This window comes from Mus musculus, chromosome 18 (assembly GCF_000001635.26).
Source record: "Mus musculus strain C57BL/6J chromosome 18, GRCm38.p6 C57BL/6J".
Classification (NCBI taxonomy): Eukaryota; Metazoa; Chordata; class Mammalia; order Rodentia; family Muridae; genus Mus; species Mus musculus.
Window position 1 is genome coordinate 81,902,540 of NC_000084.6, and position 72,089 is coordinate 81,974,628.

The 72,089-nt window shown below is 44.3% G+C and overlaps 2 long non-coding RNA genes across 4 annotated transcripts; one reads left to right on the plus strand and one right to left on the minus strand.

Annotated features, from left to right (window-relative positions):
* Positions 1-21,991: 21,991 nt before the first annotated feature.
* On the minus strand, positions 21,992-25,099 carry Gm30513. Of its 2 annotated transcripts, XR_386397.2 has the most exons (4): positions 24,649-25,099; positions 23,980-24,266; positions 22,985-23,196; positions 21,992-22,590 (listed from the first exon to the last, which is right to left on the minus strand). It is a non-coding gene; the product is annotated as a predicted gene, 30513 (long non-coding RNA). The 2 variants fall into 2 exon arrangements; XR_386396.2 differs by lacking the exon at positions 22,985-23,196.
* A 6,784-nt stretch (positions 25,100-31,883) lies between these two features.
* Gm30593 lies at positions 31,884-57,969 on the plus strand. 2 transcript variants are annotated; one of them, XR_386398.3, is made up of 5 exons: positions 31,884-31,975; positions 35,112-35,282; positions 36,584-36,673; positions 36,771-36,839; positions 57,791-57,969. It is a non-coding gene; the product is annotated as a predicted gene, 30593 (long non-coding RNA). The 2 variants fall into 2 exon arrangements; XR_001782421.1 differs by lacking the exon at positions 31,884-31,975 and having other exon boundaries at positions 35,097-35,282.
* The last annotated feature ends 14,120 nt before the right edge of the window (positions 57,970-72,089 follow it).

Here is a 72,089-nt window from a genome sequence, read left to right on the forward strand (position 1 = left end):
TGCAGACAGGCTGTAGGACAAAGCCCCCAAGTGACAGGGCAAGTAGAAGAATTTCTAAGTGACTTTTCTGTCAGAGCACAAATATTAGAGGACCACTCCATAATTCACCCCAAACTCGGGTTTCCCAGATAAACAGTCAGCAGGCAAATCTGTCAGCCCCCAGAGCTCCCATGGGGTACCTCAAAACCAGTCAGGGAAGCAATGATAGCCATGTAATGATGACTGAGTATGATAGATGTCTATAGTTAATGTAGTATGAAGGCAAGTAGAAGCCTTCCTCCCCCCTGTACTGTGGGTAGCAACACGACATCATGGAAAAACGAAAAGAGTCCTTTGGCCAGGCAAAGTAGGACCTGCACTCATCCTGAGGAGGAAAACAGACGCTCAGTCTGCGCCAGCAAGGAGGGAGTGGAAGAGCCCAAGCCAAGAGGATCGAAGTATTCAGGCTGCCATTGGCGTATAATTACACTAACCTCCACTCATGTTACTTCAGGAAACGGACACCTACTGAGCGCCTGCTCTGTGCAGGGTCCCAGTGTCCACGCAATGAGAAGTCAGGGCACCTGGATGAGCCTAGAAGAAGTCTGTAGCCCAGCAGGGAAGAATCCACGCGGTTCAGTGAGCCCTCCCAACGGGAGGCTGAATTCTGGACCTGGGCTCTTCCACACCTCTTGTCGTCTGCGCCACTGGGATTTGGTTCCTGAACCTCGCCGAGCACTAATTCTCTCATTATTTATCAAGTGGAGCTAATGTTATCTATCTTGCTTATCCCAGCAGAATCAGTCTCATGGCCAAATGAGATAATGCATGAGGATTCATTTTATTAGAGGGCGAAAATATGCAGGTGGAGGCATTTTCCTTGGGTTCTGCTGGTAAATGGCTCTCTGGAAGGTGATCGGAGACGGGACCTGCCACTTGAACAGTTGCTGAGTTACTCCTGAAGGAGGAGCAGGGCACGCGTGCTATTTGGGGAGGTGAAAGTAAAACTAAGAAGGACGGAAGCAAATAAGACTCTGCATCCCAGATGCCGCGTCGCAGTGCCATTTCCTGATGAGTGCAGAAGCCTCAGCTATGACCTCGAGAGGCTCTCCCTCCATCCCCCATCCCCCATCCCCCAATCCCCTGAGTCCCACCCAAGGACCGATGTTTGGAGTGGGAGCTGCGGGTGCTTCAGCATTTGATTTTCATAAAGCGGTTAAAAAAAAGTGCCAACAACAAATTGTTATTCAGACATCATCAGTTGTGGGTCCCCCAGCACCACAAAGGGAAAACAACTGCCTTCCTCCACTTTACAATACCTCACACCAAAGTGTGACCAAGACCATTGTGGAGGCTGAAAAGGTAAAGTCCTATCAAAGGTTCAGTGGACCACAGCTGGTGCACAGCTGTGCACAGTGGTGCACAGCTGGAGGCTAAGGTGGATACAGCTATCATACTATGCCTTAGGCAGGTTAAGATCCTACAGTGGAGAACTTAATATGTTACAAAAACTCATGAAAAAAAATCTCTTTTTAGAGACTTTATTTATCAACAAGACCGATATGCTTGTTCGTTTGTTTATTTATTAAAACCGAGTCTCCAGTCTGCCAAGCTGGTCTCAGGTTTGCTATATAGCCAAGGATGGCCCTGATTTTCTGATCCTCCTGCCTGTGTGCTGAAAGTGACATAATGCACCTTGCCCTGTTGATTCACAGCTGATGCTAGAATTAACAGATGGGCTTAGCACTCTACCAAGCAAGCTACATCCCCTAGCCTTCACTGGAGGCTTTATAATAAAAAGAAGAGTTGATTTTATGAGATTTGGCTAATGAGAGTAAGACCTCAGAACACACTCTAGATCTCAGGGTAGAGAGATGGCATTACAGGGATGACATCTGCCACCAAGACTGGTGGCCTGAGTTCTGGGAGTACTGGTTCCTCTGATAGGTACATATGTGCCACACACACACACACACACACACACACACAGTGTAATAACTAATTTAAATACACCCTATCTTTCTAGAACACATCTTTAGCCTCACCCATAACAGGCTTCCAAATTCCCAAGATTTCATCCCAAGATGTCATCTCTCCTCTCCCCTGGTATCCTGAACAACAGGGCTATTATCCTGGTCACACACTATAAACCCACCTGGACACTGAGAAACTCGAACACAAAATCCATGTAATAGTCGCTAATTTATACAGAAGATACACCAATCATTTCCTATGGCTGCCGCATACCACAACTTCCTGCAAGTTTATATACTCAGAATATTGCTGGCATCTCACCTTGAAGAAGTATAGTATGGGCTGGCTGGATTCCTCGTTCAATGTGTTGTAAGGCCCAAAGCAAGTATCTGCCATCTTGCAAACATACTCGGAGTCTGGCACGGAATTCTCTTCAGAGCTCATTTCAATTGTTTTGAGACTTTTCTTCCATAGACCTGTGCCTAGCTTGGTTTACCTGAAGTTTCCAGAGCCTGATTTCTTCCCTTTACCCACAGTTTCTGTGTCATCAAGCCCATGTCAAACCCCTCCTACTTTAAATCTGATGTTTCCCCATAGGGCATCTCTCTATTTGCCGTTCCTGATTTTACTTTTAAGGGCAAGTACGATAAGATAATTTTGTCCCCAGGCAGATAATCCAAGATGACTTCTTGACAGCTTAAAGTCAACTGCATCCCTTCTACCCTATAGAGTAGCATATCTGAATGAATGTTTCCACTTCTATGGTGGAGGAGTGGCATGTCTGCTCTATATAATTCTATTCCCCCAACAATGTATCATCCATGCGCATGCCTGCCTGGTGCTGGAGTTTGTGCATGTCTGTGTGGTGCTGGAGTCTGTACATGTCTGCCAGGAGAAAGGATTTATTCAAGGTCCGGATATCGTGGCGTGAGGGTGGAGCCCACCATGGTGAGCAGACATGGTGCTCAGGGTGGATTGGCTCAAATCCAAGAGAATTTATAGTGTGTCTTACTCATATCAAGGTAGCTCAGAAAACACTGAGACTGGAAGCCAAACCTGGCTATAACCCTCACATCAGGCATACAGACATGCTCTACATTTTCAATGGTCCACAAATGTCCCCCCTTGCCAAACAACTGGGGATCAAGTACTCAACACAGGCTTGTGGGAAATTTCACATTCAAATCCTAACTGAAGAGAATGTTGTCAGCCATTCAACCCCCTAGTGGCTGGCAAGTCACAGGGGCCGGGGCTGTGTGCCCCTCCCCCAACAAAGGAAGCGTCTTGAGTCACTCGGGAGTGTACTCTGCTGAAATTCTCACTCCAGTCTCCCTAATCCAGGTCCTTCACTCAGAAGAGCTTTCCTGGACTATCAGTGCTTACCTTCTGCTTCTCCTCTAGTCCCTTGCAGTCTTTGGTCCTCACACAACCCCCTTCACTCTACCCGCCTCTCTTGCAGCTAGCCCACCCACTCCGATTCATCAGAACCTTGCTGTGTGGACTACTCCTTGCCCCTAGTTCTACTTCCACCACACTACATGGCTGCAACCACTCTTACCATATGGGCAGTGACCCCTTAGCACTTAATTCTGAACCACCATTTTAATTCTGTATCATTATTGTCCTAACTGTGGCTTCGCGGTATCGACCATTTTTTTTCACTGTACCTGCATATTCAACCTTGTGGCTACTGTAACCCTCTGGCTCTCCTCATGCTCTGTCCTCTTCCTATCAACCCTTCCATATTGATGCTACTCATCCGTGCTCATGGTCCATTGTGACCACTTGTACACTGTACTTGGGATTTCCTCCAGACATCGCTTCTGCACCTGCCTACTGGCTACCACTGCTGGGTGACCTTTAAAAGTTCAAACTAGACACATTCAAATATGCTACATCCTCCACATATTTCTTCTTCTTCTTCTTCTCCCTCTCCCTCTCCCTCTCCCTCTCCCTCTCCCTCTCCCTCTCCCTCTCCCTCTCCCTCTCCCTCTCCCTCTCCCTCTCCCCCTTCCATCTCCCCCTCCCCCCTTCCATCTCCCTCTCCCCCCTCCCCCTTCCTTTTCCCCTCTCTTCCCAGTTTGTCTCCACAATCTGCTGGTGCCCTTAAACTCAAAAATTCCCTTGGGTGCTCCCCTCGAAGTGCTAGAGACAGCAAAATGCCTCTGTTATTACTTCCTGAGATCTTAACACATTTGTCTTCTTTCTCTCCCTAGGACACCTTACCAGCTTAAGCCATAATCAACTCAGGGATTGTATTGGTTGCTTTTCTCATTGCTGTGAAGTTATAGTAACAAGCGTAAGGGTTTGTTTGGGCTTACAGTTTGAGAGAGTTGGTTCATTGGTGCTGGGGCTAGGGGCATGAGTCAGGTTGTGGGAAGTAGAAAGAGATGCTTTCTGGCATACACTTGTTATTTTTTCCCCTCCTCCATCCTCTTTATTCAGTTTGCACCCTAAGCACATAGTATGACCACTCACTTCAGAGTAGAACTTCCCTCTTTAGTTAGTCCTGACTAGAAACATCCTCAGAATCAGTCCCCAGCGTGGATTCAACTAATGTCCTTTAAATTCAGCCAAGTTGACCAACGCAAGTCCCTAGCCCAAGGCAGCCTTTGGGCCTCTCCCTTTGCTGCTCAAGTGCATTGTCCTGGGTATAGAATGGTTAGCCTCCTCTCTTTTGTCCTGTGACGCTAACGGCTCTTCCATGTGTGCACTTGAATCCCAGAGGAGACCAAACACGTTCCCCAACCCCCCACACCACCCTTGCTTCTCAATGTCTCAGATTCCCATCAGCGTGAGAGACCGTAGCCTCTCTCCGTCCCCACCACACAACACTCTCACTTCCACGCACTTGACCTGGGCTGTATGAAGGGCTACACCCCAAGTTTCCATTGCTCCCCCTTCCCCAGCATCTCCTTCTTTAGGTTAGGAATTCCTGACTTTCTTCTTGGACACAGTCATGTCTTCTGTGCAGTTTCAAAGGGGCTTCTCTCTGATTATGTCCCCGGACTTGCTTAGTTTTGTATCCGAATTAAGTGTCTTTGTCATCTCCTTAGCCCAATAAGAGAATATGAATTCCTAAGACAGGCCTGTGGCTGTGCATGTCAGCGAAGCAAACGCAGTGTAGCATAGAGGAATAGGCAAGGTAACTGCAGTAGAGTCATCAGGCAGCAGCTAGGGACACTTGCCCAGCAACACTGAGAAGTCAACTCAAGCTAGCACAATGCTCAGTGTGCGGAGTTTAGATTAAGCAGAGGAAGCTCCTCCAGAGCCTGCCTGTGCTCGCCCATCCTGAGCTGAAGCTCACAGCCACCCAGAGATGTATTTCCTTATGACTCAGAAGGCTTGGGTGAGCACATTTAGGCCCTCCTCCTCTGGTGAGTGCTGGAAAACTGGTTATGCCTGCCTGGGATGGACTGCCTAGACCTGAGCTGACCAAAGTCAAAACGCAAGCCATCAAAATCCCACTCCAAAAAGAAGTTTGAAGCACTACCCAAAACAGCTCTGTAGGCTGACCCTGGAACACAGGAAACAGCAAGACTGTGTATCTGTCTGAATGCATACAATGTATCTTTTCTTTACTACTAAAGGCAGAGTATACACATCCATTTGCTACATTAATTTTATGATTATGCTATTTATCTATAATGTATCTTCATATTGCTTTAAATCTGAATGGCGTGTCTCAATTCTTCATATTTAATTTTAAATTCCTAAAATATTAGGAAAATCCCAAGCTGTCAACAGAAAAGAAAATGGTTCAGAGAAATATTTTAACAAAGGCAGCAACAAAAAGAATTTCTAATAGAAACAAATGTTAGCAAAGGGGTAAATGGGCTTGGCTGGTGGGATTTGGTCCCACATAAACAACCCCTGAAGCTTCTGTTACAGTGAATGCCACAGTGTATTGTGCTGTGACCTGGCATCATGTCGTTCATGCCTGCTTCTACTCAGAGGCAGAAAACCTTGGAGAAAAGCACCCATTCCCTCAGAAAAAGAGCCACTGATGATGCATAAGAGCTGCGTGAGTGGTCCACCTTTGGTGGCTGTGAGCTGGCCCATGGATGTCAGCACCTTCAGAGCGCTGCAGACCCTGGAAGCCCAGCAAGTGTGTGTCCACAGGGAAGGGTGTGGGGCTTTGCTCTTCCATGTCAGGAGAGAACTAGGTTGAGAATAGCCAGTAATATGCTCACTGCTTACCTGAGAAGATCCCAGGTTCCTCACTTTCACTGTCTGTTCCTAAAGAGCTTTCCAGCAGTGAACCCCCAAATGGCAGCCATGGGGTTGTATTCTCTGTCATTGGCTACAGAGCATCAGCGACAGCCCACAGGCAGGCAGAGGAAGTCTCAAGACTGGGACCTAATGGGACTATATAAAAAAAGCAAATTTACAAAAAGAAGAAGCAATGGGAAGGAAAAGGGATAATTACAACTTACCAATTCAAACAGGAGAGAATGGGCTTCAAGGTGGGCGCAGTGGAGATAGGGAGTGCAGATTCCAGCACTTGGGAGACAGAGGCGTGAAAATCAAGAGTTTAAGATCATCCTGTATCTCATGACCAGCCTGGACGGCATGAGACGTCGTCTCCCCAAATTTAAAAAACAATAACAGCAAATAATGGATTTAACAGACGCTGGCACACTGGGTTTCAGCCTGTGGTCGTGTACTCAGGTGGCCAGAGGCAGGGACAAGGACGGGGAGGAAGAGGGAAACTCATCAGAGTCAGGTGTTTCTGAAGCTGGGGTCACCCCAGGCATGCTACCTCTGTGGTTAAGCGATAAAACTAATGTTAATTCTGTCTGCTCAGCAATAGTGGCCTTTCCCACTGTTCTGAGGAGGGAAGCCGTCTTTCCAGTGCCAGAACCAGCAAGAGTCTTCCTTCTGCACACATATCAAGGTCTTCACCAGATGCTTCACCCAGCAATGAAAGAATTCGTGAGACCGTTCTCTGTGTAGAAATTTTGCAGGTACATGTAACTCATGGCCTGATTTTGAAACCCAACCTGGCACTCCATCAGCACAATTCTTTGAATGAATGATCACAGGCTGGGTCTGAATAGCTGGTATTGTACTGCCTGTGACCCCACCAACTGACCCGACCTGTCTCTTGTGTTCTGTAGGCCTCCTGAAGTCATAACCATCTATAGAACCCAACACTTAGCTCAAAGGCAGTGACTGTAGTGCCAAGGAAGGGTCTTGAGTGCTTTTTCAGTAGGTGTGCCGACAGAAGTAGGAACTCAACAGGAGAATCCAAATTCAGAATAGAAGCCACTGAGACTAGAAGGACACAAAACAAGAAGACAAGCAGTGCCAGCCAGAATGCTCCACCTGGTTCTCCCTGGTTCTCTACACAGCACCCTTCTGCCATTTCTATCACAGGGTTTAAAATACTGTGAATGCTTCTATGGTGTCTTAGTCAGGGTTTCCTGCACAAACATCACGAACAAGAAGTGAGTTGGGGAGGAAAGGGTTTGTTCAGCTTACACTTGCACATCGCTGTTCATCCCAAAGGGAGTCAGGACTGGAACTCAAGCAGGGCAGGAAGCAGGAGCTGAGGCAGAGGCCATGGAGGGATGTTACATACTGGTTTGCATCCCCTGGCTTGCTCAGCTTGCTCTCTTATAAAAGCCAAGACTACCAGCCCAGTGATGGCACCATCCACAAGGGGCACTCCCACTTTTGATCACTAATTGAGAAAATGTCTTACAGCTGGATCTCATGGAGGCATTTCCTCAAGGGAGGCTCCTTTCTCTGTGATAACTCCTGCTTGTATCAAGTTGACACACAGAACCAGCCAGTACCTATGGTGACATATACTGAGACACAGGTGGCTTCTGGTTACTGGACACCTGGCTGGACTTGGGGGTGTGGCTCTCAGGAATCACCTGACCCCTTTCCTAACACAAATCTGTCAGTTACACGATCCCCAACCCCAAAGTACCCCACAGCCAGTCTTTCCTCCTTCTGGGAGAGAGTAAAAATTTGTTTGTGATATTTAAATAAATAATAACAACAATAAGACACACTTCAATGAACACGGTGGACACAATGAAATGTGCCCTTGGCTTTTACATTCCGGCCACGGCAAGCTTTGAACATGGGTGCACAGGTACCTGCTTGGAGCAGAGAGAGAGTGTGTATCCTTGAGGACCAGAGCTTCCTTGAAAGCCACACCACTTTTTCTGCAAACAGGTATAGAAAACAGCCTGGAAACAGATACTTCAGCACAAACCCACTGGGTGCTATGTGAGCACGGTCTGTCTGTCTGTCGTCCTGAATACTGCATTTAAAAAGGTCTGGCACCTTAAGAGTTAAATTTTTGTGTGACGCGGTGGGGGTTTCTAGATGGGGCCTGATACTCTGGTGCTCAATCAGATCTTCAGCTCTTTAGTACTGTTTTACAATAGAAAATATTTATTTCTATTTCCATTCTATAACTAGGTAAAGCCCTGCTGGCTCTCGCCCTCCTTCCTGTTCATTAGTGGGCACACATGTGCCTAGCAGGCATCCATGTTTTCACACTGGTTAGGACAAGGGCTGGTTCATGGTTTGGAACGTCCTGAGCTTGAGTGTCATCACACAAGAGAAGATGTGTCTCTCTCCCTCATCCCGTTCCCCAGCCTCGGGGGAGGCTGATCGGCAGCAGAGAGCTACAGTGCCTAGTTCAATCAAGATTCACAGTATTGACAGGTGCCTTCAGCAAAGCTCAAAATTTCCAATTATTGGTTCAATATCTGCTGTCAGTACCTGGCGTGTGTGGCTGAAGCTTCCAGGATCTGTGTGTTGGGAGGCCTGCGTGTGTTACATCGCAAAGGACGGAGCCTCTCGGGGTACCCCCATGGAGACCAGGTGGGTTTGAGGGCTAATGGTACAGATTATAGCATGTTCCCACATTCCGGTATGTCTTGGCATGCCAGACCGGCTCTGTGCTAGTAACAGGAGTCAAGACACCTTCCTGAAATGCAGGCTAGTTGGTACCACAAGAAGCACGGTCACAGCATTTCAGTAAGCACGTGGTTCAACACGCTTAGAGGCAATGGGATGTACAGTAATGGAGCTCCAAGCCATCTCAGCTCTCAAGACACTGAGGCAGGAGGATTTTGAGGCTGAGACCCAACATTAATAAACAAGACCAAAAGATAGAAAGGGGAGAAGGAAACATAGAGGAGTGAGAAAAATGTTGATTCTAAACTGGGAGGAACCGGCTGGGTCTCACTTTCCCAGATCCTGATCATGTCTTCTGAGTGCGAGAGCACACACACACACACACACACACACACACACACACACACACACACACACACACTGAGACAAAAAGCTGTAGGCATTGGGCGCCCTTGCCGATCATAAAAAGAGTGTGACATCCCGTCAATATCTAATTGCATTAGTTATTCTGCCTGGGTTCCAGGAAAGCTGATGGAGAGGACCCTCTGTATTGATCAAGCCTCTGAAATCCCACATCCACTGTTTACTGAGCTGGTCAATTATCATTGAATTTTTCATTTTGAGTTGAAATGGAAAATTAACAAAAATCAAGAAAATTTAAAACCTATTACTAATGAATTAAGGAGGACTGGGCTTTTACATCATGCGCTTACCTCACAGTCTTTCCTTGTTTTCTACCTAGACCCTTGACAGAAATGAATCCCACCATTACTGTCTCAGATTGTCTGTGTCTTGTCCCTTTACCTTTTCCTAACCAATAAAACAGAACAGAAGAACAATATTAACTTTCTTGTTATATTTGCCAGAATACCAAAGGCTTCCGAGAGACGTTTGTGATACATTTTATCTGCCAGAGTGAATAAGCCGGTTTTTTAAAAAAGTACCTGTCGACAAAAAAATTGCATACGACTCATAATTTTTTAAGGAGCAGTAAACATTTTTAAATGAAATTAATTTGCTGGTCTCGAAATTGGAAAATGAGAAATTCGTAAAACAGATGATTTTCCCAGATAGGCACCAAGTAAAACCCTGCTGTAAGACATAAACTGACAATAGAGCTGTAGGGGCCTTTAAAATACGCATAGCCCAGAAAGAGTCAGAGGAGAGTTGAGGTCAATGCAGGCCGTGAGGACCAAGGCTGTGTGCATCTGAGATAGGCCTGGACCTTGAGGTTGTGTTGACCATGTGTATAAGAAAAGTCATGCTGCCTGAGAGAACTGTAAGAGAGATCTCATGGAGAAATGGGAGGAGTCTCTGTGATAGCCCAGTGGCTAAGCCAAAGGCTCACCATCAGCAGCAGTCAGCTCTCAGCACTACACCTACCCTGTTGACCCCTGTCGCTGCAGAATGCAGACTGGAGGATATACCCCAGCCTTTCGGTGGCAGCCACATTGCTTTTGAGATCTGAGATTTGACGGAAATCAGAATTATCCTGCAGGAGGCAGGAGGGAGGTCTGGTGCTGGGGAGGAAACAGGGATGGATGTGAGCTGTAAAATAACCATGCTGACCGGAAAAGATGGGGAGAGATTGCTCGGTCCCAGGAAACCACAGTCTGTCAAGGGCAGGATGCTTTTTAATTTTGCTCCATCTTGTCTGCAGAGTGCAGGATGCACAGAACAGGACTCAAGGATGGATTCTTGTCCTAGGGCCCCTTTAGTTCCCTTGCGACATCATAGACATGCGGGTGCTTCGTCGTTCAGGGCTTTTATTTTATCATTCCTTCATTTTTCTAATCAAAAGTAATGTGCGTGCAGTTTCTTTTTAATAATTGTCTACTGTGGCTGAAAAAGTCAACAAAAAGAGCAATCTTAATTGCTTTAAAGGGATCCAATCAGATTGTAATTTGCCTTATAAACCACGTCACGAGGCCCGAGATTTACAGCAAGGCTAGATCTTTAAATATACTGTATATCACCTTCCTGATGGTCATGCAATTAAGGAACCGGACACAGGAACAATGCACCACCAAAAAAATCACTCTCGGAAGGGAGCTTGCGATGTCAAGGGAGACGAAAATTGCTCAGAACTCAGGACAGCATGATTTCAACGCTGCGTACCCCGTAAGATTAAATCTCCAGACACCCCACTTCTGCAGCGTCCTCGTTCTGGTCCACGCAGGGAGAAAGGAAGAGCATGTAAAATGAAACGGAGAAGCAAGAGCGTCAATCAGGCAACAGGAGTGACTCCGTGTCCACTCAATACAAACATGATGGTTCATTTTCTAGAGAAGTGACCTTTTTTTAACAGTCTTTAAAACTCATCCTCGCCCTTTTTAATTTTGTGTGTCATGGTATGTGTGTGCCATGGTGCAAAGGCAGAGACAGGGGACAATCTATGGAATTAGTTCTCTATTTACATATTAAGGGCTCCAGGGATTAACTCATGTCCTCAAGTATGCAGCAAGCACCACCCTCTGAGCCATCTCACCAGCCCTTAGGTAGGCGGTCTTTGCAGTAAAATGTCAGATACACAGATAAACAAGGAAATCCGATCAGAATTCTGCATATTAGTCTCTGCTCCAATATTTTGGTACAGTGAGATGTTAGCTTCACAGGCTAATGTTTTAGAATTTGAACCTGACCCCATCGTGTTTGCGGAAATAACCAGACTGTAGTATGCCTTGTCAAACATGGCTGCCTTTGCCCTGGGTCCTTTGAAGACATCAACATGAAATCTTAGGTCTAAGCGTTCAGAAAGAAAATCGACAGCCAGAGGTCTGTCTCACTCCTGGACTCCCAGAATCTGAGAGGTTGAGGCAGGAGGATTTCTATTGCCCGGGCCATCCTGGAGTGGATAGTGGTTTGTCCTCCATCACAAGCTGGGGAGAGAGAGCCTGTGCAAACAAACAGAACAGCCACCAAACAACAAAAGGGAAAGAGACTTTAGCTATTTTCATGGCCACTATACTAATGACTGGGTAGGTTTACTGCAGAGCAAAGCCATCATCTAAGCATTATTTCTGCTATGATTTGCATATTGTTCCTCCAAGTCCTCAGCTTCATGCATCCGGGGTAATTTTCCTTTTAATTTTATCCTTAACTTCTTACACAAAGACAGGAGGAGAATAGATACATAAGACAAGCTCAATGAACACGTGAATGAAATTAACTTCCATAGCCTTTCTCCAGATATTCCACGTCTCGGGTTACTGTTCTCTTTCTTATTTATACTACTACTGTACCATATAGGATGTTTGTATGTTGAACACAATGTGTGTAATGTCCGTACCATATATGCACTGCATATATGGTTTTGTGTAGAAATGTGCAGACAAATTACATACACAGGAATAAACAACAACAACAAAAAACCCCACATCTGCCATTTAATCGTGAACCGATGTGTTTATGAGAGGGTAGCTCTCATAGTTCTAATCACACGTGTGAATTCATGTGCATATAATGGGTTTTGCATACAGTACATTAAGTATGATATTCTCAATATATAAATACGATCACTTGCCATTTTTTTCCTTTGCATAAAAACTGAAGAATACCCATGTGCCAATCAAAGTTGGGGAAGCAGAGAGCATCAGAAACATCAACAAGAGCATGCTAAGCAGTGTTTGCTTTCATAAAAACACCTGGTACAGAAGTATCCTGACCAGGCGTAGAAATGCTGAAGGCCTGTGGGAGTACCCAGCCCAAGGCCACCTCTGGTCAAATGAACAGCTTGCAACATCAGTGGATCTTCCCTTCCCTCCCCTGCCCTCCCCTCACCTGATCTCCCCTCCTCCCTCCTCCCTCCTCCCTCCTCCCTCCTCCCCTTATCTTCCCTGTCTTACCCCCTTCCCCCCTCTTCTCTGTCCTCCCCACTTCCCCTCTCCCCTGCCCTCCCTTTCTGTCCTAGTCTTTAGTGAGAATATATCAAGTAACTTAGGCTGGCCTCAAATTTGCTATGAAGCCTGGGATGACTGGCTTTGAACTCCCAGTCTTTCTGCTTCCCCTCTCCCAAGTGCTGTGGCTTCAAGCGTGTTTATGCTGGGGCTTCCGCGTAGGTGTAGATCGAGCTCCCATGGGTAGAAAAAAAAAAGTACAAACCCCACGCTAGCTTCTACCTTCATTCAGATTCCCGTCCACACTACTGTGAATGCGTCTACAGGAGCCGCATCCTCCTAAGGCGGAGCACAGAGTGCCTTAGGTGATCCTCGGTGTGACCCGTTCTCCACTGAATCCCAGGAGACAGGTCTGTGACTTGGATGTGTTTTTCCTTCTCTTCTCTTTGTTTTGCTGCTCTGTCTTTACTTCTGAGGCTCTAACCCAGGGCTGTGTACATTCTAGGCAAGTGTTCTACAACTGAATTCTACCTGTGGATATATATATATATGCACATATATACATATATACATATATATATCCCACGAACACATAGCACTAATCCTTTTATGTATAGAGGGTATATCCTTAGATATTTATAAACTTGAATTACATTTTTCCCCAGAACTATTTTTTTTTAAACAATACATACTGTTCTGTAAAGCACCAAGACCCACAATGGAAGGTTCAAAACCACAGTCTCAGAAACTCATGACAATCATAACGTCTAGGAGACTAGAGAGTCAAATTATAAAGAAAAAGTCTTTTCCTTTTTATCCAGTGTCCAACAGCTACCAGGCTATCTGGAGCACCAAGGTTAATATATGACTTAGGTGAATATAAGTACGATTTTAATTTTTGTAGATTTTTGTAACTGGATTCATACCTACGTTGTTAACAAGCAACAGGACTCCTAAGGTGGATCCCACTTACTCTGTAGTCGGCCACACTGAAGTCATCACCCCAGAAACTCACTTGGCCACACTCTCCGCAGCCCCGCCGCGCATTTCGGAGCAATGCTGCCACCTAGTGGCCGAAATCCTAACAGAAGGCTCAGTCTGCCCTCCACTGGATTTCTCGGAGGTTGAAAGGCAGAGATGGCACGCGGGTGCTCGCCCGAGCTTACATGCACCGCCGGGTCCTCATCCGCCAGCGCACAGGCTGTTACATACTGAGGGTTGAGCTGGCCCAGGAGCATCGCCTCCCCGCAGACCTGGCTGTGAGAGCCCGGAATATGCCCGCGTTGTCCTGACCGAGCACAGTGGGCCGAAAATCTCCAACGCACGGTTATTGCTAAAATGGCATTGAAATAGATTTTTAGGAAAATTCAACATTCAGAGCCCGACCCCTGGCCGCTTCAGGCAGAAACCTGTGTCGAAGCTGTGAGCGAAGATAACAATAGCAGCCGCATACTTAATTAGTACTAGCAGCTAGGGAGGGATGCGGGCGCTCCGGAACCCTTCTCCTGGTTCCCTAGTCACGTACTGCCACAAGCGAGAATTCCAGAGGCAGAGGCCAAGGTGCGGTCCCTTCTGTTGCTGAAGCCTGAAACCCTTTGAGCTTCAAAGCTCTGTACCAACACCTCACAGCCCCAGAGCAAACAAATCGGAGACACCCCCCCCCTTCTTACTCGCTAGTGTGCTTAGTAAAGACTCGCAAAGGAAATGCAACTTACACTGACCATTTTAAATATCAAAACAAATTTTAAAACTGATTGTGTTATACTTCGTAGAATTTGAATTTTTGCAGCTAAAGACTTCATTCGTTGAATATTTAATATAAATAAAGTTCGTGGGTTTTTTTTTTAATTTATCCCAAAGCTAACAATATATTAATCATCAATGACTTGGTTAGTGGAGACCTTTTTTAAGGAAATTGATGATTATGGTATACATTTACTTATGAATAAACTATTACTAGAAAAATGAAAACAGAATATATACACCCTTGTTAGTGTACATTTTAATTTATTGTAGCTGCTTATGAAACTTAGAAACCATCGAGGAGAGTAATGCAGCATTATAAACATTATGACTAACCAACTTTCCCCAGGCTAAATATGTTTAATTTTCTATTAAAAATACTGTCTGTAAGACATTAAACTGGTGGCAATATATTAAAAGTATCCTATGTTATGTTCACATAGATGGATAGCCATAGCTCTTGTACTATTCTTAAATTTTACACGACACCAATAATACATTGAGCCACGAGTTCACATGACTACAGGTCCTGCTCATTTTAACATTAAGCGTGCTGGAGTTGTTTTGTTATATGCATGTTTAACTTTGCTCTGAGATCTTGGGTATCATAATTGTGAGAGAGTAAACACCCCTTTCTCTCAGGTTGCATTGTGAGCCAGTACGTGCAGCAGAGTCCAGATTTTTCTGCAACAGGAAAGGGTTGGAAACATTGTAAATCAAAGATTCCTAGCCTCCTGGGTGGTAGGGTCTCGTTCTGAACGCCCCTTCTCCTATGGGTTGTCAGGTAAACGAACTTGTTGTGACTGAGTCTAAGGATCTTTGTGATCTTAAGTCATCACTGGGGCTTCGGGCATGATGTTCGGACCAAACTTAAGCAGCTAGGTCAGGAAAGCGTGGTTCTGCAAGTAGTCTTTGCCAGTCTCCAAAGACAGGTGTGCCATTGGGGAGAGTGCTCCCCCACGCAGGCTCCCCATGCAGAACAATTTCCTGAAACTTGCGGTACTGGGAGGGGAAGGGAATTACAACCTCCAGTTTTCAGCTGTCATAAAGCACTTGTGCCTTCAGCTGAAGGGACAGAAGCACCATGGCACATTCTTGAGAGACCACTTGCTGACCCCGCTGGTGGAGGGGTGAGAATGGCACTGTGCTCCTAGCAAAACAGAGAGGAGTGGGGACCCCAGCTAAGTCAAGGGTCACAGCAGGCCAAGCTAACACGGCCAACAGCTTTTTAAACAGGAATGTAACAACAGTCTCACCCGGATTCAGAAGGAGAGTTTGGAAGGGGTATAAATTAGCCACTTTAATGCTCAATAGAATTTTAGGACTTTCAAAAGGAATTAATGCTGATGACCGGCCGTGCGCTTATACAGCAATGCCCACGTGCTTGTTCATTCGTGCATTGTAGCTATTTGTATAATCGTGTCTGTATGATATCTGCCCTTTTAATAACTCAGTACTTATTTAATTTTAAAGTATTTACTAAAAACAAACGAACAAACAAAATGATGGTCAAAATTTGTTAGGAATATATCAAAGGAAGCAGACATTTTTAAAACAGCGTCATTCTCTGCTTAAGATATGTTTACTGTGAGGCCAGGGGACTATATTCTTAGCAATCACAAAGTGAAACTCCCTTTAAATATTCTTTGTCAGTTTAAATGCCACAAATTCCAACACTGTCCACCACAAACGTTGTGTAAAGCCCTTCTCTGGGTGCAGTATGGTGAATATTTATTCAACGGTGAGGCAGGGATTTAACTGATAGGGTTTAGTGAACCTTCTAAATTTGTAAAACTTCAGCCCGCTTCACCTTCTAAGAAATGCCAATGTCTATTTTTATATTCCTGCCTCTGCTTAACAGAAAGCCAAATGCCTCACCCCACAGCTGCTGAAGCTGCCAACGCCAAAGCCTGCTATCGTCCCACCTACGGTGTCGTGGGAGTGCTGCTGAGTGATGTCTCTAGATGGGTGTGTATTTTGTTTGATATTACTGTGGTCAGAGGGGAGGCATCATTTTAACACCAGGGTATACTGAGGGCTGTCAGGTTTACAGAGGGTAGGTACCTTACCTGTGTACCCAGCCATGCTGAGTGTGCTGGTATTTGGGGTGGTCCTTCCTTCCTTCTGGTTTCACACAGACACACTGAGCTCTGAGAGACTCAGTGACACTGCTCTGCGCCCATCCCAAGCCACAGTTCAAAATGCATTGTGGGTGGTGGTCAGATAGACCCTGGGTAGTGAGGCCCTGAGACCCTCATCTTGCCTGGCTCACAGGATGGGTCCTAATCGGAACCACTAGTCTACTGTGCTCCAACAGAAAATAGGCAACTTCTCCAACCCATTAGCTATTTGAGTTTCTGAGATAAAGGATATATAGGTGCTCCATCAGCCCAAAAGCACTGTACATAATAAAATCTTCACCGATCAGATGCTGTAATCAGCTACTCAAGTAATATCCTAGATAAAGCTCAACACTCAGGCCACTTGATTTCTGTCCCATTTTCTGTATCAACTCCCAGACAAACTGCCCACTCCTCTTCCTCAGTGTCAACCACATTGTGTCAAGCAACCCGCTGCCCCAGTCCACACGTGCCACACTCCTTCAATTTGCCTTAGTAAAAGACTCCAAGAAGCAAGCCCAGCTTTCCAGAGCTAAGCCTTCTGTCTGCTCTCTTATACACCCCAGGACTACCAGCCCGTGTGTGGCTCTGCTGTCAAGATAATGGTCCGCAGATTTGGCTATGTCCCTCTCCAGCATGTACACTGGTCATTCGATGCTCTCTGTCCCTTTGCTTTGTAAATGTGTCCCCATGTATGGAGGTCCTGCAGTCAGCTGACCAGCCCATTGCACCACGATGGACAGCTTGTATTCTGACTCCCCACCTGCCCAGTGTCAGGCATGTTGCTGTCCTTCACTCATTGTTCTGTGTTAAATAAAAGATGCTCTGGGATCAACCAAGGAGCTCCGACCTGAGTCGAGTGCTGACTGTGACTGCACTTTGCCTGAGCCAAGGTGAGCACAGAAACAGCCATTTCTAATGGTAAAAGGACTGACTGAAGTTGTGTCTGTTTCACCAGAAAGACTTCAGGGCTGATCCAAATAGAGGCCCCGCCCATTCTTGGCACTGAGAGCTTAGCTGGCTTCCTTTCTCCTGCATCATTTGACCTCCACTCTGCTTGCTTGTAGACTGAATGAGTAATTCAGATAACTGAGGGCCAAAGAAATAGACTCTTAGAAAGACTACTACAAGAGATGCCTCTGTCCAAATAATGCTCTTAAGGAGTATGCTGGGAAGAAATACATACACACACACACACACACACACACACACACACACACACACCACAAACTCATGCACACCACCCCCACACACACACCACACTCACACACACACCACACACACACACACACACCACAAACACACACACACACACTCTCCATACAACACACATATACACTCTCTCACATACACACCACATACCACACACACACACACCACACCACACACTCACACACACCACACCACACACACATACAGACTCTCTCACATATACACCACATACCACACACACATACACACACACTCCACACCACACACATATACACTCTCTCACACACACCACATACCACACACACACACTCACACACACACACACACACACCACACACACACATACACACACACATACCACACACCACACCACACACATACATCACACACTCACACACACCACACCACACACACACACACACACAAACACACACACACTCTACACCACACACATACACACTCTTTCACACACACACAACACATACCACACACACACAAACACAAACCACATACAACATACACACAAATACACAGACACACCACACCACATACAACACATACAAATACACACATATACCACACCATAAACATACACACACACACATACACACACCAAGTGTAATATACAGACCTTGAACAGACTCCCATCATACTAGAATACTACCCAATTCATTTAACTCACAAACAAATTCTTTGGAACATGATGATATTTATTGCTAAGTACTGGTTTTTGTTTCCTCACTAATATATTCATTGTGATGCTAAAGATTGAAGCCAGGGCCTTTCTTATGTAGACAGACATCCTATCCTGAACTGTATTTCTAGTCTCAAAAGCTGGATTTATAATGAAAATGGAGACAGTAAATTGAATTTTAAAAACATGTTTTAAAATTAAACCAAAGTAAAATATCTTTAAAGAGTGTAGACATTAATCTTAGCATAAATATTTTGCAAAAGGCTTTTCTTTGAAGCTTGATCAATGGTGGCAATAGAAGAAGTTGGGTTGTGTTTTCGAGAAGAAGTTTGATTATGTACTATTCCAAATTAGTAGTGTCCTGTCGAGGAAATATTAATCATATGAACAAATGTGATGTTGACTATAATTCTGTGCCATTTTGATCCTCTATTCATTCTTATGACCTGACAATAAAAACTGCAAAGGAGGATGGGATTTTCTAGCTTCTGATTTGAGAGCACAGCTTGTGGCAGCAGAAGCATGGAGAAGCCCACTCATGTCTCAGTGGAGCAGAAAGGGCTGGAATCTGAGCTGTTGGCTGGTTTTCGTCTTCCCTCTTGTGTTCAATTTAAGCCTCAGGTATGGCTGCAGAGTAGGTCTTCCCTCCTTGGTTAATCCCCTCTGGATTGATTCTCATCGAATGCCCAGAGATGTATCTCCTAGGAGACTCAAAAGCCAGTTTGAATAGACAGTGAAGCATAAGTATCACAGCATTCTATTTGGTCTTTGATTATACGGCTTCAGAGTCAACCTTAAGTTGCTATAAATATCATCTCCTATCTCCAAAAATTGTTCTTGGGGCCAGCGAGTGTGGCCTGGCACTAAGATGTAAGTTCATTGCCCAGGAATCTACGTGGTAAAGCAGACAGGTTGTCTTCTCATCTCAACATGTTGATCATGCCATGCACATACATGTATGCCACAGTTAACTCATGGACTACTTGAAACACTTAGAGGATTGTGGTCATCTGTCCAGGTCCGCTAGCACCTTTCTCCAGTTCCTACGTGAGTTACCCCACCTCCATTCCCCAAGAACAGCCGTTCTCACGTATAAACAGCTACGGGGAAATGCTAATATTTTACTTAACTTGTATACATTCACACATGTTTATCAGACTCATGTAAATCTCAGTTTTAAAGGGGCTTGAGATGAACTCATCCCAGTTCCCTCACTGAAAGATGGGGAGAATGTTCAACATGCCTCCTGAGATGGCCATCACTGTCCCTGAATACATACTGCCTCTCTCTCTCTCTAGATCTAATGTCACCCAAAGGCAGTGGCTCGGCTCTACCCACACCAGATGTGCTGATGGACATAAAGTTACATCCAGATGAAAGAAGAATGTCTTCTCTAGTTTTCCTTTTCACATGCGTATGGGGTGGGTACGTTTGCATGCTTGTGAGCACATGTGTACTCCGTGACACATGCATGTGGGCGTGCATGCGTGTGGAAACCCTGGGAGGGTTTCAGGGTGGAAGTCATCCTTAATCTATTGATGGAGGCAAGGTTTCTCCATCAAACTCAAAGCTAACAGAGAAGGCTCATCCTGTTCTCTGGCTTGCTCTAGGAATACCCGTCTCTACTTCTATTATAGGCGGTCCACAGTGCTTCCATGTGGATCTGAAGGTCTAAAACCTAGCTTCTACCTCATGCAGAAGGTGCTAACCACTGAGACATCGCTGCATCCTTAGGTTAGACAATTTAAAAAGGTAAATCTAGTCGCTTTTGGACTGTGGCCATGACACAGCCATTTTAGAAAAAGAGGTTTACCCAGCTCTCATTATTATTAAACATTATTAGTCAGGGCACACAGAGAGATCACACAGACAGTGGGTTTTACCCTCAGGTCATATATTCTGTTCCTCTGACTCGTGTGAAGTCTGTAGATCCATTCTGGGATTTCTACAAATCTCCTGCAATAATACTTGAATTTCCTGTGTGTGTGTATTTTCTCGGGAAGGAGTCTATTGTTGAAAGGCCACATCGATCAATGGCCACCCTCGCTGGTAAGCAAGGAAGAGCACTGTAAGGAGAACAGAAGGCCTCTCTCTTCTCTATGGAAATCCCAGGGCCCGAGTCTGAGACCTTTACCTGCTCCTGCACGGGCAGAGCCAGGGATCATTGCCCGGGTCGCCAGGGCAGGAGCAGGGCTAAAACTAACCGCAATCCAAAGATAAGACGGGTGTGGCGAATTCCGAAGGAAGAAATCTGATAAAATTAAAGTGTAATGGACACTTCAAACTGTGTGATCTGACCTAATAAGTTATTAATAGGGGACCATTACTCCTCATACATTTTTTATTAGGAAGTCATTGCCTTTTTGTCAAGATTAGTGGATTATAAAATATTTGTGCTACACAATATAAATGACCCTAGCTATTAATAAGTCTCCAGAAAGATATGCTTAAATTGAATTACATTAGGAAGAGAAGTGCCAACAGAAAATTAGGCATAATTAATGGGAACACATAAATAAACCAGATATGGAAGGGAAGGGCATTCTTGTCATTGATCATGTGGAGAATTAATTGCCTCTATACGCTAATGACATACCAAATATTACTGTTTGCATAAGGACCGCTTCTGAGAAGGTGAAACTCATGCAACTATGATTATGTCTTATGATTTATAGCTGGGAGACAACCAGCCTGATCAGATGCTTCTAATTAATGGACGTAATTGTGAAGAGTTTGAAGCTACCACTTAAAACACAATATTGCAATGTGGGCTCATTAAAATGTGCTCCACTAAAGCCCAACGGCTTTGGCCTGCAAATCAAGTGCTGGTTGCTCAAAGGATGCTGGGAGCCAGGCTGCCTGGGGTGGGAGGTTGAAGTGGGGTGTCCATTTTGCCTGTGACCATGTGGGTAATATGGCTTTATTATTTTCCATGGGCTGAAGCCAGCAATCTATTTAGTATTGGGGTGGCTTGATGGTATGAGAAGTGATTTTAACAGCTTCTTCATATATTAGGCGATTGAGGTGAGTGGCAGGCACGTGAACGCTTCAAGGTCTCTGTTTGCAAACACCAGTCAGGTTTGCGCCGATACCACACCACCTCCAACAAGCTCAGTACACAGGACACACTGTATCTCCACTCTGCCCTTACCTCTGCAGAAAGACTTTAATAGCCAGAGGTGGTAGGCGACTGGGGCAAAACAATGTCTTCAGGATGTGACCGGGTGACCGCAGTCACAAACTCAGAGCAGCTGTGGTTGCAGACACAAGACCTGCAGAAGATCTGGTTGGGTAGTTGTGATCCCCACCCCAACTGAGGACAACTGATGGCTCTGGGGGAAGGGAGAATCATTTTTCTTCAAGAGTGTGGTTCCTAGTTGCTCCTCCAGTGAATGGCCCTGGAACCCAGATGTGTATGGACAGCACAAACTGAAGTGCATGAGTTACTAATTAAAAAAAAAATGCAGAGTTGTGGGGTAGGGAAGTGGAGGGGGGCTGGGGAGAATTAAGGGGAGAGTGCAGAATGAATATGAAATTCTCACATAATTAATAAAAATGTCTTTGTTTGTTTTTTTTTTTTATTTTGGTTTTTTTGTTTTAAAGTGTTTGGCAACTGTTTTGAAATAGCTGCCAATGCCAAGCTCACACTGATCATCCAGGCTGCTAGGATGAGCTTATACACCGGGTGGTGTTCACAGTGCTGCAGAGGCAAAGAGATGGACAGCCTGGGCAGAGCTGGACAGCCAGCCTGGGCTAGGGCTGGGTACCCCACAGAAACCTCCAATGCTGCTGGCTGCTTTAGGCTGTGTGTAGGGAGGGTCTCATGTCACGTGTGCAGCAAGGGGCTTTCTGATTGGTCCCCCATTACCCATTTGTTGCTGCTGTCACAGAAACAGGCCCGATTCCCCAGTGATGGACAGGGAAGGACCTGTGCTTTAGCCACGCTTTGGGGAAGGTTGTCTCAATACCAGAGAATGTCTTAGGCATGCGGTGAGCATCCTCAGCGTATTTTGTATGCAGCCCCATCCTGCTGATCTGTGCTGTGTGGCACTCCGTCCTACAGCTCCTTTAGACAGCCAGGCACCCCGCTACCACTGGGAGAAGGTTGGACCTAGGGATGATGGAGATCGTACTGAAGCTCAGGATGCTGCACATGGAAGAGAACCAGAGAAGAGACGGTTGGGGGAGGGGGCGGTAACAATAAAGATGGAGGCAGATGCTGTGGGGGAAGGGAAATCCAGGATTGGAATGTCAGGACAGATTTTACCTTCTCACACTAATTAATTAGGTAATTAACTAATTGTTGTCGTTAGTGTTTTTTTAAGTATATTCTTATTCGCCAACAATTTTAAAATGCCAGCGTCTCATTTAAGATTAGAGGCCTCAGAGAGGATACGGTCACCCAAGCACTCTGCTTTTCTGAGAAGACACTGTAAGTGTCAACAGAGGGGAGTCTGAGTCACACCTCAGCTACATCCCAGCTCTGTCACTAGTGCCCCTGGACTCTTTGCCCTGTCTAAAGTGCGGCAGTTGAAGCTCACCCATACTCTGCTTTGGATTCTCACTTAACCTCAACCCTGACAGCCCGGAAAGTTGCCTGCGAGGAGCACTGGTCTGTCTCCACCCCGCACTTCTCTTGAGAGATGAAAACCAGGAACCACACAGACACGCTGTAGAAGTTAGCAGTCATCTCCAACAGGACACAAAGCTCCGGGGCCTCACTCATCTGAAAGCCCCGTAGGTGTTCCACAGCCTATGAAAGGAAGACACAAACTCCACCAGTGTCCTAAGCCCCATGAAGTACTCAGCCTGTGCAAATGTATACACATGGGTTTCTGACCAGGGATGGACAGGGCAGGGCATGGTGGTCATGAGGGACACCCAGACATTAGCAAGGGAGCCCACTGAGCCATGCTGTGCCTTTGTGTTCTTTTGTAAGGACCCCAAACATCCAAATTAGAGTCCTTCCTTGTCCAGTATCAACCTAGAGAGGCGTATAACACCAAGGGAGCTCATGGTCATGACTTCTAAATAGACGAGGACTCGGGGAACACAATGTACCCCAGAAAGGGCCTCAGATCCCCTTTTGTCCATTTCCTCTGGAATCCAGTTGCTCCTCCTTCTCTGGGCTTCCACAGGTCTTTCTCGTGTATCCAAAGTCCATTTCCAGAGAGAAATCGGAAGCCAGTCACTAGGGCCATCATCCCACTAAGCTGTGCACATTTTCATAGGATGACCTTGTTTGAAATTCTTTATTGGATCTACATAAATCACAAGCAATATGTCCCAGAGGAACTCCTGGCATAGTTAATAATGCACCCTGTGACCACAAATCGTCTCTCCTCCCTACAATGCCATATGGGCAACTTCACAGCCCGGAGCTCATCAGGAGACTTTGTCCCTGGGCTCCCATTTTGAGGAAAAGAATTATGACATAGATTTCATTTTATAAGAGAGTTGTGTAAGGCTGAGCCTGGATTTTTTTTTTTACCCCCTGTTTTTCAATAGAGCCATGGACACTGGTGGGAACGCTTACCCTTGGGTGCCATGCCATGTGTGGACTCTACACAAGCTGTGTGTGGTTCATTTGAAAACACTGTGGCTCTAACTCCTCCCTCTGGGCTGAAGCTGCTTTAGGCTCAGCGTCTTCCAGCAGGTGGGAACTGGTGCTCACGGGGTTGGGCAAGCTTCAAACACCTCGGTGGGAATTGGTGATCACAGGGTTGGGTGAGCTTCAAACACCTCCAGTTCGTCCTTCTTTGCCTCCGTGGTATGTTATTTGGGGATGAGCACCCCCCCACACACACAGGGGTGTCTTCTCACCTTGAAAAAAATCCATCAATACCGTTAAGTACCAAAGGCCAACTCATAATATCGAAATCTAGCAGGGTAAGATGGCATCCACATAGCAGCAGCTTTGCCTGTGTGTACTGAACCTGCTCTGGGATTCTCTCTGCTTCCTTGTCTTATGTTCTGACTCTTTCAGAATAGCTCAACAAAATAGCTCAACAAAGCTTTACATGAGAGCAACATTGTCCTTTTAAAAAGCATTTAGAGATAAACAGTATTTTTAAAAAAAAAAAAACCCTTAGTGGGTATCTATGTATCTGACTGACATATTAGACCCATGAGGACCTGGCTACAATCCACAGGAGAAAGAGGTAACAAAATAAAAAAATCTGAGCAGTACACGCAGAGCCCATACCTGTATTCTCAGCACTTCAGAAGTAGAGGCAGGAAGATTGGTAGTGAAGGTCTTGCTCTACTACACAGCATGGTTTACGGTAACACGTGGCCCTGGCTCAAAACCACAGAACACAACAAAGCAAAATCAAAACAAAACAAAACAAACCTTGAAAGCTTTTACCCATTTCCCTGACCGGCTTCCCACCCACGGGACCTTGGCGTTTTGCATGTGATCTGTTTGGCTGCTGCCTCCGTAGCACGGTCCAGCTCTTCCCCGGTGCTTCCTGCCAGTTCGCTTGCAGATGCTCGAGTCAGATGCATGCCACACACCCGCACTGTGCAGAAAACATCTGGACAGCAGTTTGCAATCTAGGCCACACTCAGGGCGATTTCGTGGGGCCACTGTGTGTTTTGTTCTCCGGGCTTGATAATTGCAAGAACCCCAGCTAACGTGGTGCATAATAACTCTGTGCCTGAGCACTGGGAAAATGAAGCGAGCATTCGGCAGGCAGCTGCTTGCTTCCGCTTTGAGACCTGCTGTGGCGTGGTTAGCCGCCACACACTGGGCAGAAGAATTCATAGCCCGTCCGGACTGGGCCTCTTGCAGAGTTATTTGCGCACTGATTGCCAGGTAGACCTGCCCGTTGCATTAGCCTGGCACCTCCTGTTTCCAACTCCGTTTGTGTTTAGGGGATTCAAATGTAGGAAAACAACATTCTCAAACTCTCTACCACATAGGGATGAGCACGTATACACACAAGCAAACACACACACACACATACACACACACACCTTGTTTCTTGGAAAACGTCCGGCTATGGATTCTTTCTCTTAGAAGAATTGTATATGTACAGAGTGTGTGTATACACACACACACACACACACACACACACAAGACTTTACATCTGTAAACATAATTTTCTCTTACAAATTTAGGATCATGTAATGAAATTAAAGCTACTGTTTAATAGCCTCTGTCCAAGAATTTTAAAAGACTACATAACCTGTGATATTTTCTGGCCTTAATATATGCATATCTGCCTCACTGGGAGTAAGCCAGTGTCAATTACCCACAGCCTCTAAGTGGTCCTGGTATGGATTCCTCCATACAGACCAGGGGTCTGGCGCCCTCTGGTGGCGACTTGCAGAGAAACTGGGGGAGGCAGACCTGGTGCCTCCCTTTCTTCATAGTCTGTTCTCCCCCTCCTTGCACTGGCCCGCTCTACGTGGACAGTTGAGGCAATCCTTTTTTTAATGGCATACTATAAATGTTTGGGGGGGGTCACATATACGGAGTGCTTCCTTTCTGTAGCAAGCCTCCAAGAATAATAATGCTTCCACTGTGCGGATCCATTACTTTTGACAAAAGAATATGTCTTTAAATGATACAGAAACATGACCACGTCAGTGGGAGCCATACAATGCTTTGGTACAAGTATATGTGACATGCAGTTCAAATCAGGCTAAACACTTATCTCTCCCAAAAGCGATTACTTCTTAATGGTAAGAACATTCGAAATTAAAAATGTCCTCATGTATGCTACATGAAGAAATTTAATCCAATAAGCCATGCCAAAGGGCTTGACATAAAATAATTTCAAAAAGGTGGTGGCTGGGGAGGGACTAGGAGAAACATGGCTGTGCCCAGTGTCATGGTCACACTGGGTCTCAGCTTTCCTTCACGGATCATGGTTCATATAACCACGCGATGACACACGAGCCACAAGGACTCTCTGTGTTCCTTCCCTGAACAGAGAGAAGGCTGATGACCTGTAGTGTGCTGGTTCACTCAAGAAGAGTGCTCTAAGAAGCCACGGGTGAGCCTTGGTGATCAGTGGGGTGTGAGCAATGGGGGTGGGGTGGGGGAGGGGCAGAGCAGATGCACGTGTGAATGAAGGGAGGGGAGTATTCTGAGAGTCTGAGTGTATATGTGTAATTGTGGGCTGTAATACATATGTGAATTGCTGTGTGTACTCCTTTGAGTGTGTGTAAGAATGTGTGTGAACATCTGCATGTGTCTACTACCATTCACAGAAATGGATGCTTGCATTTTTACATTTTTGTTGTTGTTGTTGTTGTTGTTCTTGGATAGTCTTGTTGAAAATCCGCTGTGGAGACATATTTGTTTGTAAGCAAAAGTTAAACCCCACAGCACCTTCTTGCCAGGGGCCGAGTCTAAGCTCACAGCTTCCATGGGAAAGGGCAGAAGCATGGAAGTGAGTCTTCTATAAAGACCAGCCCACAGCGACAACCAATAACCATAAGGATGTATACATAATTTGCAAAATAATGAAGTCACACAAAAATACACACATAATTATTCTACTCAAGTTAAGAAACAGATTAAGCTAAATTATAATTTCAGATACAAAGCTTTGCAAGCAAATGCCAAGCACAAAGGCAGAAAAGAACTGTCCCTAAGGGCAAAGAGCAGCTTGTGTGGAGAGGAGGCAGGGAGGGAGGGGCTCCTGCCACACACATCTGCTGCCTGACCTGGAAGATGGTGGATGCTTCTTTTCTGTGTCTAGGAACTGACTTCTCCACTACACAGTCTGCAATGCCTCTTGCCTCAGCTGTTCTTTGCCTGATGTGAGTCAGAGTCCAGCATTCTCGTCAAGATGATGTGGGTCCTTCAGTGAGGGTCGTTTGCACGTGTATAGATTACTTTACTGTTTGATTGACGCGGACGATCTTAAACTTCAACTGCTCTCACAGTACTGTTCAAATCTGACATGCATAAACTTTTGAGAAGAATATATCTCTAGTTATCTATTTTATCTGCTCTATGTTTCTTAGTCTTCCCTACACACACACACACACACACACACACACACACACACACACACACACACACTTCTCTTGGATGAAATAATCTTTGACTTTGCTATCATTAGCACCAGTGTTGACGCATTTATGTTTCCTTTAAAACTTTAAGGACTGGAGAGAGAACTCAGTGGTTAGGATGACAGAAGTGTGTGTGTTCTTGGAGAGGATCCAGCTTCTGTTCCCATCACGTACGCTACTCACAACCACCTGCAACTTCAACTCAAGGGGACCCGGGGTGCTCTTCTGGCCTTCACCTATACCAGGAACACAAATGCCAGGCATGACCTTGTGTGTACTTGTAAGCCTAGTGAGGTGGGATTCACATACAAATGGGAGAGGTGAGGGTTTGGTGTATAGCCCTTTAGAGAGTTTTCCTGCACTCCTTTCTCAGCCCACTAGTCCCTTTGATCCTGAGAACTGCCTTTCCTTTCTTACTAATCTCTATTTCCAGTTCACCGTGTGTCTTCCTGGTGAAATCCTCCATCCAGAAAACAAGAGCCTGGAACCACATGCCCTCTCAGCCAAGGCCTGTGGCTCAGCAGGAAGGATGTCTCTCTTTCCTCTTTATCCTTTTGAGGATACTGACCAGACGTGCAAGCACGTTCTCTGATGTGCTGGGCTTTCCCATTTTATTCTCAAAAGCAGGCTCTCCCCTACCATGTAGATGCTTGTCAACTTCTACAGCAAAGGTGTGACTTTCTCTTTCTCTTCTGTATCTTCCTAAACCTTTTGTGTCAAATGCCAAGATTTATAGTTTGTCTGCCTCCTGTTGTTTTTCTCAAACTTGCATAAAACAGTTTTGGGGTTTCCTTCTGTGTCTGTGTTCAAATTCTTATATTAAAATTACTAAGACTCCTAAAAGAAACCTAGATTTCCAGGTAAGATCCTCAGACTTTTTCTCTCTCTCTCTCTCTCTCTCTCTCTCTCTCTCTCTGTCTGTCTCTGTCTCTCTCTCTCTTTCTCTCTCTGTGTGTGTGTGTGTGTGTGTGTGTGTGTGTGCATATTATACACACTTTATCTTGCAGATAACAGAGCAACTTAAATTTGTAAGAAACAGTTTAGTCTAGGGTTCTTCAAGTAGTTTAAAGGTCCACGAGTTTTATAAGGATTGCTGGCGATTTTTGTTCTTGTTGTTGCTGATTTAAAGAATCCCCATGTAAAATAATTTGGACTCGATCTAGAGTATGTTATAATAACTGGGTCTACTTAGTTTTAAGCAGGTGGTGACCCTTGTGCATCACAAAGCATTTGTCTGTATGCTTCAGGAGGTCAGTGTTTTCTGCGGCTACATTAACCCTGACTGTATCCATCAGACATATAGCTTCTCTTTGGTTCACCAAGAGCCACAGTTCATTAAGTGCTTTCCATACCAGAAGCGCACATGCTCACCTGGACATGCACTCCCATTAATGTCTAAGTTAGCCATCTTGCTGGTATGGGATCATTTCTATAATGTCTGCTGCCCATTAAGGTATTAAGCTGCCTTCCAATCACACACCCAGGATTAAGTTCTCAGCTAGCCATTTGCTTAGAAGAAGCTCTACAGACATTTCTTCCACCCACTCCTGTTTCTTGCAGACATGGAGGACTATGTGAATGGTGGTACAGTGAAGATGGGTCTCTACCAGCCAAGAGTCTTCTGAGGCAGCAAAGATGGGTCAACCTGTGAGCCCGTGTTGCCTCAGTCCTGAAGGCCTGGGCCTCCCACTGTCCGCAGTTATTTCCTGACTAATGGGGCTGACGCTGGCTGCAATTGTTTTTACTGGTAAGTGTTCTGCATAAGCCACTAGAAGACCTTTATCATCATCTCTATGGTGTTAGACAGCTTTGCATGAATGTGTGTATGACAATTATCCATGTCTCTCTGACAAGCAGATGGATGAGACCATCATGTGACTTCGCTACATCAATCTCAGCCCTCCTTCTAGGAGGAGATCATTTCTTGTATCAGAAGCAAAAGGCAAAATTAGCTCCCCAAAGTAGCTGCCAAGCCCTGGGCAATTGGAAGTGACTTAACTCTTTGACAGTTGAACATCAGTGTTGAAATGTTTCTCTCTCAGGACTCGTCTTCCCGCCTCCATACTTCATTTATGGTCAATTTGGTAATTTGGGGCTAGCTCATCTTTTCTTAGCTCTGCCTCTGCTAATTTCCTTGCTCACTTTAATAGCACTTGCCGAAGTTCCGGAACCGCTCATGGAATAAAGCCACCGCGCACGGCCTCGTTCTCTTCCATGTCTTCATATCTCAGTTGAGCAATGCTTTCCCATTTTTATAAATTTCTATAAATTCCCATTTTTATAAAAATTCCCACTGGTTATCTTCATGGGCTCTTCATTGGGGTTTCTATATTTATTCTGTCATCATAAAGCTGTGGCCTTATTAGTTAACTTAATTATGACTTTAGATCTTCACTGTGAGTCATTTTGAGTGGTTTTATTTTAGAACACCCTGCATGTATGGGAACAGCATGGCCCTGATTCACCCATTTAATAACCTGTGAGATTGGGGGAGTGTTAACGTGACTCATTGCTCCAAGGTCAACTGATGATCCCAGCATTGGAGGGTGGCACTAATTTCTAAATGATTGTTACATTGTTCCTTCAACAAAATAATGAGTCCCATGATATATGGCAATAAATATCTCCAAGGTCTTCAGTGTGGGCGTGGTGCATGAGGTGATGACCGATTGTGGTGTCCCCCTGAGTGCCTGACAGGAGGAGCCCCTCAGTGCTCCCTCAGCACAGCATGAGAGCAAACGCCATGTTTATGCCCAAGCTTTTCCTTACAGAGCTAAACTGTCAAGGTTCAGTATAATAATAGGATGTTAAAACGCTCGCGAGGAAGGTTCTAGAACAGCTTGTGGCAAGTCCCTCAAAGGTCTTGTTCATATTCTAATCTCAATGCCTTACACTGGTGTCTATCTGCGGCTTCTACAGTTTAATTGCTTAGCGCAGAGCGGAGATAAACATGGGTCATAGCGTCTCTCACCTGCTGCTTTTATTTTCTTTATACACCTGCCCAGCAGGAGGATCGCAGCACCAGACTGTGCCTCCGAGCCTCTGACTTCAGTTTTGAGGAACCTCCCAACCGCTCTTCGTAATGGTTCTACCAACTTACATTTCTGCCTGTAGAAGCTGTCCTTTCTCGAAACCGTTGCCAGCTTTGCCATTTTTTAGTTTTTTTTTTTTTTTCTAGCCATTCTAATGGCCTCAACTGAGGTATGTCCTGGTGAATGAATGGACGGTAAGGAAATACAGTGTATAGACACCATGGAATAGTATACACTCATGTAATGGTAGAAATCCTGTCGTTTTAATATTGTAGGCAGAAAAGGAGGACAGTACATTAGGAGAAGGGAACCAGGCACAGAAAGCCAACCACTATACACTCTGAGACAGATGTAGAACCCAGTAGACTAGATTTTATAGAGCCAGAGAACAGACTAGTTATTTCTAGAAGATGGTAAAGGCAAGCAACTAGGGTGTGGGGAGTCTATAACCTGCTGCCTGCCTCATAGCAATTCCTGTATCATCAGCATAGAGAAATGATAAGAATCCATAGAAATGAGAAATTGAATCACCAATGTGAATAACATAATGAATATGTGTATGGAATTATCACGCAGTGGCCCACAAAAATGTATAATTATGGGTGATTCTTTTTAAAGATTTTTTTAAAACTTCATTTTTAATTGTGTGACTAGAGTATGGATGTGTACACATGAGTGCAGGTGCCCATAGCGGCCAGTAGAGGGAGTTAGAGTTCTCTGAAGCTGAAGTTACAGACAGTTGTGAACCTTCCACAACAGCCTCATGCCCTCTTAACACTGAGTCATCTCTTCAGTCCCTGTGTGGGGATGGGTGTTTTGTTTTGTTTCGTTTCGTTTTGTTTTGTTTTGTTTGTTTTTTTTGGGGGGGGAGGATTTTGACGATGAATTAAAGCCTAATCATTTTATTACACCAGACTTTTGTGTTAACTAAGATTATTTGGGATCCCTAAACACACTCTCACAAATTCGGGGGTATCCCAAGTATCTCTCCGGAGTTCAGGGTGCACGGGAATCCTCATATGGGTGTATTAACAATGTGTGTGTGGTTAATGAGGTAGGCCAGGAACAGAGGGTCCTGGGAAGGAATCTCTTCATCTCCATTTCTCCACACCTCATCACCGATGCTGTCAACAAAGCCCATGTCGCCGTCATCAGCATCTTGCTTTTGCTATGTTCAGTTTACTTTGGAGGTCTTCAGTAATTGTCCCCTAAGACAATGTTAAAGGTCAGCTTCAAATTTTACGTCCGTTGTTTAAAAAGCGGTGTGACTCCTCTCATGTTTTCTAAAAGGTTTTCACTCTGTTTCCTCGGAGATGTTGCTTTCCAACAGCCAGCTTCCCATCACCTCCGTGTTCTACTTCCAGAACGGCCACGCATGCGTAGTAAGCGGTGTTCTGAGCAATAGGCGTTCCCGGGGACCGGAATCTAGGTCTGAGTGGCCTCCTCTATGGCTCAGGGACTAGGAAGCAGGTAGGTTTCCTGGAGTTTACCCACCCCTTCCCCAAAGATTTGAAAAGTCGAATGTCAGCTATGTGGACACGGTGTCTCCTTATCACGAGATGGTAACTAGGCACTGCGTCAAGATGTACGTCAGGGTTCTCCATCAGTTCAGAGGTCAAATGTTCATGATCTGTAACAGGAATGAATTTAATCATAATTTAATCTGGCCCTTTGACCTTTCAAGAGAGACAAGCACATGTTGTTGTTGTTGTTGTTATTACAATTAACAAACTGGGAAAAGTCTGTATTTTAGCAGGCCAACATCCATAATTACAGAACTAAGATACTATTGTAAATACGGCGCTATCTAAATGTAACAAAAAGGTTCTTCTACTGGTTAAATAAAAATGATTTTGAATTCCATAGTAAATAGGCCTGAGAAATGTAAGAACTTTAGTGGCTCTGCCCAATCTCCAGTCTGATTACATCACAGGATCTGATGTAGACTTCCATTCATCCATATTTCTAAGTGTCTGTCAGGATCTGGGCTCCAGATTCATAAACTGGAGCAGAAACATAGATAGCCAAATAGGCACCATATACCTGGCTACATTCGTGCAAATCGTTTGCCATTCAATTTGTTAGAGTTCTGGCTCAGTCTTTAAAGCAACTCCCTGGAAAACCTGGGACTTGAGCTCAATTCTAAGTACCCGGGTGTATTAGCCAGGGTTCTCTAGAGTCACAGAAGTCTCTATATAGTAAGGGAATTTGTTGATGATGTACAGTCTGTAGTCCAACTCCCCAGCAATGGTCAGCAGCAGCTGTGAGTGGAAGTCCAAGGGTCTAGCAGTTGCTCAGTCCCACAAGGCAAGCAGGGGAAGGAGAGAGAATCTCCCTTCTTCCAATGTCCTTATGCAGGTCTACAGCAGAAGGTGTGGCCCAGGTTAAAGGTGTGTGCCACCACACCTGGATTTGGGACTTCCTTTGTCCCAGATTTCCTTGCCTTAGTCTGCTGGGATTCATAGCCACTATGCCTCAAGATTTCCATGCAAAGATCCAGGTCAGAAACTTGTCTCTCCCAGCCTCCAGATCAGGATCCCAGCTGAGCTTTCCAATTCTGGATTGTAGTTCATTCCAGATATAGTCAAGTTGACAACCAGGAAGAGCCACTACACCAGGTAACGCACAACCAGCATTACAGCATGTGCTTAAGAATAAGGGACCAGAAGTCCCTAGGATTCAGTGGCCGGCCAGCCTCACCTATTTGGTGAGCTTCGGGCCTGTGAGAGACCCTGTCTGACAAAGGCCAAGGTAGACAGCACCTGAGGAACAGCAGCTGAGCTTGTCATCTGCTTTCCATTTGTATGTGTACACATGTGCACCTGCACACACAGGAATACACACACACACACACGCACACACACACACACCATCATCATCAATAATAATACCTCTCATAACATAGAACTTTACAGGAATCATGGTTGCAGGTCCATGTGACCCTCACTGGCAAGATGAAATTGGCAAATACACTGAAGTACTGGTTTGTAGGCAATATTAACATTAGGAGGTTGCCATCTTTGATTTTGTTCTGCTCATGCCTGGGGAATGATTGACAGTTTCTGTTTACTGCTCCATCTCTCACGATTCCCGTCTCTGTAGGGCTACTTGTTTCTAAGCTAAATGAAACTTCTCCCACTAGGATCACCATAACTGTCTCCACTGACCTTCTCTGGGGTTTTCAATCTTCGTTGTGTATCGGGGACACGGTCCTATTAATTTGTGCTCTAGACAAGTGTTAGATTATTCTGTCCTTAATTACACTATGTCAGTTGCCTGGCTCAGAGGTCTGTAATTATGGAGGTCTTCCCTTGTGGCCATGTTGGTATCTTTCCATCCTTTGAGAGAAGTGGTTTCTATTCTTGGAAGCAAAGATCCACTTCCTCCCGTGTCTGTCCCTTCAGGACACTTGGGTGACTTCTCTCTGAACCTGGTAATTTAGTGCCCCTGGCACGCACGGAAAGGCTTCAAGCTTTTCATGGTTTTCATGCTGACCCATGTCTTCATGTGTCACTGGTGGGATGTCCTTCTAAGGTAATTGTCCCCATGTCACTGTGTTATTTAGGGAGTCCTCAACAGCAAAGTCGAGGACGGCCATTGCCTGCAGAGAGGTCTTTTGAGTTAATATTTCATTTTTGCCTTATTTAACAGGGATGTGGGGCCTATAACGTTTCACCCTTCTCCTTTTCATTTCAAACTATGTTTTCAATAAGCAACTTGCATGTAAAGGTCAGAGGGGGAAAATTAACCACCATTTGTGTCTCAGTCATTGCTGTTGCTGTTGTATAGGGAAAGGTCCCCTCCCTGGATGCTAGTGACATTCAAATTAGCCAAATTTTAAAAGTAGCTTGAAATTGTATTGTCTCTTTCATGGTTTTAGGGCAATATAAAAAAGATTCTCATCTCTGTATTAACAAATAAAAGATTTTTAAAGACTATTTCACAACATACCCTGGAATTAATTTTACAAACATCTGAAAGAATTGTGGAGCTGTAATGATTAGTCAGCATTGAAGAACATTTGCTGGTCTTCCAGAGGACCAGGACTCAGGTCTCAGTGGCCACATCAGTTGGCTCACCAGCTCCAAGAGGTCTTATACCGTCTTCTGGCCTTCATAGCCACCCTCATGCATGTGCACATGTGCGCACACACACACACACACACACACACACACACAGAGAGAGAGAGAGAGAGAGAGAGAGAGAGAGAGAGAGAGAGAGAGGAGACACACTTACGAATTAAAATAACAGATCTTAACAGGTTGTGTTTTAACTACCCTGCCTGAGATAATTTTAAAATTATTAAAAATTGAGATTCTAAACACATTTTCTAAAATACAAAAAGAAAATTAGACAATCAATGATTCAGAACAAAACGAGAACAAAAACCAAACAAATATTTTTGCTTTCTATTTCTCTTTATAGTTTTTGTACCTTAGGAAACTACATCCTTACCTTAGTCAAATATGAAAACACACCAAGCATCCTGCGATTCTCAGTGTCCCTTCTGAGTGTGTATCACTGCCTGTCGTTATTGTCTTCTTTGAAACATGACGTTGAGATATCTGTCTCTTTTTTTTTTTTTGGTCGCTATTTGGGGCTGGAGAGACAACTCGGCATTTGAGAGAGATGCTCCTGCAGGGGATTCAAGTTTAGTTCCAAACACCCATATTAGGCAACACACAGCACAAGACTACCTGTGATTCCAGCTCTGGAGGGCCCACTGCCTGCCAGCTTCCTCAGGGACCCACACACAGATGCCCACACCCACACTCAGGTATGCATAAATAAAAACAAGTCTTCAAATGCAAGCTGGAAATGTTCTGTTTGTTTGTGTGATTGTTTTTAAATTCAGTATAGGAAATTCACGTTGACTTATTCAGCTAATTCAATTCAGTCAGTCAGTCAGTCAGTCAGTCTGTGGAATCAGGGCAGGGAAACAGGGCTTTACTCTAGCGTATTTCATACGCTATACATCTTTGTAACTTTTCCATTTTTCATTTCACTTTCGCCGTTCTGTTTAAGAGGTTTGGTCAGCTGCCTTCCGATGACACTGCACATACCGAGTGGGTGTTTTAAAGACACTTAGCTCACTTACACTCCTCGTCAAAGACCCAGAACTGTGCACACGGGTGACTGTCACAACCTGCCCTGTGTACTGACTTCTGTGATAGTGACATGCTCTTCCTTTGTGTTTTTTTTTTCTAGAATATTCTGATGTTGTTTCTAAACAAGAGCATAACCTCAATTTTATTTCTTTCTTTGCACATGCTCTCTGTGGAGTACGTAGAAATATACATTCTTCCTCTTGCTTTAAAAATTATTCCCCAGAGCTTCACAAATGGGTATCCAGCTTCCCCAGTCGCAAAATATCTTGAATTAATACTTATCATCCAAGGATCTCCAGCTGTGAGAGTCAACTGGCACTGATGTGCTCAGCCGGGTCACCAGGGGATTTCAGGTGGGAAGTTGGGGGTGAAGAGGCTCGGTCACTTAAAACAGGCATTTGTAGGGCTAAGCCTTCCTTTCCACTGTGGGGAGAGAAGAGCAAATTTGTTTGTGTGTGAAATCCAAGCAAAGTTATCTGCACACACAGAATCCCAGAGGCCAGCAGCCCCGCTCTGCTCATCTTACATGTGACCAAAGAATGGTGTTAGCATGCAAAGTATGTCTTAATATCGGAATTGAGCAGAAGTCACTTGACATCTGTGCATCCCAGCGCTCTCTTTAGGTTTACAAATCTGAATAGCACACAAAGCCTCTTATGTCTCAAGCCCTGTGCATCGTGAATCTCAACTCAGGAGGAAGGCGTAGATGTTGATTTCAGATAGTTCAATTGTTCTATAAAACTGAATAAAGCATGCAAATTGTCCATTCTCATGCAGTGGCGAGTGTTGAAAAGCCGTCCAATAGCATGTTGCTTATGCTGCTATTCTTGAATTTGAAAGCATTGAATGATGCCTGAAATCTTTAAGTATGTTTATAATTTAGACCATCTACCTAGATCTTCCTCTCAGAAAATCCCCTGAAAGTGCACTAAAATAAGCATTCCAGTTCTCTACTGTTGTTCCTCTTCAGCCAAATCTTCACCAGACGATGGCCGAGAGCCATGCCACTGGAGCATGCAGTTATCAGGGAGACAAAGACTCCCGGATCTTCAACTACATGGTAAAGGATGCCATCTAGAAATGGGTGCGAGCCTTTTGAGTTTTAAGTTCTGTGTCTTTGTGGGCTTCTCTCACCGATGTTTTTAAATTTTTATAAGACAACGTGAAGACGGAGCAAGAGAAAGAAAGGGCAGAGCCAAGAGGAGCAGAAAGGGATGGAGAAGATGGTAAGATGTCAGAACAGGAGAGAGGTACAGAGGAGGTATGGAAAGAAATGAAAGGAGGGAAAGTGCAGAGAGAGGGGAGGAGGGAGGGAGAGAGGGAGGTAGACAGGGAGGGAGGTAGACAGGGAGGGAGGGAGGGAGAGAGGGAGGAAAGGCAGGTTAGTAGCAGGAGGCAGAAGGGAGGGAAGGAGGGAGGGAGGGAAAAAGAGAGGGAGGGACAGAGGGAGGGAGGGAGGGAGGGAGGGAGGGAAGAAGAGAGGGAGGGAGGGAGGGAGGGAGGGAGGGAGGGAGGGAGGGAGGGAGGGAGGGAGGGAGGAAAGGCAGGTTAATAGCAGGAGGCAGAAGGGAGGGAAGGAGGGGGGGAGGGAATGGGGAGGAAGGGAGGCAGGAATCAAGGAAGCAAGGAAGGAGTAGAGCAGAGGGGGGAAGGCAGAAGGGAGGGATTTTTAGAACGACTGGGTGTAAGGGGAGGTCAATAAACAGTAACAGGTGGCCCTGGATTATGAAACAAATCGGATTTGGTGTGTCTTAATATCATCTTGCGGACCCTTGGCTAAGAGTCACCTTTCTGCTGTTCTCAGAGTGGATGAGTTGCTGTGAACGTTATTGCCTCTCTGGATTCTCTGTTTCTGAAAGTCTGGTTTAAATGTGAAGTGATCTTATTAAAGTCAAACTTCAGTTTGTGCCTCGTCTCCCAGTCTCTGCCGACAGAGCTGAGCTGGCTGTGCCGTTTTACAAGCTGCGGGTAAGGCCGCTTTCTAGGTGCTGGCTATGCAGAGAAGGACCCCCTCTCCTCTCCTCTCCTCTCCTCTCCTCTCCTCTCCTCTCCTCTCCTCTCCTCTCCTCTCCTCTCCTCTCCTCTCCTCTCCTCTCCTCTTCCTCACCTGGTGCTTCCTACCCTGACCTTGACCTCTCTGCAAACCTTGGTGTGTGAGGACAGCTGTGGTCTGCGGTGACACTAACCACAGAACCCAATCTCTTGAGTGGCTTCGGGCCGCGCTTCTGTGGGCTAATGGCTTCCTTCCCTGTGGGCTAATGGCATGTCTGTCTTCCAGCGAGCTGCATTATGCCTGCTCCGTTTCCCATTTTTTATTGTGAGTTGGAAAGCAAGCAGAGCAAATGGAAATGAGCCTTCAAAAGTGGAGGGCTCATGACAGAACCCAGGGGGCGGGAGTGGGGGTAGGGGATGGCACTGTCCCAAGCTTCAGAGCAGAAAGCCTCTGTGTGACTTGTACGCAGGTTCACCTTACAGCGGTGGCTGTAGTGAAGCACAGCTGCTTAAGTCGCCTGATGGATGCTTCCGCTGCTCCTAATCCTTTCGAGTGGCCTGAGATAAAGACATGCAGTGTTTTTATATCATAGAAGTGTCTAGGCACCAGCGACTGCAGCGTTAGTGAGAGAAGACATGGCAGGCAAGAGTGCTCTGAGGAATACGAAACGTGGCAGGAAATAACACTTTCCTAAAAACACACCAGCATCCTGGACTATGGGTGCACAAACCTGCCCGAGTCAGAGGAAATGCCACAGAAGGCATGTTCAGTCAACTCACTGATGATTTCCAGTGTAAAGATGTCTGCCTTGGCCAACCTGGCTTGGACCTGGAAACCTGACTAGGGTGCCAAGCAAGTGAGCAAACAACAGACACAAGGAAGCATGTGACAGACACAAGGAAGCATGTGACAGACAGACACAAGGAAGCATGTGACAGACACATGGAAGCATGTGACAGACAGACACACGGAAGCATGTGACAGACAGACACACAGAAGCATGTGACAGAAAGACACATGGAAGCATGTGACAGACAGACACACGGAAGCATGTGACAGATAGACACACGGAAGCATGTGACAGACACATGGAAGCATGTGACAGACAGACAGACACACGGAAGCATGTGACAGACAGACACACAGAAGCATGTGACAGACAGACACATGGAAGCATGTGACAGACAGACACATGGAAGCATGTGACAGACAGACAGACAGACACACGGAAGCATGTGACAGACAGACACACAGAAGCATGTGACAGACAGACACATGGAAGCATGTGACAGACAGACACACGGAAACATGTGAGAGAAAAGCTGGCATCTGGGGGGCTGTGTGCTCTGACGGAGCAGACCCAGGGCCTCAGTGTTTATTAGGTGGGCACAGGGGAGGCGTTGGCTAGGAGGAGGTCTGCAGGAAGAAGGAAGGAGGCTTTGCCAATTTCAAGCCTGACCCATATGGGGAAAGGTTTTCCCCATTTCCCATGAGTCCTGGGCCTTGGCCCTTGCAAAGGCTGTCCCTATGTAAAGAGCACACATTTGCTTGGGTCTTTAACTCACTGAAAGCTCCCTCTGTTTCCTTCAAGCGTCTAAGTGCCACCGGCATTTACAGTTCTACATAAATAAGCTCAGTGGGCCTCTCCAGCGAGCAGGTGGACAGAGGCATCATGCAGTGTACGGACCGAACAAATTTCTAAGGAAAGGTTGCTGTCACTCTAAAAACCATGGCATAGTCACCTGACTTCTGCTGTATTATCCCTGTGACAACGCTGTCACCTCTGTGACATTTATTGACTACGTTATTTGTTGTAAGGAATCAAACAAGTTGCAGAACCACCCATGGCAGGTCACCGGGCACTGTGGGTACAATGGTATTCTGTAAAGCAAGGCTTGGCAGGTGACCATCTTTTCTAACCCACGCATACTCAGTGTTCATTAGGGAAAAGATGGTGTTTTAAACTGGAAACTTTTTAGATTATCTTTTTTTTTTCCTTAAGGACATAATACTTTCTTTTTGTAAACTGAGAGTATAGCTCTCTCTTTCAAAATTAGCACCTACTCTAAGATAAATTTCAGAAGAGCCTAATATTTTCGATCTAAAATGTAGTCAACAGTAATGGTTTCCTGCTCAGCAAGAAGGAACTCGGTTGAATACATCCATGAAAGGTGAGACTCTATGCCACCGCTGCACAGAAGGCTAAGGCTTGAGCCTGGCTCTCCTGTAAAGATCCAGGCCTAAATAATTCAGGAAGAACTAATTAATAGTGAATTTTGTGTCTCTTATAATTACTAACATTGGTTAAGGCGAACTCTAATAAATATCACATTAGCTATTGAAAAGTTCACTATGGTCAGTGAGACCAGCCCCCCTCTATCGCCTCCAGATAAATGATGTCTTTAGGGCTCATGATTCTTGCTCCCCCTGATCTTTTAAAGTGGGGATTGACAGAACGTGGAGAGTAATACCGTTAGCAGGTTTGTGTAAGAAACATTTTAAACTATTCTTGACATTTGAGGTCGCAGTTTTGTCATAATCGTGAAAGTCAGACTGGAAAGGGGTTTAGGAAAATAGCGGTTCTGATGTAAAGGAAGGTTTGTGTTTTACCGTAAAACCACCTGAGAAGAAGAGCAAACAGTGTAGAGAGAGCTACCATGGGGCCAGACCTGGGGTCTCCGTCCTCTCATAGTCAACCATGTATTTCAAAAAGCTGCTCGCTGTCCTCAGCTAGAGATGTGCTTCAGTGGTAGAGGGTTTGCCTCATATTTAGGAGGCCCCAGGTTCATTCCTCGCTGCCACCAAAATCAAACTGAATTAAAGGAAGTCATTTGCCCCCCTCTCAGGCAGCTTTGTTTCTTATACCCACAGCAAAAACACTGGGAGTCTGAGAGTATAGGATGTCTTACACAGGTTAGATGCCAAATATCTGGCTGGCGTGTGTCTATGCATACACCCTGCAGTGGATTCAGTCCTGTCTGAGCAGAGGGCACAGGGTCAGACCTACAGCTTCCGTGCAGTGAGCACTGGCTATGGCCATGCCTCACTGACTAATTGCAAAGATTATTTGAAAACTCACCACTTGTAAGGCCAAACAACCGTGAGGACCTAAGATCCACGCCAAGAACACACATGATATCCGAGCGTGGTGGTGCTCATTGCTAATCTCAGTGCTGGGCAGTTCGATGAGAAGAGTCCTGGGGCTTAATGCCCATCTAGGAAATCTAGCCAGTTTAAACTCTAGGTTCAGTGAGAAACATTGTCTTGCAATCTAAGGTGGAAGAAATTAAATATGTGTGTGTGTGTGTGTGTGTGTGTGTGTACGTACTTGCATACACATATATACAAAGATGAACATACACATAAAAAGGTTACTATTGTTTTCATTGATGATTTAATAAAATCATTTTGGAAGAGTATTCCAGACCCACAATGAACATCTCGTGACCAGATGGTCATATGTCTGGCCAATCACTGCTGTAGTCGTTACTCTACCTTACTCGAGGTGGATCTGTTTAAAGCCTGACCCCTGATCTCACTGACAAAATGCTGCCAGGTTCCTCGGAGGCTACCAAAGTTGTTCTTGGGCATTTTCTTTATCCATTATGCAAATATTTCAACTTATTAATAATTGAAATGGCAACACATTAATAATTAGGATCCCCATTACAAATCTGACCTTTAATTGAATTCTATGGCAATGGATTGAAAGATGAGCCTCTTGATTTATGCAAGAATAAAGGTTTAAAACCATTTCCAACTCCATCTGTTTTTCTTGTGTTGGTTACCTCAGAAATACTGAAGGAGGAAGCTCTTTCTTCAGGCATCTTCTGCCCCACTCTCCAGGGTTTTGGGACATGAGGTACCAGCAGCCCAGAATCCCGTGTTCTCCGTGCATGTTCAGCAATCTCAATTCTGGGGCAATTGGAAAAGCTGAGACTTTCCAAGGATTCGAGAGACACAGCCCCACGCAGAACACATCCACTCAGCGTTCTCAGGTGGCCATTTTAAATGTATCCGGTCAGCACAGCCAGGTACCCAGGGACCCAGGGACTGTTGTCTATCAGCACGAAGGTGGCTCTCCTCATTTGATTAACTATACACAACCCAGTGACTGACAGGGAGTCCTGCACTAGTGTTATTACACACAATGCTAAGACAATTCTTCAGCGTGCAGGCAGCCTTACCCTTGTCACTCACTGCCCTGCAGGCAGGGTGCCAAGTGACCCACATCGATAGGGACATCATTAGGAAAAAGAGTACCATGCCCTGAACTGGCTGTGACATGGAGCCTGCAGTCCTATGCCTCCTACTTGAGAAGTTCAGGAAATGGCTGTAAGAACATTGAGGCCCCTACTTTCTGCTTCTGCCCTCTGATGTCTACCTACAGGAAAGGGCTTTCCTTTTCAGTTGCACACACACACACACACACACACACACACACACACACACACACACACACGTGCATCTGCTCACAGCAGAGCGTCTACAGGAGTGCAGAGCAGTCTAAGAGGGATGTGGGATATGCTCAGCTAAGTAACTGGCTCTTCTCCCAGACACACCCTCTGTGGTTCCAGTGACCTGACCATTTCCTTTCCTCTCCTCTTGTCACCAGAAAAAAATATTGACTGTGTACAAATTTGTGCTCAGCATGAAGATTTCCTAAAGGCCCAAAGTGTCACTTGTGGGCAAAACTGAAATGGTTGACTTATGCTAATGACATCTAAGGCTTGATTGATTGTAAAAGAATTGAAAAGAACTTAAATGCAATCATATCATAAATGCGCTGATCCCCAGGCAGATCTCGGTGCTGTCGAACAATTCCCTGCCAATATTTAGGATTAATAGATATCACATGATTTAGAGTTGTAAATCGTTTTTGAAGTTTATTATACAAGGAGCTAAAATGATGTCTTGGTGATTAAGAACACTGGCTATTCTTCCAGAGGACCCACGTTTGGTTCCCAGCATTGTGTCACAACCCAGCAGCCAATAATTCCAGCTCCAGTGAGTTTAGAGCCCTTTTCTACTCTCTAAGGATACCCACACATGAGTAGCTTATGTGCACACTACACACACACACACACATTAAAATGTTCTTAAAAGTGTTGTTATCCTGTGGTACATAAAGAACATTGAAAGCCTATAATGTCCCTTGTGCAGACTTCCCTACGTTCTGTGACCCCTACCCAGCCTTCTCCTGTACCACTAGTCTCCTGTACCAACTTCTCTAGACAGTTTTGGATCATGTACCCATATGATTGTATGATCTATAAAGTCTAGGACTTAGTGAGGTCACAATGAGTAAAAGACATACATTGTGTTATTTTACGTCCTGAGAACGATTTCATTCACTTAATGTGATATTTCCAAGTACATTTATTTTTCACCCAAACCTCTACAAGGTACACAAGGTATGGGTGTCTTCCAGCAGTAATCTGAAGAAGGGAAACTTTGTCGCTGCTAAGCACCTCCTGCTATTTTCTAGGAATACAAAGAGGAATGAATGAGGGGAATTCATAAGCACAGAGGAATTAGGGTGGTGTTTTCTTTCTTTTCTTTTTTTGAGCAATAAAATACGATGATCCGTCACTTGCAGTAAGTAGGGATTCTCGAACTTTGAAGATCTCCTGGGGCTCTGGGGACCTTATCGTCTCACAGATCGAACTTGTCTCCTTAAAGACATTCTACACCTTTAAATTCTGGGAAGTGGGGACCACTTGCAAAAACCTCCAAGTGTTCTGCAGGTGGTTGGGTCTGGAGAGAACCTTGAAGATCCAGAAACTGCATCAGTCACCTCTTATCTCACCTCGGGGAGGACTCTGGCTGATTCTATGCAGGCAGACAATGTTGCTGCAAGTTGTAAGAGGTAAGGGCGGGTCTTGTCGTCAGTTTCTCTCTTGTTCCTTCTGGCTGTTATTCCCAGTTGCGATCAGGCTTGATCGTCTAAAGACTCCATCCTTGCCAAAGCTCATGTGCAGGTGAGCATGCCTTAGTGCTAAGCTTATTTCCCCAACACTCCATTTCTTATTAACACAGCATTTAGAACACAGCCAACTGGGACAAGGCCACTGACTTACTTGTTGTTCTGTGATGAACAAGTAGGATAAGTCTGGTACCTCAGTGAAGTGAGTGATATTGGAGATGTTATTCCGGTGAGGTGGCAAGGAGATCTGGCTTAGGAATAAAGATAAGACGAGGAAATGGTGGAGTTTGGCCTTTCTGTACAGCTGTATGAGGGTGTGTGCACCACGGGGGCAAAGTGTAGGTCTCTGCAATGATTGAAAGTCTCTAGGAAGATGTGTGTACTATGTAGGTCATATGCAAATGCTACACCCCTTCAGTTAAGGGACTCAGACATCTTCAGGTTCTGGTGTCTGTGAGAATCCAGAATCTACTCCCCTTTGGATGCCGTAGTAATGTAGTGTTTGTGGGTGGCCAGACATGGCATAGCCCAGCTGTGTAAGACCCAAAGACCTGAAATGGCAGACACCGTCATCTAAAGCCCGCATGCTCTGCCAATGTCACATTCTCCCTACTATAGGGATGATCCTGTCATCTATGAGCTGCTGGCCTATTGAAGGCTGGTTGAAGCCTCCCCCGTCCATCTCTAACCCAAGCTTTGCTAGTTATTGGTTATGACTATCTGTTCTCTCTGACTGCCATTACTAATCTCTGACCTTGTAGCTGTCTTGCTGGCTATTAATTAGACTATATTCCCTCTGTTCTCAAGATTACACGATCAGCCTGCAGCTTTACCACTGTGGAAAGCCGACACGTTCACAACCACTAAGATGTAGCTGTAGTCTTTCTTGGTTACCTCATTCTTAGCTCCTTGTTTATGGGGTGGTCTGGGGTAGGAACTTCTTGTCATCCTTACAATGTAGCCTATCACAGTTATCTACATCAGAAGCAAAGACATACAAAGGGACAATAGAGAGCCTTGTGGATTGGTGGGGCAGCTAGCTCACCATCATTAGCCAGAGCCTTACCTCTCCTCTCACCTATTGAAGTTCATTATCATACAGTAAACTATAAGCCCACATACTCTTCTTCCTCAGGGTTCTGGACTTTGTTGTGTTAACTCTTGTCTTTTAGATTTTATTTGTGTTTGATTGCTTCTGACTGCATGCAAGCATGTACATCGTGTGCGTACCTGACGGATTGAGATCAGAAAAGGGCGTGGCATCCCCTGGAGCTGGAGTTACAGGCAGTGTGAACCATCATGTGGGTGCTCAGAACCAGAAGCAAGTTTGATGCAAGAGCAACAGATGCTCAACGACCTCTGAGCCATCTCTCCAGGCCCCGCTGTGTTAGCTCTTCTTGGGTTATTGAAAAAGATTGTTTTTCATACTATACATTCTGGTCATGCTTGCTCCAGATGCTTCTAGATCTTTCCACCTCCCCACCCACCCAACTCCATGCCCTTTCTTTCTTCTCACTCCTTAAAGGCTTAAACTTAATCTTCCTTTAACCTGTCCTCTGGTCTCACTGCAACATACATGCACAACTTGAAGTTTCCCCAATGGACCTTTCTCCCTTTGAATCTGCTGGTGAGCTACCACTGTCCCGGGAGTGCTTCTGTGTTCACATGGCATCAAGTCTCCCTTTACAAATGTGCTATAGACACTAGAAAAATATACAGAAATGGTTCCCAAGATCTATTTTGTAGAAACATAACCGGAAGAAGTTTAACTGATGTTCTCTGATGGCTTTGATACGATTACTCCTAATGTCGAGGAATCTGAAGCTTGTTTTAGTTTTTTTTAAGATTTATTTTTATTGATGTATATGTATGCCTTCTCTGTACGTATACGCCGCCTGTGTGTGACTGCGAGAGAAGCCAGGAGAACGCATTAGGTCTCCGAGAGCTGGAGCTACAGATAGTTCTCCAACCTGACATGGGTGGTGAGACCTGAAAGAACTGTAAGTGCTCCTAACCACTGAGCCATCTCTCCAGCCCTTAAAGCTTGACTTATAACTAAATTCAGTAACAATCTTCTGTCGCACTGAGGATGGCATCAGGGTCTTTATATGCGCTGGGTCAGTGTCCCAGCGCTGAGCGAGAGCCCTAACCCATTGTGACATCTGTCTGAGTGTGTTCTTGTTCATTTATGTGAGTGCACACTCCCATGCACTCACCCAGCAGGCCAGAGGTGGACATCAGCTCTCTGTTTCTGTCTGTCTGTCTGTCTGTCTGTCTGTCTCTGTGTATGTATCTCTCTCTCTCTCTCTCTCTCTGTGTGTGTGTGTCTCTCTCTCTGTCTCTCTCTCTGTCTCTGTCTCTGTCTCTGTCTCTCTCTCTCTCCCTCTCTCTCTGTCTCTCTCTCTCTGTTTTGTTTATGGGAACAGTGACTCTCATTGAATCTGAAGCTTACCAGTTACCTAGCCTGGCTGGCCAGTGAGGCCCTGGTGTGGCATTGCTCTGTCTCTGCCTCTAAGGCCAGAATTACCCGTTCACAGCCCCACACCTGGCTTTATTTACAGCAATCGCAGAAATCCCAACTCAAGCCTCATGCTTAGGCAGCATCCATTGTATCCACTGAGCCATCTCCTCCTCCCACCCCTGCCCCCACCCCACATTATGACACGTTTTTATTGCAAAAATCTACATTATCTAAAAAGCCCCTAATATATAAACACTAAAAGAAAACATGCTATTCACGTAAAATTATACCTGCTGACAATGTTTAAATGCAACATATGAAAATATGAATCAGTATTCACTCCCTAAGTGTGACGCCTATTATTTCAACACTTGGGGAACTATTTGCTTATTATTCCCTTTAAAAGACGAACTGTTCTGGTTACTATGCAATCAAAACGGGCTTTATTTTTACAGTGAACAAGCTAAAGTGCTTTCTTGTAGAGCATTTGGTTGTATTTTCAAAATATCTGATCACCAATTAAAAGCCTGGTGTCTGATAAGTTCCTAACCCGCTGCGTTATTAAAACAAATTTCAAATTAGAATGTCATTTTTTTCCAGATGATTATCTTTTTGTGTGCTAATGGTACCTTTTCTCCTTTAAAATTGTTATGGGTCTCTGTGGCGGCAGATTGTTCTAGAAGACAATGTTAGATAAGTCTATTTCCCTCAGCAGGGACAGTGCAGCTCAGCATGCTGATGCGGGGTTGAGTCTCAGTGCAGTGAGGCTGTTCGAGAGAAGTCTGTTTTTGTAGCTGAGTCCCATTAGCTCTGGACAAGGCCATTTGTCTGGGCACTCCTCAAATCCTCCCTACAGACAGCATCTTAGCATAATGGGCGTAGCTGGCTCCCGGGCAAGCTGAGGTGAGAAAGGACCAGTCTCATGGCACAGGGAACTCTTGAGCCCAAAATGCTTTGAATTAAGAGCCTGAAGCATCCTGCATCATCTTTGTGGATCTCTTACTGTGTGCCTAGATCATGGAAGACAAAGCTCCTGGGTGCTGAGCTGTAACCAACCACAGCGATACTAACTAACTAATGTAACAGGATACCAACCACAGCGATACTAACTAACTAATGTAACAGGATACCAACCACAGCGACAGACATCTTGGGCTGCACCTTCTAACCGCTGTCTAAAGCTTTCCAGCTGAGATATCTACAGTCAGAGCAACAGTCCCCATCTGTCTTTATTTCAAACGCATGTTGTGACCACCACTTTCCCCTTGGATTGAGCTCTGGGAGTCTAATTTGGATTCAGTTACAGGAGAGTAGGAGGACAGGTGTCTACTGAGCCACATGCTTACACGGTTCAGCTAGAAAATGAAGCAGAAGCTCACAACTAACAAAGCACAAACAATGTCTGTTCCCTCTTCTCTCGTCCGATGGATGCACCTTCCCGGGATCTAGAACACCAGACTTGAAGGCAGAATCTGTGTAGCTCCGAGCTCTAGGCTGAGGCAGGCACTTAAGCTCCTGGATGGCAACCTGGTTGCTAGACACAGACCAACCCCTTAAGAAACTGGTTACTTAAGAGGCAAGATCACAAGAACTTAAAAAAAAAAATCAGATCACACCCTGTCCTGTCCACAGAATCTTTCTCCCCATCTCTCTGCCTGTCTGTCTCTCTCTTCCTCTCTTCCCCCTGCTCTTCTCCCTCCCCTCCCCTCCCCTCCTCCTTCCTCTTCCTCTCCCCTCCCCTCCCTCTCACTCTCTTTCATTAAGAATTTGTGCTGGGGTTTCATGGTCCCCAGAACTTGACTCTTCCACACTCGTTGTCACACAGGCTATACCGGACTACAGCACATGGGACAACCTGCTACCTCCTGAAAGAATGTAAAACTCAAATATTTGTCTTTATTCAGGGATCTCTCTGAAGTTTCCCTGGGCCTCCCCTGACACCCTCACCCTGCCCTGCTGGCCATCTCAGTTGGTGAGAGAGCTTGCTCTGCCATCATAATGACGTGATCCAGTTAGACTTTCCACCAACCATGTTAAAAAACATTGTTGCAGCAATGAGTGTCCATAACCCCATCACTGTAGAGCAGAGAGAGAGGGAGGTCACAGAGATCATTGGTGACCTTCAGGTTCCATGAGGACAGTAAGGCAGAGACAAGAGCTCTACCTGCTCGATGTGCCCCAGGCCCTTTTTATGCAAAGATAATTGCCTAGCACAATCATGCTATAGTTAAAGGGTTGCATCCTGCATCTCCATCTCTTTGTCCCATACCTATTTCTATCCTTTGCTCCAGAGTAACAGGCTTTTTTGTGTGTGTCATATACAATGCTTTTCTGGCATTTTCAGAGGTACAGAGTTATCAAAATTTATATGTGCATTAATTACATCAACTAAATTACTTTTATACTGTTCCATAAGACAGCTTTTGAATTTTATCTAAAGCACATATCAGAGAATTACTGGTGTGTTGCCTGGAGAAGTATTTCTCTCCTGTACACTGGCTACACATTGTTACATGGAGTAAACATACTATATATTTTATTGCTTTCCCGTTTATGAACCTCAGATCCTTTCCTCTTGTTGCAAAATAGACTGCAAATAGCATCATTTCTATTTGTTAAAAGAGTGCCGCAAAGAGTATAATTGCACTTGACCTATTTTTCAAGCATGCATATAGTTTTGTATAATATACATGGAGAATTGAAGTTGATGAGTTGAAAATGACAGGGATTTAAAATGTTGATAGGACCTGGCAATTGCCTTCCAAAATGCATCTTAACTCGAATCCCTGACTTGTCAGAATTAAATGTCCCTGTGTTCTGTGCCCATAACAGGTTTCAAAGCAAAGAGTAACTTTCATGGTGACAAACAGGTTAGTTATGTCATTGTTCACTGATTTTCTCTAATAAAAAACCTTCTATAAATTTTTCTTTGTTATTATTCACTCATTAAAATGTGACTTTAACTTTTTTTTAATTACCCTTTCTCTTGCTGTTAAGAGTGTTTTGGAACTTCTTTAGTTTTTGGGTTGTCCAATGGCTACTTTGTCTACAGCTCTACCTAGTGCTTTGTGATACTCATTGGTTTGGGATTGTCCAATGGCTACTTTGTCTACAGCTCTAACTTCCGCTCTGTTTCTACTCTTACAGACACTTTTACACATTTCTGTTGTGCAAAATCTCTCAACCTTTTCAAACTCTTCTGATCTCAGAGTTTTTGTATTGAACAACAAAGCCTTCCGTACTCTAAATTGAAAAACCTAAGTTTGGAAGCTGGTGAGATGGCTCCCCCTGGCGGCAGGGGAGGTAAACTACCGGTCAGCTGGGTTTTCTAATCTGTTTCTCTGCTATATCTTAAAGTACATATGCGTCTTTGATCTTCCTGGAATTGAACGATTTTAGGTAGCTTATAGTTTAATACTCAGTTCCTCCTGCAGTGTAATTATTTAAAAGGACGTTAATTTCTATGGGTCTGCCATGTAGTGAATCCCACATTCAGTGTCTTCTTTGCTAGATTGTTGTTTTGACTGTGCCAGCACGAGGATGTATGCCTGTGCCGAAATCACAGTGAAAACACTCTGGAAAGCAGGTGGGAGATCGTCCATTTGTCCCAGAATGGAGGATCCTGGTCAATTTGTTTGTGGTTGGGTAGAGGACTTGTTTTTATGAATGCCCCTAACTTGCTGTTCCCAAGGCCATGGGCTGTAGATATGATCAGCTTAAGGAGTAAGTAGTACACCTCATGTTCCTGTGGTTGAGAGACTCCTGGACAGTGAGACATGGACAGTGACACGTGAAGAAGACCTGGACTGAAAGAGCTTCATCACTGTTCTATGCTTTCATGACAATGGCCCAGCCGCCTCTGCTTGGTGCTCAACTCTGTCAACATCACAGCTGTTGCTCTGATCTCCCTACATTCTAATTTATCTTTAGGCACACATTCTAATTTGCATCCTGTTGCTGTGATGAACACTGTGACCAAGAACAACTGAAAGGAGAATGATGCCTCCCCCTTTGGCTTACACTTCCAGTTGATCCTTGATAGAAGTCAGAACAAGACCCAGATTGAAGCAGAAACCATAGAAGAAAGGTGATTATTGGCTAACTTCCTCAGCTTGTACCCCTCCAGATTTCTTATATAACCCAGGACCATCTGCTCAGAGGCGACATAGACTACAGCAGTCTGGCCCTTCCTATACCAGATAATGATGATGATAATAATATTATGGATAATAATAGTAGTAATAATAATAATAACTATACCATATAACCTCCAGGCCAGCCTGATCAAGCACTCGCCTCCCCAAAATGAAACTTCTGCAATTAATTCTGGTCTCTATCAATTGACATCTGAAGCTAACTAGAGAGCACACAATTCTGGTCCCATGGGTCTAATGATACCTTACATTCCAGTTATTACAGTCATTTACACTTGGGCTCAGACTAAGCTGATTTCTTATTTCAGACTTGTTATTTTATACCAACATTATGGGTATGGATATGGATAGCCAGCAAATAGCAGAGATGGATTACACAATCAAGCAGAAGTAGGTGATACACGCATGAAGGATAATTGATTATACACAGACTGAAGAGGAACACATCCAGGCTTCTACAAAACCTACCCTGGATGGGTTTACACTGGATTTTCTGAGTTCCAATGACCTACGTCCCTTGGTAGGGCTTTCAGTACCAAAGAGTGTGGACCTCTGTCAGTCATCCATCACCTCCATCAGCATCCCCAGCACTTGTGTGTTATGTGAGCAATAAATAGATGAAGTTTCACACAAGACTTAGAAAGCCCACCTCTGTGACATAATACAACTGAGCATTGTGCGTTTTGGGGAAAAGGAGAAAGATGGCCTCTCCAAATTGAATAAAATGTCTTCCTAGAAAGATGAAGGAGGTCTGTAAGACTTAGGAAGTAAACAAAGCAAGTCTCTGGAAGTTTCTGAAATTTCCGGACCCACCAGAATATTACCTAGAACCACCCTCAAGGTTACAGAAGCCATGGTGATAGGATTCTGATACTGCACTGCCTGGTTTTGTGTGTCAACTTGACACAAGCTGGAGTTATCACAGAGAAAGGAGCCTCCCTGGAGGAAATGCCTCCATGAGATCCAGCTGTAAGGCGTTTTCTCAATTAGTGCTCAAGGGGAGAGGGCCAATTGTGGGGCAGGAAGTCTTGGGTTCTATAAGAAAGCAAGCTGAGCAAGCCAGGGAAAGCAAGCCATTAAGTAACATCCCTCCATGGCCTCTGCATCAGCTCCTGTTTTCTGACCTGCTTGAGTTCCTTCAAGTCCTGACTTCCTTTGGTGATGAACAGCAATGTGGAAGTGTAAGCAGAACAAACCCTTTCCTCCCCAACTTGGTTCTTGGTCAAGATGTTTGTGCAGGAATAGAAACCCTGACTGAGACAGCTACTGGTCAGCTGTTTGAGGAGCTTCAGAGAAGCAGTTTAGTGAGCTGTCACCCATCCAGGCTGTGCCCTGATGCATCTATCTTTGAGTATCCATCCTTTTGTAAGTAGCCTCCCATTCATGCTTCTGTAAGGAACCCCAAGAAACTCACGAACTCACTGACCTAGACTGGTGGGAACTCACCAGTTTGGTCTGTTGTTGGTGTCTAATTTGGGGTGAATAAGCCTTCGTTTGTGTCTACCTGGGAAAAAATCACAGAAGAAGAATTTTTAAGTGAGTGCTGTAGAATCTTTCAAAAGGCAGAATAGTCCTCAGATGGGGAGAGCCACTGAGGAATCTTAGAAGAAACTTCTCCTGAGTTAGGAAATGTTGACAAAGGCAGAGAGAGTTGGGGACCACTGTGGCCCTGAGCTGGGAAGGGCAAAGCAAAGGAATGAGAAGTTCTATTTACTCCTGATGACAGCCTGGGGTGGGCTACGTGCCCACCGGAAAGATAAATGCGATCAACGTCCATGGAAATAAACCTGGGTGGCTGCCTTACCGTGGCAGTTCCGTGTTTTGATCTTGGATTTAATAAATGGCCACAATAGCCAGAATGTAAAGAGGAAAGCTAAAACTATAGAGAGAAAAATCGATTGAGTCCCTGGAGTAGAGGCGGGGTGATTATTCTTAGACAAAGGAATTGCAGGACAGCTTGTCGACCACATAATTGATGAACACACCAGTAAATTTAAGGGACAAGAGCTTAAAAATAAACAGGTCCTGGGTTGCATTGAGTGTTTTCTTTCAACCAATGCTTATGAAAGTCTGTAATAGTTTTGATATGGCACAGGAAACTCACTTGGCAACACACAACTATGCCTTATTTCAGAAAGCCCGTTTCTGACCAGGAAGGTTGTTCATCTTCTTGGATAACTTCAGCTCCCCCGCTTTTGCACCATCACAACCCATGCATTCTGGAAACCTCTCACTGCAGTACATATTGCTGCAATGAAGGTTTGATTTTCTTCACTGGGGAGCTAGTTGAGACTCATTATTACAGCCTAAGGCACCTCCCTGCAAAAGGAGCAAGGGAGTACTGTGCATGACGCTGGATTGTGATAAACCAGGTTCAAACCTGAGATCTGAGAGAAATGGGGTGAAGGAGGAAGTGGAGAGAGATGGAGTGTGTATAGATAGTTATATAGATGAATATAAAGACAGAATGTGTGTGCACCCACGCACACACACCAGTAGGCAATACTAACCACAACGCCGACTTTGCAGTTGGCAAAGGCAACCAAACCGGGAGAGAGGATGTGCTCTTCAGCATTCTTTTAGGTTGAAGAAGGAAATTATTAATACTACCACGTGGTTACCAGGGAATCAAATCGGTTAAAGACAGCCATTTGTGTTGTCTTCAATATGCCAATGTAAGCATTATCTTCCCTGAAAAGATTGAGAAGATTTTTCTCTCCATGCAGAAGAACTTTTCAACAAAATGATATTTGAGGACTCAAGCTGATTCTACACAAAAGTTCTCTGAGAATCAAAAGTGAGGATCATGGAATAGGAAAGGCAGGTCAGCACACGCACACAGACACACACACACACACACACACACACACACTCACACGCACACTCACACACAGACACACACACATACACAGACACACACACACTCACACACAGACAGACACATACACACACACAGACACACACACACACACACAAACACACACACAGACACACACACACACACACACACACACAGACACACACACACAGACACAGACACACACACACACAGACACACACACACACACACACAGACACACACACACACACACACACACACACACACACGCGTGCTTCCTGTACAAACCTAATGACCCGAGTTCAGATCCCATGGCCCACGGTGGTAGGAAAGACAACATGGCTTCTGAAAGTTGTTTCCTGATCCTATTTATATCCCCTGGCATGCATGTGCCCCCACCCCACAACCACCATACAATAACCATACCAACAACAACAACAACAACAAAGATAAGGAAGCTGAATTCTGATACTTGCTGCCCTTGTACTGACCTACAATCTATTTTCAGACTTTTTCACTTAAAGGAGTAGATGAAGGATTCAGTGGACACTTCTGATGTCACATCATGCTGAAGGTTCTTATTAAAATTGTAGAGGGATACTTAACTCTTAAGGTGGCAACCTTCATGTGTCCTTGAATCATTTCTAATAATCTGCACTGAGAAAGACCTTGGCTCTAATGCCTCCCCACAGCCTAGATCCTTTCTTACTAAAATTACTTTTAACTTCCTTTCTAAAATGTGCATGTCCTTGCGTGAGTTTGGAGCACTGGGGAAGCATTTTTGAGTACAGGTATGGACTGAGACTCCTTAATAAAGGACTGAAGTGTTCTCTCCTTCTCAACAACAGTTCCAGTGCCTTCCCAGGCAAAGCAGTTCTGTGTGAAGGCAAGCAAACACCTCTAATGAAAGTTGGCTTCTTGCTGTGTGCTTGCACTTGGCATTCTCACCAGGGGCTTGGCGTGTATCCTCTACCGAGCCACAGAATGCTGTCACTATGTACCTCGTGCTTGGTGTTGTCCCTAGGGGACTGGCATGTCTTGTTCACTGATCCACAGATGTGGAGCAGGATGCCCAGGCAGGTGCTGCTCTCCCTAGGTTTGCTAAGGCAGGCTGGAGAGGGCACACCTGCTTCCAAATCACACCTGACAGACACACCTGGCTCGCAGGTGCAGGCACACCTGTGGTGGCTGCTGTCACCCTCTGGCAAGCACAGGGTGACTGGTGAGCTTCCTCAAGCGTATCATCCACTGGACAGAGAAAGACATGTTACCCTCTCAGACAACACTTCTACTCTCCCTTGAACCTTTCCAAGTTTTAACTCATTGCTCGTCTTCTGAATATTCAATTCTGATAGTTTCCACTTTGGCATTTAGTTTACAGTGTCATTGAAAAAAAAATAGCATCTGTATTCTTTTTAATGTTCAAGTATCTATTATGATTTATTGTGGAAAATTGAATGAAAAAATAAGCAATCTCCTTTAGCAAAATGTGCATGCCATATAGACTTTAGTATTAGAGAAAATGCAATATTATTTTGGAATTCATTTTAAAGGCAAAACGTTTCAACTTTTAAACATTACAAGAACACAATCTTAAAATCTTAAAATATAAAATGGTAAAATAATTTTCATACTCAAAGTTTGGTAAAAAATATTGATGAATGAAATCCGGTACAAACGGTATCAGAACACAGCCGATGCTAAGACCACATCCTCAGCCCTGAGGTCACTGGAGAAGAGAACTTACATTGAGAGGCCAAAGGCATCATGTGACAGTTGGAGGAAACAAATTTGGTTATCAGCACGTGTTCAGTGGCCAAGGACTGATTTTGGTCACACACGTTAGTGTCACATTCAGTCTTCCCAGAAGACTATCATAAAATGAAATATTTAGTCCTGAGATTAAATAAAGTTCTTATTGACAAATCTTGGTGAAGATTCTTTTAGTTTCCCCCTGTTCCACGTAGCTCTTCCAAGAGTAGTTTCTAGTGGCCTCCCCAGACATTAAAATCCCACACTCTCTGCTTGGATGAACCTAGTGTCTAGAATCTGACAACACTTTACTTTTTCTGGGATGGGTTAGCTTTACACAGCTGTGGTGCAAACACTGAGTCTTGATTTAACTTGGCTCACGGTCTCCGGAGGTTTGTTGCATGGGTGCTGGCCACATAAACTTGGACAGAACATTATGGCAGCAGATTATATGAAAAAAAAAGCATCTTGAAGGGGGTTAAGAGAAAGTAGCAGAAGGAAAGAATATCCAACACTCATATATACATTTGTGAGATTGTAAAAAAAAAAAATAAGAAAAGAAAGAAAAGCATTTCCAGGGAGTGTTTAAGTAGATAAAACAAGTTGTATCCTTCAAGGACACACTCCCAGGGACTCCTCCCTCTAACTAGGCTCCACTTCTGTTAATGCAGGCAGATTACTATTCTAGAAAGTTATTAAGCCATTAATTAAGTCAGAGTCTTCATAATCTAATCTCTGGGAATACCTTTAGAGCCACTTTCAGATGGATGCTTTATCAGTCATGTCTTCAAGTCAATTTTTGACAATCTGATAACCAAATTTGTTTCCTCCAACTGTCACATGATGCCTTTGGCCTCTCAAAAGGTATATGTCTGTCTCATTAGGCTAAACACAACTAGCTCGTCCTTGTGAGTCTCTAAGAATTCCAACCCTGTTCAAAGACCTAAGTTCAAAGTTTCCTCTAGAACTCAAAGCAAGTCTTAAATCTCATAGTTTCAAATGTGGTATTTGGGACACACTGTGTCACGAGGCGAGTCTCAACATGCTCAGGTAGCCCTATCCTTGTAGCCCTGCTATTTGCCTCCTACATGGCCTCTCTCTTGAGCTCAATTTATAACTTCTACTTACCTCAGCAGACGTTCTTCATTGCTGGCATCTCCAACACTGTGCAGTCTACATTACAGCTTAGGCTTCAACAACATAGTTTCACACATTACTTATCTCAGAGCTTCCCACGGGGACTTTCCTCATGTTGGCCGACCTCCTAGGCTTCCTTGGAAGTCTGGATGGAAGCATTCAAGCCTGCAGAGCCGTAATGCCAGCATCACGTGTATGATCTGTTACCAGCTTAAACAGCAGCTGGTCCTCCCTGGATCAGAACTACATTACCCTCTGAGTGCCTGTGTGGTCGAACCAAGGAAAATTCATCCCTGGGTCTCTCTGGGGCCCGAAGCCCTTCTCTCTTCTAAAAATTAAAATGAAATAAATAAAAGCTTTTGTAATGATGTTATAATTTTACAACCTTGAGTCTAAGATGAGTCGTGTCGAGTCATTCCCTGGATGCTCTCAAGGCATCCTTTCTCTTCTCTCGACGTCTTTGGCTTCTCCTTCATCGTGATAAAAATCTTTAACTACCGTACTTTTCTAATCCAGAAATTTCTACTTGCTGTTTTTTCTGGCCAAGCTGCACATGTGTTGAGTTTTACTCTTGATTCTCATTGTAAATCTTGTTAAAAGCAGAAAACAATAACGGTGCCCAAATCTAAATTCTACTGTGGCTTGAAATTTCCTCCCCCAGATTAATTAGTCAATTTCTAATTTGGCTTCACTCTGAAAGCATCAGGACATAGACAAGGTGTCCATTTCTGTTAACGTTGGGCTACTTAGCGTAGATCAACCACCTGTTCCATATACCCTGCTTATAGCATCTTGGGCTTCCTCTTTTCTGAAAACCTTCCCTAGCTTTCCCAAACGGTTAAGGCACATCCAGTGAAGCTCAGTCATAGCAGTAGCCCAACTTCTCTGGTACCAATTTGTATGTAGTTAATTATTTATGTATGGGGCTAAAATATTTGTGAGAAGTTAAAGAAAGAAAAATTCATTTGGGTGACTTTCAGAGATATCAGTCCAGTTGCTCGACCCCATACAACTGGGCAAAACATGATTCAAATTGGTCAGGGGAAGATATAAGCTTCTAGGCTCTGTCTCATATAGTTTTTCTACCCCTTAGAAATTATGTGTTATTGCATTATGAACTCACCAAGGAATGAATCCATCTATCAAGTGTTAGCTACTATGATCTAAATGTCTCTAGAAGCCCTTCCCATACTTTTCATAGACATATCCAGAGGTATATGTAATCTTACAGCAATTCCTCAATGCAGTCAAAGTTGGTAATCGTAATTAACCATCAAAAATATATGCTGGGTACTTTCAGGGGGATATGCTATGCTGAAGTAGGTGCTAGTCTTCAGTGTCTTTGAGTGATGGTATTTGGCAGAGAGATTATTGTAAGTGCAAGAGAAATCCATAAGGTCCTGAGACCCAGTCTTGCTAGTCAGGAACCATGCAGTGGCCTACATAAAGGTGGATCAAGAATGGGAAACAACACAAGATATGCTTGCCAGTGGATGACATACTCAGCACCAAAATCCAGTCAGGGCTTCTCAGGATGCTGGACATGACAGAGGGACATTGCTTCTAGAAAGATGGTGAACCTTTCTCCCATAGAACCAAGCCATATGGATCCTTGGCCTAGCCATTTTGCATTTTCCTCTTCCACCGTTGTTAAGCCTGATCATGTAGTGCTAGCCATAGCTACATAGTATTCTAGACTGTGCTTACAAACTCAGTGCCTTCATATCTGTGTCTCTCTCTCTCTCCCCTCTGGAGAGACTCCTCTTTATAAAAATCAACTCTCATGACGTATGGTGTTGCTATTTACTACAAGATCTGAGTTAGGTTGTGTGCAAGACAGGAAGTGGGGAGAGTGGACAGACCCTGGCGCCCTGCAGGGGATGTCAGTAAGCTGGCTTTGTTTTGTCTTTAACAGGAAAATGTCAAGGAAATCAGTATCATGGTGCCTTCGCAGAGTGCAGAGCTCCCTCCATTGGCGGTGCCTGTGAGTCCCATGGGCTGAACACTGACTGAGGTGCTCATTCCTTGCTCTTCCCTCTGGTCCATCAACTCCACTCACCCTTGGTGCAGACAGAATGCAAAATAATATTTTAAGGAAATTTGATTCCTGGGGTTGTTGTGCTTCCTTATACATAAATTACCCTTAAACCAGAGCGGTTATTGAAATAAAAATTCCATTTCTCCTACACTGACAGTCCATCCGGGGGGAGCAAGGGAGTTTTCCCGCCACGAAGCGGATGAGAAGAATTGGGCATGACATCAATGCGATTATTACAGTCATGCTTTTTATTTTTAATATTTTCCCGTGACAGATTTATTTCCCTTCAAATCAGGAATACTCCTTTCTGAGGAGAAAAAAAAGATATAGCTCCTGTATGTTTTTCTGATACCGAAAATTACCAGACGCCAAGCTATGAATGTAAGGAAATTGAAGACCCTGGCGGGTGACCTTAAGGACCCTGAAGGTGGGGAATTGTGATACAGCAGCTTAGGCAATTTCACTGCAGCTGCGTGGCCTGTGAAAAATGAGAAATAGGTTTTCTATTACCAAATATAATGAATTTCCTTTGTGTCCTGTCACAAATTGTCAAACTTCATTGAGCAGAAAAAGATCCGGGCCGACATTGGTAGGTGGGTGGGATGGTCCCCGAGTTGCCCAGAAAGGAGAGCTGAGGGAGGTGATATCATCACATTACATGGACCTAAAACTTTAGACTAACATAGTTACTGAACAAGGTCATACTCCACATTTCAATTTTTAAATAAAATATTTACATGCCATGGGTAAAAGTATACATATATATGTTTGGACATGGACATTATGCAGCGGGCCCAACCTAGGTCCATGAAGAGGTTAATCACCTCTTAGGAATACCAAGACACTCCAAGCATAAATGTCACAGTTGTCATGAAACAACAGGGGGCCTGGAGAGGGTTGTGTAATGTCAGAGGAACAAGTGATTTACAGGACAGTGAGGAAGAGAGATGACAGCTCCGGGTACCTGGACATCTACTGATGCCCACCTTATTAATTGTAGGTCAGAAGCATCCAGTGCATCAAAAATATTTGTGTCACTTTGTGACCTGTGCTGTAGGGTGGCTGTTGAGCTTAGGAGATGCACATGTCACCCTCACTCCTGCAGACATTACCCTGTGTGCTGTCACCCTCATGCCTCCTAAGGAACAATGAGGTTGCATTGGGAGACAAGACACCTGATACTGCCTGCACAGTGTAGTCATTCAAACAGGAGCTTAGAGCATCAGAAGCCACAGCTCCCTCTGAGACTTGTGACTGCAGTTGTACCTACCTTTCAGAGAAAGAAATGAAGTCATTCCTATAAGCTTCCCCAAATTTTCTGGCATGTTGGAAACACCCTAGCCTCTGCCAGCAATGGGTGAGTTTAAATTGTGTTTCCATCTGAATTGATCGATGACAACATTTAGATAGCAGTGGGGAGCAGACATCATGAATCAGCTTTTAACAAAAAATACAAAAACAAATAGTAGTTATTAGAGTTGTTGTCCAGGAAACAAAAACTCTAATAACAGCGGTGGCCATTTTGCATAAATGGCATCTAAGAAGAGTTGACAGCCATAAGAGACTCAGAAGAAGCATGACATGTCCCCCAATGTCATGTGTAACAGACAGGTGTTCAAAACGTAAACTTTCATAAAGACCAATTGCAGAAAGCAAAACTGAAATCTTGAGTTGGTTCCATGATCATGGGCTCTGAAGCAGAAGACAGCTTTAAAGGCCCAGAAAAGAGAGACTGGTTATCAAGAACAATGTACGAATGCTCAGCTGTTCAGAATTGAATGAACAAGGGTAGAGCCAGCCAAGGAAATCCATCTGGCCATTCTGTTTTATGCATGCCTATAGAAACATGATTTGCAAACATTGTTCCATTTGGTCTGCTAGTGTTATAATAATATCTACTCTCGATCAGGAACTTCTACCCTACCTTTGATCATTCAGTTCCCGAATAAAAAACACACATGACCTTTTTATTTATGATAAGCTTTTATTTCCAATAAGGCTGGGCAGATATCTACCCTCTATGCTATTACAATCTACTTTCCTATCGATAACCCCAACTTATTACTTACTATGCTTCATCCGGGGTGTTCTTGAGTTCAATCGGCCAGGCCTCTGAGCCATGCTTTCTTGACTCTGAACCCATGGTGTCTTTCTCCTCTCTTTACCTTCTTCTACCCACTCAAGGCCTCCTCAGACCCCAAGCCCAGGCACCCAAGTCCATGCCTATCTCTCTTCTGCCCAGGTATAGGCTGTAGGCATCTTTATTAACCAACCAGGGATAACTTGTGGGCCACATAGCATCATTTGAGTCTCTGGGTCTCTGGGAGCAATCAATACTTAGCATATCAAAAGACCAAACTTCAGCATGCAAGTGAAACAGGAATGTTCTTAGAGCTTTCCCAACAAGATCGCAAACACTTCGAGGAGCAGAAATTAAAATCCATTCAGCCACCAAATAAATCTGCACACAGATTCAAGGCACAAGAATCCAGTGCAACAACTGGGCCCTCTGCAGCCGGGCCCAGTTACACACAACGTGTTATCTCTAATTTTAAATAAAAGAGACATGCAATGAAAACAGGTTGTGATTGTGATATGACCTGCCTAAGCTTCCATGGCTCAGAATCTAAGCTGTGAGCTCCACACAGAAAGAACAAGACCTGGGTGTGAGCCCATGGGCTCGAGAGCCTCCATGAGTCTTCTGGAGTCTGTGGTGAAGGACAAGCCCTCAGGTCCTTAAACTTGGGTAGTGATTTAATTGCATTACACCGAGGTCTCACTGGATTCTAGAAGATTCTCCCCTAAGTCACAACCTGAGTCTCACATGCAAGGGAATAGCGGTATCCCACATTTCTTTTCAGAAAAGCAGTGAGAAGCTCTCCAGCCCCTTCCGCACACATGCTTGCGGTTGTTTGCCATGATGTTTTACACTTCCGTTTTCTTTTCACTGAGAATCTTCCTTCTAAGTCTCCTTGGAAACAAGGATTTTGGAAACACAGTACAGCTCCCTTCCCTACACTGCCCCTCGGGTACCACTCCTGAGCATGGGGTCTACCCTGGAGTGTGGTTGATACACTCAGTGCCGCTCCATTGGTGATAACTGATTTTCCTCTTCGAGTGGTTATAAATTACAAATAGCTTCTTGGTTAGGTGTGGAACTTTGGACCCGATTCCCCATCTCCATCTTGGGATTTTATCTGTCTTGAACCTGTGCAGAACTTACGTATGCTGTGACAGTTTCTGTGAATTCACTTGTGTGTGAGTCCTGATGTGTCTGGAAAACACTGCTTCCTTGGAGTTATCCATTGCCCTCAACTCTTACAATCTTCTACATAGATCCATAAACCTTGAAGGGAGAGATGTGATAAAGATATCCCATTTAGGGCTGAGTATTGCAAAGTCTCTCACTCTGTACATTATCCATTAGTGGATTACTGAGTTAATTATCATCCACTACAAAAGATGCTTCTCTGATGGGTGCTGCACGATGAACTGGCCTATGGGAACAACAATATGTCATGAGGAGCCAACTTATTTCTGTGTTTATTTAGCAGAATAGTAGTAGCAAGTTTTCTTCTAAGGCTCGCTAGCTATCTAGTCTCAGGGTTTTTATCTCATTAATTGTGTCAGGTATGGGTTCTTCCTCATGGAGTAGACCTTAAATTCAGTTTTTAAAGGTGGTTGGTTACTCCCATAGCACAAGCCATGATTGCACCAGCGTATCTAGCAGGAAGGTCACCATTGTAGTTCTCTAAGTTTGTAGCTGGATAAAATTAATTTTCTCATCCTCTCAGAAATATGAATGCCAATAAGTAGAGTTGAATGTTCTATTTGGGCACCACTTGATTATTGCATTCCATGTTTGATTATATCAGTATGTGTGGTATCTTCAGCAATAGGCTCTTCCTGAAACGTTGTAGAGGGTGTTCAAAAGCATTAGCAATATCCTGTACAACAGCTTGTGGGTGGTTTATGGAACCACTTAGGTCAATGACTCAAAAAATGTAACCTATTCCTAGTACTGGGGTGGGGGTTGCTTGGTAGCATATGATGTCCAGCTGGGAGATTGTCTCCCCAATATAGTAACTGCAATGAAATTTCTTTTATATAAATTTTATGGAAATTTTAGGAGGCTTCTACAGTAGTAGATTTTCATATTCCTCCACTTATTCCCAGATTTACACTGCATTCCCTTCCCTCCTATTTTATCTTTTCCATTTATCCATTTATAACACTACATTCTACTTTCCATCCCATGTTTATTTTCCAATCAGATCATGCATCGTTTGTGAATAAATTTAATGAAGTTTTGTACATTCTGAATGTAAACTTTTTATCACATACATGGTCAGCAGATCTCTTTTTTTCACTTTATGGGAGTTTGATGAGATCCAACTTACCTACTTTGGTTAGTCACTTGTGCGTTTGGTTTCGTATCTCAGAAACTATGGCCAAGGTCATGAGAAATTGCATGGCATTCTTTTCCAGATGTCTTGACTTTAGAGCTCACACTTAAATTTCTAGTGCAGTTTGAATAGGTTTTAGTATTGATATGTGAGGTAAGAGCCAATGTCATTATTTGTATAGGATGCCAGTTGCCTGAGTACCATTTATTTGAAAAGATGTCCCATCTGCTGTCTGTCAGTCTGTCTGTCTGTGTGTCTATCGATCTACTACTATCAACTATTTCTGCCTAATCTACCTTTATCAACTCTTTATCTGTCATTTATCTATGCATCATCTAACTCCTTATCAATCATCTGTCATTCAATTGCCTATTTACATACAATCTATCTATAGTCTACCTGTCATAGATCATCTACCTATTATCTACTTATCTATTATCTATCTGTCATCTTCCTACCATGCACTGTCTATCTGTCCTTATCTATCTATCGCCTATCTATCACCATCTAGTACTGATCCCTGACATCTGTCTTCTTCCCTCTTTCTCTCCCAATATATTTATACAGGTATTTTCTAGCGATGCCACCTAGCACGTAGATTCTGTCACTCCTGACCTCTGGCCACCATTGTTTTATATCTTTTGGTGTTCCCTTGGGCATAGTGAGCTTTTATTCCCTTCATGATTTTCCTTTTGTCCTTGGCACTCAGGAGCATCACATGTAGTCACTGAGTCTCCTGGACATACAGTCTTCATTAAATCTGGAGGTTTCTAATCGGTTTCTATGACTACCTTATTCACTCATTCCTCTCCTTTTCCTGGTTCTCCTACTTCACCTACACTGGTATCTTGATGGCTCCTTACATTTATCTAAGGGCTAGGATTCCTCTATTCACTTCTCATGGTTCTTTATATCTTTGTTCTTTGGAATATAACTTTTTTGACTTTGTGATTCCTGAAAGCTTCCATTGCTCATTTATATCTCCTATAGAGTCCCCTAGTAAACTTTGTATTTCAACTCCAATGCTTTGGTATCCAGTGATTTCATTTGTGCCGCATCTCACCCAAGTCCTAGCCTTTTATGCTGGCATTTTCCACTGGAAAATCCTCCCCACAAGCCTGTCTTCTAACTTCCTAAATCATATTCCCTTTCATTAGTTGAAAGTGCTGAAAAGTCTTGCTTTGAAGTCTTTGTCTCCATGCCCATCACATTCCTTCCTTAAGCAGTGTTTATCAATGCTTGGCTTGGGTTTCACTAATGTCTTTATGTGTCTTACAGCTCTGTGGGGGACACCTGGCACTCTGAATAGTGCATTACAGCAAGAGAGGATGCTGGACTTTCTTCTGCTCTTTGTAGGTTATGAAGTCCTAAATGTTTCAAATGCAGAAGTATACACCAGAGTGTGCTACTATTTGTTTAAACACTTTGCCCTTGACATCAATGTTAGGCCAATAGACAAGAAGTAAATATTGTCACACATAGTAGAATTTGTTCAAATGAATAAATTCAATAATCTAAATTTTCCTATGCTGTGATTCCATGGTACTATTCATGGGATCATTCAGTAGCATTGAATTTACTACAGAGCCAAATGCTGAACAGTTGACACAACGTCTCATCGTGGAATTTAATGTTCATAAATAAGTTCTACCTGTCTGTAGCACCAACTGTGACTCCCAACAATGGGGACAATAAGAATTAACTGTAGCATAATCATGTCTCAGAGCTGTCACCCAGAAAAAAAATCTGAAAGTATTGATTATATTACTTCTCAGATATGTTAGTCTTATCTTCAGTAAAATTAGCAAAATAGCATAATTGCTAAGATGATTTATATTTGAAATCATTTTGAAAGCTTGAGTTTTAAGACTTTTCCCTTAACTGCAGAGCCCTCTAGTGGAGTTGTCAGAAATGAGTGTGTGGGAAAAGGTCCTGCTGCAGATGGGGCTCCTTCTCCCCTGAGAGCATCGAATCTGGGTTTCAATATATGTCTGGGAGAAATGACTCGTCTCAGCTTTCAATGGTCTTCTTCACAACAGTGTATCTGCTCACTAAAGGAAAGAGCCTAGCAGTTTGGGAAAAAATCCTATGTGAACATATTTTTTAGACTAATTTTTACTTTACTCTTTGATAATTTCATGCATGCGTACGCTGTATTTTACTCAGATGTACTCACCCCAGTACCCTGCACCCCCCCTTCCCTCCCACCGCCCTTCTTCCGATCATGTCTTCCTATTTTCACGGCTTTGTTTTAACCTGATGAGTTTATTTAGGGATGATTTCATATTCATTTGTATGGGTTTTTTAAATGACGTTTTTATTAATTCCTTGAAATTTTAATACAATGAGTTTGATCATATTCACCCACCATCTCCCAGCTTCTCACAGATCCACCCCCTTACCTACCCACCCAATTTGTGTCTTTTTAAAAATTTGTTATTTTAAATATATCAAGTCCAAATTTTACTGTCTATATACTTCATCCACTGGAGCGTGGTGGACCTACCAGGGGCCACATCCTTAAAGAAAACTGACTCTCCTTCCCCTAGCAACTATCAACTACCAATAGCTCCTCAGCTCAGGGGGAATGTTTATATCCATCTCCCTTCTCCACTTGGGGATTTTGTCTGCTTGAACCCGCACAGGTTTTGTTTGTACTGTCACAGCCTCTATGGGTTCATATGTGCAGCTGCCCTGGAAACACTGACAAACAGTGTTTGGCTGTAGGCATCTACCTCCTCTGGTTCTTACAATCTTTCCACCATCTTTCGTGAGGATCCCTAAGCTTCAGAGGAATAGAGTGTTCCACTTAGGCTGAGCGCTCTGCAATCTCTTATACTCTGCATCACTAAAATTACCAGTTAGAAGGTCTCTGTGTTAATTGTCATCTACTCTAAGAAGAATCCTCTCTCATAAGAGATGGGAGGTGTAGGAATCTTTGTGTATAACCATAAGGCATTTGGAGTTGGTTTGATGTAGTCTATTTAGGTAGTAGTAGTAGTAGTAGTAGTAGTAGTAGTAGTAGTAATATAACGTACCACTGACAATGTGGGAGATAGAAGAGAGTTGAGGTCTCCTGGTTGGTTTGTAATGATAGATTAATCCCTGACAAGTGGACTTGTCACTGATATTGGACATGTAGGGAATGATTTGTGCCTTGGCCTTGCAGGAGCTGAGGGGAAGGTCCTCTTGGGTCTTTGAAGCAGGATGTTAGACAGTGGGTGCAATATGCTAACACCCGTGGCTGTGAGAAGAGGCCAATGACCACTAACAATCCAGGGCTTTCAACAGCTGAATGCTGGTCTAGGGGTGAGATGAGAGCAAGGGGCAGACAATGGTTGGGCAGGGACAAAGGTTGGGTGGGGCAGTCAATGGTTGGGCAGAGACAAAGGTTGGGCGGGGCAGTCAATGGTTGGGCAGAGACAAAGGTTGGGTGGGGCGGTCAGTGGTTGGGCAGAGACAGTGATCAGGCAGGGCAGACAGTGGTTGGAAGGGGCAGACAATGATTGGTCAGGGCAGATCTGTTTGCATCCATTTGTATTCATCTCTATTATCTGAACCCATGCTGCGGATGGCCATAGGTCCTAAAGCCCCTTTCTTCCTTCTGCGTTCTGCCCCACACTCACATACACCATACCCAGAGGTTTTGATGCTTTCCACAGAATGTTGGTTTATTTGGATAAATATTCTGGGCAAACATCTCTCATCAATGGCAGGTTGTGGGTTCACTGAGATGGGAAATGCATGCTACAGAACCTAAGCTTCTCAATGAGAAAACTACAGGAGGTTGTTATAGGCTCTACGGAGGGCATAGGGAACTTGATCTAGCTCCTGGGATAAATAGTTGGATTTGTTAAAAATACTAGCTACTGGAGAGGGGAGAGGGCTTTGTGTCAGCTCCTGAAAAGTGAACAAGGGGGCTTGTTACAGACACCAAATACTGGGGAGGGGAAGGGGATCTTGTTACAGATTCTGGTTCCTAGGGTGGAGGTGAGGACATTGTTGCAGGTTCTAGATCCTGGGGAAGAGATGGGGGTTTAGTGTGTATATAGTGTCTGGGTTCTAGGAAAATAGCTGAGGGGCTTGTAGCAAGCTCTGGCTCCTGGAAAGGGGACAGGGAGTTTGGCAGAAGTTCTGAAGTCATGGGAATGGTCAAAGAGACTTGTCATATTATACTCTCTGGCTTCTGATCAGTGAGTTTGGATGTAGTTAAAAAAGAAATGCAGTAAAGGGAAGAGACGGAGGAGGGGGAAGGAAGAACATAGTCACACTTCATGGGGTGCTGTCTATCCTCAGGAGGACAGAAACAACAATGTATGAGAGTGGAAGACAGCACACATGGCTGCCTCTCTGGGCCAGAAAGTGTTTTCTGCCAGTCCTTTGCTGTCACTGCTGGAGTTGTCTCACCTGTGGCCAGTGTGCTGTGAGATGTCTCAGGCAAGAGAAAAAGCTCAGACTCATATCTACATGTTCCCTCTCCCAGGAACCAGAGACTCTTCTAAGGAGGACGCAAGGTACTTGTTACAGGACACCTCCACCCTCCATGTCCCCTTTCTGTCCAGCTCCCATCTCGGGTGTGGCTTGATCAACATCTAATCTGCCCTGCCTCGCCAGCTTCATCTTGTAAGTATCTTCCTTCACCTCTGTATTCTGAAATCCTTAAGTTCTAAGGAGACTGACTTTCTCTCCCGTTCACTCCTAAGTCTCTGCCCCAGTGTTCACTTCTGTTAGTGGATTCTTTCTGGTGCTTTGAAGTGATCAGGATCCTAGCATGACCCAGAACTTTGCAGTCTCCTTCAGTGGCTGCTGTGGCTCTCCCTGGTCCCTGCTCATTCACTGTACTGGCATGAAATGCATCTCATATACATCCCTCAGTGCAATACTCCTTTCCCAACCCCCATAATTTCCCCCAGATGTTATATTCTGATGTACTCACAATGCTTGAGTTGGTGCCTTATTTATTTTCTCTGGGTGTGAGAACCAGGGGATGGGTGTGTCCTATTCCCATTTTCTTCCTCTTAGATTACTTCCTTGGCTATGGAAAATGCTCAATAAAGAAACAGAAATGTTCACCAAGAAACTATTCCTTGTTCTCTCACCTAGGATATTTAGTTTGTAAATAGGCTACCCTGTGTCTCAATAAACTCAGCTATAGCCAGGAAACTCCTGGCAGCTAATTTCTAGGTATTTGTTTTCAAAATACTCCAGTTTAGCCTAAATTTTCAACAATATACCTACATAAACAAACCCAGTTCCCATAAGTCAGAATCAACCCACTTCACTTCCTCTCTGGGAGTATTCTCTAGTTGGGTATCCCTTCTACTTGCCCATCCCCTGTGCTGCATCCTCCATGCCTCAGTCGAGTGTCACTGTCATTGGTCCTCCGAGACCTGTGAGTGTAGAAACACCTGAGCTCAGTGGTTTCAGCCTGAGCTTCACTCAGCCTGGCTCCCTACGGATCCTCTCATTTTGAAAGCAGAGAGATTATGACTTTTAATGACTTGTATTATGCTTTATGGTGCTTACCCATGACATTCAAAATCCAGTTCTCATTGGGCACAATACTATATAGTAGACACATTTTTTATTCATTTTTATACAATATATTTTAATCATGTCTTCTTTCCCCCAATTCCTTCTAAATCTTTCCCACATGACTACCCACTGAACTTCATTTTTCCCCTAACTTTCCTCTTTAAAAAACACAAAATAAAATTAAAAGCAAACAAACAAAAAACAATACGATTTTTTTCAATGCCAGAACTAAACAAAAGGAAATAAAAACATGCACACACAAACACACACTACACATACACAAACACAAAGCTATGTAGTGTTGGCCAGCTTCTTCCAACATAGAGCCTGTTCTTGAGGCCAGTGACACTTATCTACATCCTTAGCCATCAGGGACTCAGTAAAGGCAAATAAAGGAGGGCTTGAGTTTACTAGAGGATACCAGTCGTTCCCAGAGGTTATGAGGAGCCCTCTCAGCTATGCATAGGAGAAGAGAGACCTACTCAGTCCTCCATGGAGGCTATAACAGACCTTCTCAGTCATCTGTGGAGGCTGTGAGGGGCCTTCTCAGTCATCCATGAAGACTGAGCAGGACATTGTCAATCACAGATCCTTTGCAGCTATAGTCAGACTCTGCATTGCCTTTAGCAAAGCTTATCATATACGTTTACATTATGAAAAAAAAAAGTTCGTTCGTTCCAGTCAGTGCCAGCCCTGAGCCACCTTGGGTGCAAACTCTATGGATGGTCCATGCTGCAGGCACCCTAGCACATGCAGGATCTTAGGATCACTCAAGAGAGTTGGCCTCCAGAGAGGGCTCTGACCCCAGGACTCAGTTGAAAGCGCCATCTTGTATCCCAGGTCTTTCAGAGACCACCCTGTGCAGGACAGCACATGGGGCACAGAAGCAACAGAGCTTCTTGGACAGCGTCCCTTCAGGCCTTCATCTTCAGCCAAGAGGTGGATATGAGCTCCAGACCTCTGTGCACCTTCCCTGCAAGAGGAGAGCTTGCCTTCAGAGTGCTCTGGCCACTGGGACTCAGGAGAGAGTTGGACTCCCAGGAGTGCTGACAAAGGCTATCAGAATCACAGGAGGAACAAGCTCCAGCCAGAGACAGCTAGAACATCTAACACCAGAGATTACCAGATGGTGAAAGGCAAACGAAAGAATCTTACTAACAGAAACCAAGACCACTTGGCATCACCAGAACCCAGTACGCCCACACAGTGAGTCCTGGGTACCCCAACACACCAGAAAAGCAAGATTCAGATTTAAAATCATGTCTCATGATGCTGGTAGAAGATTTTAAGAAGGGCATTAATAACTCACTTAAAGAAATACAGGAGAACACTGCTAAACGGGTAGAAGACCTTAAAGAGTAAACACAAAAATCCCTTAAAGAATTACAGGAAAACAACCAAACAGGTGATGAGTTGAACAAAACCATCCGAGATCTAAAAATGGAAGTACAAACAATAAAGAAATAACAAAGGGAGGCAACTCTGGAGATAGAAACCCTAGGAAAAAAATCAGGAGCCATAGATGTGAGCATCAGCAACAGAATACAAGAAATGGAAGTGAGAATCTCAGGTGCAGAAGTTTCCATAGAAAACATGGACACAACAATCAAAGAAAATGCAAAAAAGCAAAAAGATCCTAACTGAAAACATCCAGGAAATCCAGGGCACAGTGAGAAGACTAAACCTAAGGATAATAGGTATAGATGAGAATGAAGATTTTCAACTTAAAGGGCCAGTAAATACCTTCAAAAAAATTGTACATAGTACTACTGGAGGATCCAGCAATACCTCTCCTGGGCATATACCCAGAAGATGTTCCAACTTGTAATAAGGACACATGCTCCACTATGTTCATAGCAGACTTATTTATAATAGCCAGAAGCTGGAAAGAGCCCAGATGTCCCTCAACGGAGGAATGGATACATAAAATGTGATACATTTACACAATGGAGTACTACTCAGCTATTAAAAAGAGTAAATTTATAAAATTCTTAGGCAAATGGATGGATCTGGAGGATATCATCCTGAGTGAGGTAACCCAATCACAAAAGAACTCACATGATATGCGCTCACTCATAAGAGGATATTAGCCCAGAAACTTAGAACACCCAAGATACAATTTGCAAAACTCATGAAATTCAAAAAGAAGGAAGACCAAAGTGTGGATACTTTGTTCCTCCTTAGAATGGGGAGCAAAATACCCAGGGAGGGAGTTACAAAGATAAAGTTTGGAGCTGAGAAGGAAGGAAGGACCATCCAGAGACTGCCACACCTGGGGATCCATCCCATAAACAGCCACCAAACTCAGACACTATTGCATATGCCAGCAAGATTTTGCTGACATGACCCTGCTATAGCTGTCTCTTGTGAGGCTATGCCAGTGCCTGGCAAATACAGAAGTGGATGCTCACAGTCATCTATAAGATGGAACACAGGGCCCCCAATGGAGGAGCTAGAGAAAGTACCCAAGGAGCTGAAGGGGTCTGGCAACCCTATAGGAGGAACAACAATATGAACTAACCAGTACCCCTAGAGCTCGTGTCTCTAGCTGCATATGTAGCAAAAGATGGCCTAGTCAGCCATCATTGGGAGGAGAGGACCTTGGTCTTGCGAAGATTATATGCCCCAGTACAGGGGAATGCCAGGGCCAGGAAGTGGGAGTGGGTGGGCTGGGGAGCAGAGTGGGAGGATAGTATAGGGGACTTTCGGGATAGCATTTGAAATGTAAATGAAGAAAATATCTAATTAAAAAAAACTCATTAAAGACACCTATTCATGACAGAGATTAGAATTTTCTGGAAGCCTGGTGAGCATAGATGGCAGTTGTTTCATTGTCTCCAGCCAGCAGATGGCAGTAGGCTCACATGATTTTGGTGTCCTGGCTGAGTTTTGTCACATAAGAACTGAAGTAAAAAAGAAATGTAAAACATTTGAAATGTAAATAAAGAAAATATCTAATTAAAAAAAGAAAAAAGAAAAAAAAAAGAACTGAAGTTGTCCCTTTTCCTGAAATCCTCTGTATTAATCACATTGACTTTCAGTAAATGTTCCTAATATAACTGTAGTGTGTGTGTGTAACGGGAAACAACTCAAGTATCAATCACACTGTATAGCTGTAAATAAAAAAATCTGAAGACTGAACTCTGCTTATAACAAACTCCATAGTGTTGTCATCATGTCCCCCCAAATAACCCTCACATAATAAAACAATGCTTGGCGCATTGCAAACATTTCCACTTTAATGCTATATAATGATAGGTTTTGTTCTAGTATTTTTATGCATGTATTTGATGCACTTTGATCTCGTCCCCTCCCGTTCCTGACAATCCCTTCCCAATGAGCGTGAGTGCCCTCTCTACTTTCATGTCCCTTTGTATGTGTGTTTGTGAGCTGATGAGTTCAGCTGGGTTGTTTCATAGGAATGTGGGGAAGGGGCTATTCATGAGTACGTAGGCAACTTTCTCATGACAAGGCACTGAGGAAAAGCTCTCTTCCTTCCCCAGAAATCATCATCTGTGCTTAGGCCCTCATTTCGATGATTTCACAACAGCGACACTCTGGATATTGTTTTGGTTTCAAGGCTAACCAGGAGCTCCTCGACCTTTTGCTTCTACGTCACAAATGCTGAGGTGACACAGGAGCAACCACTTCCAAACACAAGACAGAGTCACCAGTATGGCTTCCATTCTTGCCCAGCTGCCTGAAGTCACATAAAGTCAACCCTAAATGCAGTTCATGTTGACCAAGCTCTGTCTCAGCTTCAGCCACTCACCTTTCTTGGTGGATTTTATCCTCTCTGCTAATCTAGTTCCCAGCTTAGTCTGACTCGATTATAATTTCCTATCTATCTAATATCTTTTCTAAATATAATTTTCTAATTTTTTTTCCTGACAACTTGGTATTGGGTAAAGTATTTGTGTACTTCTGTCCTGTTATATGGCCAGAAACAAAATAACCATGCCGTTTTAACCTGTCAGATTGGATCAGAAACACAGCTAGCATAGTTATTTCTGGGCCTGAACTTCTTTGCTTATCTTGATCTTGAACACTGTCTGGTATGCTTTGAAGACAAATGTATTTATTTTTTCATATGTTTATATGTTTTGAAACATTGAGATTAAAACAAAGCAATGGACGAGTTGAACAGAACAGAAAGGTTGTAAACTAGGAAAATGAATAAAAATAAGAGAAGGTAAATTGGGGGTGGGGAGGATACAGTGAGAGAGAGAAGATTC